This window comes from Neofelis nebulosa, chromosome 3, assembly GCF_028018385.1.
Source record: "Neofelis nebulosa isolate mNeoNeb1 chromosome 3, mNeoNeb1.pri, whole genome shotgun sequence".
In the NCBI taxonomy this organism is placed as follows: Eukaryota; Metazoa; Chordata; class Mammalia; order Carnivora; family Felidae; genus Neofelis; species Neofelis nebulosa.
In genome coordinates this window covers 164,083,854-164,155,942 of record NC_080784.1, presented here as the reverse complement: position 1 = coordinate 164,155,942, position 72,089 = coordinate 164,083,854, and positions in this window count along the sequence as shown.

Genomic DNA, 72,089 nt, shown 5'->3' with positions numbered 1-72,089 from the left:
GCCAGTGGATTCCACAGCCAACATTAAATTACCAAATGACACCAGAGAGGTCCAGTCTCTTCTTTCCCCTCAAGTAACCCCACCAACCTCCATGCAAACTCCCTAATCCCCTTCACCCACACCCATTTATGTTTCTACCCTCTGATGGCAGCCCCATCTCACTCATTGCCCTAATCTGACAATCGAAGAGATCAGAAGAGATCGAAGATGTCAAATACTTTCCATCTCTTTCACCCCAGGCTACTTTTGTAGCAGTCCACTTAAACACCTCTCCCACGAACAAGCCAGCCCTGGGCAAGAGAAAGTTATAAGACTTCATAGAGAAAGGGATCTGCCCTTCACTTTGTCCAACCACTAAATGGGGTCAAGAAAGTTTCTTAAGCATGAGATCCAAGGTCACATGGGAGATACCAACTATAAAAGCGGGGTTGAAAGGGAGCCTTGGAGGCACCCTTGGGGCCTGCCTTGTAAAACCATATAAGGGTTAGTCCTGAGAAAGTCCTTTCCTCCATGCCCCTGGATTGGTTTCCTTTGTAAAGAGTAAGTGAAAATAACAAGACATCACGTGATTGAGAAAATGAGAGCAAACTGTTTCTGGGCCTATACAGAGAGGATGCATATTCATAGGGACTGGAGGTGGGGGGGGATGTTAGAGAAATGACCACCCTTATTAAAATAAAACACAAACCCTCCAAGGTTTAGCACCAGAAGCAAAAGTACCAGAAGAGGAAGGTGAAATGACTTAGTGGCCCCCGCTAGTGTTATTAAGTATAGTGTGAAGGTTAGAACTCATGTTCCAGAATGTGACAGATTTAGATTCAAATCCCAACTCCTTTACCTCAGAGGTTTATAGGGTTATTTGGAAAATTATCAATGTCCCCAGAGCCTCAACTTCATCATTAGTAAAATTAATTGATAATCATGTCCCTTACAGAGCTGTAGTGCGGAGGTCATGACATGTTCTCACTGTGTCAGCATATAGCAACTGGCCACTCGATGTCAGCGGCATTATTAGGACAGGATCACCTTCTCCTTAGGGTTCGATCACTATTGATGACGCCATTGCCACACTAATTCCCAGGAGGGTGGCGATTCTTCCTCGTTTAGTGATTTATAGTGTTTCTTTTTTATCTGTGAACATATATGGATACACAGAGGTATATTTGCAAAGTTGCAATCTCATTAACAAGTGGGAGAGCCAGGATTTGAAACTGGGCTGACTCCTGAACCCTCATGAAGAAGCCTCTGAGGAGAGAGCGCCAAACCACAGGGATATTATGTTCAGAATACCCAAGTGCCAACCACACAACAGGAGAGGAGATATCCGTTCCCTTCTCCCTGCCTCTCTATTCACTTCCTCCCCCCCCCCCACCACCTCCAGACAAAGAAGGGCTTTTTGCTAACGTGACTGGAGACAGACCAAGACATTGAACACATGCTGATTAGTAGCCACTGTTGGCATACTATCTTTCTTCCACTCTCTTGCTCCAGCTCTCTCCCTTCTAACAGCCCAAGTAGACGAGGCAAACTACGGCCTCCTTCCTCCGTGAGTCTGGACAAAGGGCAGAAAGAATGTCCATGGCTGGAGATGTAAAATGAGACAGGGAGCTTTTCTAAACTGACTTTTTTGGATGGACTATGATCACGTTCAGAAGATCTGCCATCAATGGCAGATTTGGCCTGGCTACTCCTGATACAGGCCGATGGGCAATAAGTCCAATTAGTACATGATTTGGATAAGTCCTAAAATTGCAAATCAACGTTCTGGCCCTCCGGGTGGTGCCATAAAGCCTGGGGCTGCAGAAACTAGAACTACTGATACAAACAGAAATACTTATCCTGAATCGTCCTTCTACCGAAAGTACCTAAGTACCTAAGTACCATAATGGTCGATTTTGTGTGTTATCTTGACTGGGTCACAAGGGCCCAGCTATGTAGCTAAACATCACTTCTGGGTGTGTCTGTGAGCCTGTTTCCCTAATGAGATCAATATGTGAATCAGTGGACTGAGTAATGTGGATCAGCCTCCCCGGGGTGGGTGGGCATCAGCCAAGCCTTGGAGGGTCCAAATAGAATTAAAACACGAAGGAGAGGGGCGCCTGGGTGTCTCAGTCGGTTAAGCATCTGACTTCAGCTCAGGTCATGATCTCGCGGTCCGTGAGTTCGAGCCCCGCGTCGGGCTGTGTGCTGACCACTCAGAGCCTGGAACCTGTTTTGGATTCTGTGTCTCCCTCTCTCTCTGAACCTCCCCCGTTCATGCTCTGTCTCCTTCTGTCTCAAAAATAAATAAACATTAAAAAAAATTTTTTTAAACACGAAGGAGAGAGGATCTGCTCTCTACCTGACTCCTTGGGCTGGAGAATTGGTCTCCTACTGCTCTGGACTAGGACTCACACCTGGTTCTCAGATCTTCAGCTTCAGACTAGAGCTACACCACCAGCTTTCCTGGGCTTCCAGCTTGCAGAAGGTGGATGATAGGACTTGTCAGCCTTCATAATCACATGAGCCAATTCCTTACAATAAACATATATACATAGATGCACAGAGATATATCCTATTGGTTATTTTTTTCCTCTGGAGAACCCTAATACATCATCTGATCTTTAACTCCTCTGAAACCGCATCCTATCCTAATTCCACCTCTTTAATGCCTCGAAGAACACACTGGGTGTTGACTAATGTCTTTTGCACACGGACTGACTTTACTTGCTGCCCTTTATGGACTTCTGTGATAGGATCATATTTGCAAAGAGTATTACATAGATAAACATGTTCATAAACATGAAGGACGTTACCTTGTGAATCAAAATTAATTCCAAGTGACTTAGAAAGTCAATGTCAAAAATTCAAACCACCTACCAATGAAGAAAATATAATATCACAATTCTAACATAGGGATACTTGTCTAAGCAGAGAAGGATAATAGAATAAATAGTAAGGGAAGAGATTGACTGGTTTCATTGCATTTTAGAATTTAGAACTACAGCTTTCAAACAATTTTAAAGACCAGGATAAACAAGTGTTGAAAGTACGTTTGAGAAAGAGTTAAAAAAAATTTTTTCAAGCTGGAGCTGATAAAAATAGAAATCCAAATCCCTAGATACTAGTAAAGCAAATTAGATAGACAAAATTTCTCAAAAGAAGGTGAGGGGTGCCTGGGTAGCTCAGTCAGTTAAGCATCAGGCTTCAGCTCAGGTCATGATCTCACGGTTCGTGAGTTCGAGGCCCGCATTGGGCTCTCTGCTGTCAGTGCAGAGTCTGCTTTGGATCCCCTGTCTCCCTCTCTCTCTGTCCTTCCCCCCACCCCCGCTGCACCCGAGCACCCCCGCTGGTGCTCGCCCTTCCTTTCAAAAATAAAATAAACACTAGAAAAAAAAAGTGAGAGTTTACATAAAAACCTGTTTGCAAATATTTATAACCACTTTATTCATAATTGTCCAAAGAGGAAATAACCCAAATGTCCATCAACTGACAAATGCATAAACAAATTATGACACATTTGTGTAATAGAGTACCACTCTGCTAAAAAAAGGAACATACCACTGATACATGTAACAATACAGCTAAATCTAAAGATCATTATGCTAACTGATAGAAGCCAAACACAAGAGAATCATACTTATGATATGATTCCATTTATATGACATTCTGGAAAAAGAAAAACTATAAGAACAGAAAACATATTTGAGGACGCCAGGGGCTGGGGAAATAGGGAGGAGATTGACTACAAAGAGAACTTTTCAGGGTGAAGGAAATATTTTATATCTTGACTAAGGTGGTGGTTACATGATTATAAACCTTTATCAAAACCATATACCTAAAAATGACAAATTTTACTGTATATAAATTCTACTTCAACAAAATTCAATTAGACCATGTTTTACATTACAAGTAATCAAATAAATGAAAGTTAACATAAAAAAAGTGTCATTTTTAAGTTTAGCGATTTACAAATATAATTGACAATATCCAATTCTGGGTAAGTTTCAAAGAATTTGATATTCTCTCTTTTTTTTAACGTTTATTTATTTTTGAGACAGAGAGAGACAGAGCATGAACAGGGGAGGGGCAGAGAGAGAGGGAGACACAGAATCGGAAGCAGGCTCCAGGCTCTGAGCCATCAGCCCAGAGCCCAATGTGGGCCCGAACTCACAGACCGCGAGATCGTGACCTGAGCCAAAGTCGGACGCTTAACCGACTGAGCCACCCAGGCGCCCCTTGATATTCTCATATAGTCATGTTGGTGGTGTGAATTGGAAAGACCCTTTTGGAAATCGCTTTTTTTTAAGATTTTATTTTTAAATAATCTCTACACTCAACTTAGGGCTTGAATTCACAACCCTGAGATCAAGAGTCATATGCTCCAACTGACTGAACCAGCCAGGTGCCCCTGGAAATCATTCTTGAAATGCATATCAAGAGTCACAAAATTGTCACCCTTTGACCTAGAAATACCATTTATGGGAATCTATGCCAAAGAAATTCTGGAAAAAATGGCTAGAAAACAATGATGTTCATAGAAGAATTATAGATTATTAAAATTTTTTAAGCTTATTTATTTCAGAAAGAGAGAGCTTGCATACACAAGTGGGGGAGGGGCAGAGAGAGAGAGGGAAAGAGAGAATCCCACGTTCAGCTCAGCACAGAGCCCAATGTGGGGCTCAGTCTCACGTATGCAAGATCATGACTTGAGCTGATATGAAGAGTTGGACACTTAACCAACTGAGCCACCCCCGTGCCCCAAATTATTAATAATTTTAAATAATTAGAGGATTTCCATTCCTAATAGTGGAAGAATGCTTAGTTGAATTATTACAGGAAATATTATGCAATAATTCACAAATGGTTGTTGTAAAGTCTATGTAGCCACACATACACGAGGAAGTATGTTTATATAATGTTCCTAAAGAAAGCCAAATACAGACTTATGTGTGCACTCTGGAAAGGTACTAAGTGTAGTGGTTAAGAGCATAAATTCCAAAACCCAGCTTCCTGGGTTCATGTCCCAACACTGTCACCTTTGGCTGTGATCTTGCCAGCTTAACCTCTCAGATGCCTAATTTCCTCATTTGTAAAATAGGAAAAATAATAGTGGCTTCTCATAGGTGTTTCCAAGGGTTAAATGAGTTATACGTCACATAAAACTCTTACTAAACCACTTGGTACTAAGTAAGCACTTTTAAATTTTGCTGTACTGTTTTATCCCTACAAACGCAGAAGGGTTGGACGAAAATAGTACAAGAGTATTATTCTGGTGTATGTGGTTATGGAATTATTAGGATGGTCGCCATTGTGGTCATTTTTGTCTACTTTTTACACTTTCACATTTTAAGAAGTCATTTTGATTTTTAAAGGCTTGCATAGATCTCGCTACAGATTTGTATTCAGATTTCACTGAATGGACAGTTTTGTAGATTTTTGGTTTTGGGGGGGTTTTTTGTTTTTTTGTTTTTTTTTTTTTTTTTTTTTTTTTTTGCTTTCTTGGTAATGGATTTCCAAGTGACAGTGTGACTAAAGAGCTAGCAGGGTATGCATACCAATGATTCACGTAGATCCCAGTGAAAGAGACACTCTGGAACAATAGGAAAACACCATAAAATGGCTTGAAAGCAATCATATCCATGGATATGCTAATTACAGATTATTAACTGTGTTAAACAATTAGAAGGTGCTCAATTTCCAATAGCAGGGGAATGATGAATTAAAATAACAGCTACAAAAGAGACTGTTATCAACAATTTAAATTGTGGTTATAAAGGTTCTACAACCGTATATACACATGGAAATGTGGAGAAGAAAACACTCGTGAGAAAACTATTTCTGTGTCTTGAAAACAAAGCTTACAGTACAGGAGTGAGAGATGGGGTTCTCTCTCCTGGGTGTCCATTCTTCTCACTTTCTTGGTGTTTCCCACTCTGGCATAGGGAGTAGCTAGGGTCTTCCAAAGCAGCCAGCACCATGGCTTTGCTTTCTGTCTTTAGAGCTGGCTTTCACAGAAGATATATGCTGGGTGGCACTCACACAAAGCCCTTTCACACGAAAGGTTGGTGGCTACCCCAGCACCTTCTCCATGTGTGTTCCGGGCAGCCCCACCGGCCAAGCCCAGACTCGAAACAAATCTGGGAGAATTTATGCTGACACTTGGTTCCACATCTGGAAATGCTGAGGGTCAGTCCTGATTCCTAGCGTTGTGGTCGTTCTCTTCTTGAGCAGAACTTCGACAGGCAAGCACTCTTGTTTACAGACGCCCAGGGCGTTCCAGAAACTGACTTTCTTTGAATGGGTCTCAATGCTTAGGCCACACGATTACGTTTTCTGGTGTTTGTGGTTAGAAAATTCCAGACCTGTGTAGATCTAATACCTGTTAGGTTTGGGCCACGAGGAGACATATATTAAATAAAACTCTCCAGATTAAACATACTATTTGAAAATATTTTTTCTCCAAAGACTTCATGCATCTTTTAAGAATTGCTTACATTTGGGGGCACCTGGGTGGCTCAGTCGGTTGAGCAGCCGACTTCGGCTCAGGTCATGATCTCATGGTCTGTGAGTTCGAGCCCTGCGTCGGGCTCTGGTGCTGACCACTCAGAGCCTGGAGCCTGTTTCAGATTCTGTGTCTCCCTCTCTCTCTGCCCCTCCCGTGTTCATGCTCTGTCTCTCTCTGTCTCAAAAATAAATAAGTGTTAAAAAAAAAAATTAAAAAAAAAAAAAAAGAATTGCTCACATTTGGCGGTTTAGATCCCGTGCCTGAGACCTTTCTGAGGGGAAAATGTTAAAAAGAAACAACTGGACATTTTTGCAAAGTTAGTAGACCAATGGAAAATAGAAGTTAAAGGAAGTTTTTTTTTAATGTCTATTTTTATTTCTGAGAGACAGAGAAAGAGAGCGAGCAAGGGAGGGGCAGAGAGAGGGAGACTGAGGATCCAATGCGAGGTGAAACACTGACAGCATAGAGCCCAATGTGGGGCTCGAACTCATGAACCATGAGATCATGACCTGAGCTGAAGTCAGACGCTAAGCCCATGAACCACCCAGGCGCCCCTAAGGAAGTTTTTATCATTTTATTTTATATAAAAGAAAATGATCAGCCAAAGAAAACAGAAGTGTCTACTTCATGATTTAAAAAGAACTATATCTATATTTTTCCCTATCTTTTGATTCATAGTTTATATAACTTGTCTTATGGTAAATGAAAAAAAAAAAACCACATTTATTTATTCTTTGACCTAGACGGAGGAAAAGGAATTCAGTGGGAATATATTAAGACCATGAAGTACTTTGTCAATCAATAGACTCCTATTCGAAAGTGCTATGCTATAATCCACCTCCTTAGTTTTCAATGCCATAGTTATTTATAGGGCCATTTGCAGCCTCAACTCTGCTAAAACCATTTCTGGGAGGGCTCTCAGCCCATATCCCAAGCATAACCCTGCTCCATCGGGCCTCTGCACAGGTGTTTCTTCATGTGGATCCTGACTCAGTCGCGTGTGAGAGACAGAGTGAGTGAGTGAGTGAGTGTGTGTGTTAGTAGTGGTGAGGCTTACTCCTAACCTGGGTTTTTTGGGGGAACATCTTAGTATCTCAGTGCAAAATGTGGCTTAAATGATGGAATAGCGCAAAGTGATTCTCTTCATTACTCTGCCACTTAGATGGTCCTGACCCTGGAGGCAAGACAAACCCACCACTCACTGTCCACCAAAGTGGGAAGCTGGTGTCGATTTGATTCACCATGGCCAACGAAATTAGACCACCCCTGAGAAGAGCCCGTGCAGGTTGTGCAGGGTCAAGAGATCCACATCGGATATAGATATCCAGGCTTCATATTCCTTGACCTGGTAGTATTCAGGAAAGCTTTGAAAACCTGCTTTTGCCTAAAGCGCATCTGACAGTAGGCAAGTAAACACGCTGTAAACCTGCACATCTGACCCGCGCCTAGTACTGCAAAGAAGCAACCTAACAGATTCAAAACCTGGACTCTGGACTCTGACCGCCTGGATTGGACTCTGCTCTGCCACTTATTACCTGGGTAACCTTGAGCAAGTTACTTAATCTCTCTGCTTATTTGTCTGTAAAAGAGAGATGTTAATTGTACTTATCTCATAGGGTTCTTAGGAGGTCCACATTTGCAAAGTGCTTAAACCAATGCCTGGTAAGTGTTGTATAAGTGTGCGCCAAATAAAATGAATAGACTTGCAGAAATTATTTCGTTCCTGCTTTCACCTGTTTTCACCCAGGGATTCTGCGTGACTTAAAAATAGCAGAACTTTTCTTGCTTGTCCAAGATTGTTTATCCTTTATTTTCAAATTAAATTTATTTGGGTGGGAATAACTTTGCCATTAGAAGCAGAAACATTGGGGGTGCCTGGGTGGCTCAGTCGTTTAAGTGTCCGACTTCGGCTCAGGTCATGATCTCACAGCTCGTGAGTTCAAGCCCTGAGTCAGGCTCTGTGCTTTCAGCTCGGAGCCTGGAGCCTGCTTCAGTTTCTGTGCCTCCCTCTCTCTCTGCCCCAACCCACTCACATTCTGTCTCTCTCTGTCTCTCAAAAACAAATAAACATTAAAAAAAATTTTTTTTTAATAAAAAGAAGCAGAAACATTGGATAGAGATCATGCATTCACTGAATGATGAATCTGGGTTAAGATAGGAATTCAACACTACACTAACTATATAATAAGGACTTGAGAAAGTTTCTTAACTTCCCTGAACTCAATATAGTCGTTAGTAAATTGGCACTAATATGAAACTTCCAGAGCTGTTATGAATAAAAGTTATTATGGAAAGTACTTGGCATGTAGTCTAGTAGAAAAAAAAGTTCTCTTCCTGATAAAATCCAGGCTTTATCTTTTTGCTTTAACCTCCCCGCATTCGACTAGTTCTTTTACAATTTTTGACAGCCTGGCTCAATGATTCATAGTAAATTTGGAGGTGGTCTTCTGATGTAAACAGTTGAAACTTTCTATCCTTTGGGTGCTGTTACTAGTAATATTATTCGTAAGTCCTCTTTATCTGTGCACTTCATCTGAATCACCCTTCCGATGACACTGGTGAAATACGAAGAGCTGGTGAAAATTACACGGATCAGTAAGAATATTTTGAGAAAGTACATTTCGGGGGAAATACTACAGATCTGGTTTGTTTCTCTTTAAGACCTATCAACAAATGTGTCTCGGGATTCTCTCACACTTCTGTTGTTTTCAGAACTTCACGCCATTAGGCAGATGTCACCGGGAGCTGCTTGCCTTTTTCAAAAGGATTTGGGGTGGGGGGAGGGGAGCTTTTTAAGAGACATTGTCTAAATCATTTTTTCAATTAAAATTAAAATTTAAATGTGTCAAAATTACCCATGATTTTCAGCTGCTCAACATTTGTCTCACACGTGTTCTTTCTTAACACAGATTATTTTTTTTCTTCCCAATGTCAAGTTTAAGACCCCAAATCCTCCTTTAAAATCTATTAAAATATTGAGCAAGTTACTCTCCATGGGGTTTGCTGGAGCAGGGGTGCCTGTATTTGTTTTTACAAAGGAACGGCTGTTCCTCTGGTCCTGTTACTTCACTCTGTGAATATTTCCCTGGTGGAATCACCAAACAGTCAAACTGTGTCTCCTGGAGAGAAGAATCCAATGGCTGTTAGTGTGTTTGCCACATCGTGTTTCTGTCGCAGATACACATGCAAATCACAAGCTTCTGGGCTCCTGGGACCACTCTGTCCCAGAGTCACTCTCAGCCTTGGAGATAAGCATGTCTTCTCTTGAAGCCCCTTGCAATCAGTCCTGTGCTACACAAAGCTCTCACGAGAAAATGAAATGGTTTCTGTGGACAAGTAGGCTAGGAGAACCTCTGGAGAAGAGTTTAAAATGTGTTAGAAATTGTCATCCTCCTTGGGGCACCAGGGTGGCTCTGTCGGTTGAGCATCTGACTTTGGCTCAAGTCATGATCTCATGGTTCGTGAGTTCGAGCCCCGCGTCGGGCTCTGTGCTGCCAGCTCAGAGCCTGGAGCCTGCTTCAGATTCTGTGTCTCCCTCTCTCTCTGCCCCTCCCCCGCTCATGCTCGGTCTCCCTCTCTCTCCTCCAAAAATAGATAAAAACATTTTAAAAAATTAAAAAAAAAGAAAGAGGGGCACCTGGGTGGCTCGGTCGGTTAATCGTCCGACTTCGGCTCAGGTCATGATCTCACGGTCTGTGAGTTCGAGCCCCGTGTTGGGCTCTGTGCTGACAGCTCAGAGCCTGGAGCCTGTTTCAGATTCTGTGTCTCCCTCTCTCTCTGCTCCTCCCCTGTTCATGCTCTGTCTCTGTCTCAAAAATAAATAAACGTTAAAAAAAATTTTTTTAAATAAATAAATAAAAAGAAAGAAAGAAATTGTCCTCCCTCAGAGTCACAACACACCTTAGCATATTAAATTTGCCTTACATTTCTTAGAAAAGAAATTACTTACTACTTATTAGAAACAAATACCTTCACCTCATGCTACCTAGAATTGTTTAACATGGGATCCCATTTTTCAACATTGCATACTGAAAGCCTGAGAACTTGGGGTTCCATGCAAGATAGTCGGAGAAACACTGTTTTGCATTAAAGAATGCTATGACTCCCAAAGCTAGCAGGTGTCAAGCGAATGTGCCAGGAAGTAGCCAGCAGTGCCCATTTTCCCATCGTTATTACAACCCCTCTCCGCTTCCCGGGTGCTGGCGTAGAGAGTCCTACTCCTAAGCCCTGTGCCACGACGGCTTAAGAATGAATATGTAGCAACAGAATATCATGCAGCCTTTAAAAAGAAGGAAATCCTGCCTTCGTGACAACATAGATGAACCTTGCGGACACTGTGCTAAGTGAAACCAGCCTGACGCAGAAGGACCAATACTTCTGACATGCATCTGAAAGAACAGGACTCACTGAAGCAGAGAGCAGAGTGGCGGTTGCCGGGGGCCGGGAGGGAAAATGAAGAGTTGCTGTTCAATGAGGATAAAGTTTCCATCACGCTAGGCGACGAAGTTGTAGATGTCAGCAGTACAGCACTGTGCCTGTAGTGAACGATGTTGTATTGTGCACGTCAAAATTTGGTAAGAGGGTAGATCTCCTGTCGAGGGTTCTACAGGCAAACAAACCAAACCAAAGAAGCATGCAAAAGAAAAGTCCACGGCTGATAGATGTCTATGGCCTGATCGTGGTAACAATGTCACGTGCATACGCATACGCCCAAACTCGTCGAATGGTAGTTTGTGCAGCCACTTGGGTGTCAATTACCCCCAAGAAAGCTGTTTGTAAAGAAAGTGTGCGTGTAGATGAGTATGAGCGTGCGTGTGGGCACGCTCATGCGTGTGCCTGTTCGTGTTCTGAAACCAAGTGGATGATCCAGGATTACCTATCACTCAGCAGCGTTTACTTCTCATCTCCACCTCGTTAGCACAGATCGTCGAGAGAAGTTAGATAGCTGGAGACCGGAAATGGCACAAAATGGGCACATGGCTCAAGTTGGAAGAAAGACACTCCAACAAATGGGTCCTGCGGATCTGTGAGCCCCAAGGCTCTCCTGACGGAAGTGCTGCATTCTCCACTGTGCGGATTTGGTGAGGCTCCCCATTTGTCTTTACCTCCCTCTATCTCTTTTCCTCTGCAGAAACAGGACTCATTAAGAATGCAAGCTAATTTAAGCCTCGTTCAACAGCTCCCGTCTCTCTTGAAACAAAGTCGAGCCTACTTCAGAATGTTCCATGAGGCTCAGTGAGATCTGACTCTTGCCTTCCCTCAGATTTCAACTTTTCCTTCCTCCTATATTAGGATCCTGTCACTTGTCACTTTTTCCCCACTTCCCACACTATACTTTCTCTCATTCCTTCTGCCTCAAACTCTCTAGCCAGCTCTCTCCACCAAATTCTCTCCAACCCTGACCCTGAACACAGCCGGGTGCCTAGCTGATTCCCCCTCATTGCTTATGTCACAGTCTAGACATCATTTCTTCCAAAAAACCTTCCCTGACCCTTCCATAAAGCTGGGTTGGCTGACCCTTCTCTGGCCTGCCTGAGCAATTCTACTACCCATTTCAGAGTGTTCCCTATCTATTGATCTGTATCCCCAGTTGGACTGTAAACTCCACAGGGGCAGAAACTCTCCATATTTCTCACCACTGTATTCCCAGGCCGAGCTCAGAACCTCTAACATGGCAGCCGTTCAATAAATACATGCTGAATGAATGAATCAGTCGGCCAGCAGATCAGTCTCAGCCTCGTGGCAAAGTAGAACAGTAAGATTCTATCACTGGATTCCCAAATCTCACGCTCTCATTTCTGGATATTTCGAATGAACGGCATATTATGATCCAACTACACAGTTTTTCTGAAGTTATCTTCCTCCAGCATGTGGAAGGTGTGGGGCCCAGGGGGCAGGGGGCTCCCTGTAATTGACAAAAGTGGAGTACGACCTCATATTGCCTGCTCTTCTATATTTGAGAAGGTCAACCAATTAGGTGATGCTTCCTCCCCGTCACAGTTTAATTGCGCCTCTACTCAGCCTTGCTGGAAAACCTGCTTCCCGTTTGCATGACAAATCATGCATGTTAGGGCTCTGAGAATCTTGCTTATATTTTTTAGTCGCATTGCATAATAAAAGACAGATACACATGGTCACACACAGGCTCAACAACACCCTTTTATCCACTGTTCTTTTGCAAACTGCAGTCTCACCCAGCTGCCAAATTCATATTCTAATAGGATGACCAGAAACTATTTCCCTAACGCAATAATGAATCAGTCTGTGTCACACAGGACTGTTCACCGCAACGCCCTTCCTGGTTGGAAAGCAAAACTTGTAAGCTGGATGGTTTCAGAGAAACAAATTGCTTCTGGCTGCAGAATAAGATGACTGTATAGTTGACCAAAACACACACACACACACACACACACACACACACACACACACACACACACAAACACGAACACCCCTAGGAGATGAATTACTTGAAATTAGGAGGCCTACATTCCTGGGGCCAGATAGTAAAACTATTTCACCCCCCTTAAGACATGATGCTAGAGTTAGTCAGACATTTCCAGGATTTGTGCTTTGTGGAAAAATATGTTGACCCCATTGCAGAAAATTGCCTTTAAGAGGGACATGTTGCAAGTATATCCATTGCAGACTAAAGCTTTTGAATAATATTAAGGGGAAGTTGTCTCCACAACCCCTGCAACCATTTCCATGGTAGAATTATGAAAAGAGTTTTAAGGCAATCGGGGGGTGGGAGGGGTGGCTCAGGAATAGAATTGTAAAATGACTTTTTGCCCAACGGCTGCAGAGTAATCCATGACCATATGCTTTACCCTTTACAATTCTGTGAGTTGTCTAAATCCCAGCAAGGTAATAATGTACTTTGTTCTGCAGTATCAGTTGCCAAGCTGTCAAAGCTCATTCTTTGTTCTCTGTGCCGCTGGTGTGTATTAGAAGTTAAGAGATGTCAAAGAATATGGCGAACGAGTTGTACGCAATGCCGGTATATTAGTTAAGATAATACTAGCTGCTGAAACAAATAAACTCAAAAATCTCGGTGACTTTAATACAGTGGAAGTTTGTAAAGACCAATCAGCTGAGAGCGAGGCTGTGGGGAGGCTCCATGAAGTCACTCGGAGACCTAGGTTGATGGAGGTTCTATCTTTAACCTATGCTTTCCAAAGTCACGCTGGGCATTGACATCCAGTTGTCCTATGGATGAAGACAGAATATGAAAAATCCTGTGGGAGGTTTCCATGGACCAAGACTAGAAGTGGCGTAAAGCAGTTTTCCCATATAACACAGACATTTGGCCTCAAGCAACTACCAGGGAAACTGAGCAAAGGGTGTGGCTTTGGCCTCGGGAAGAAAACAGGTTTAGGTGAGCACATACCATTCTTGGCCACTGGCCAACACTTTAGTCACCAAATATCCATTTCACCTGTCCTCCCACATCAACAACAAACATTTGGGGTTCCCAAAAGAGAAAACCCAAAGTCCCATCCAAACACTTCAGAGTCCAGGAGCTCCAAGAGGTACAGATTCCTTCCTATCAATCACACCCACATGTGATCCAATCACCTACACACACACACACACACACACACACACACACACCCTATGCAGTGGAGAGAGGATATGGAATAACCACAATAAAAATTCCCATTCTTAAGTAAGAAGCATGGTAATTAATACTCAGTATAATTATCACCTAGCAATGATATTATTTTGCTAGGCAAATACTATGAAAATCTCTATTCTAAATAGGACAATTTTCTTGATTAAATCGTGTTTCTGCTATTTAAGATAAACATTCGAGATCTATTATTCAATCACTCAGGGTCTACCCTTTGGGACATTCTTCCTTGCCCATCATGACCTCCTTGGCTACATCTGAAACAGTCATGGGAAAGTATGCCCTTCTAAGGGTTTCCCATCTGTCAAAGCTTGTTTCTGAAGGTTCAAATTGAGGGTCCTAAATATTGTTTTAAGCTTCAAGTAGAAAAGACTTTTTCAGGCTAGCTTCATGATTCTTTCTTCATATTTATTTGGTAATAAAATTTCTTCAAACCTATAGCATGTTTCTCAATTATCTCCTTCCAGCCAGTTGCATGCATGTCAGTTCTTAGATGTAACTCTCAATCCTGATAGATTTCTTTGCTTTCTTGCCCTCATAACTTTCACTTAATTCAAAGGCAATCAACTGTAGGCCATCCAGATTGGATAGGAAAGCCATATACCTAATCTGATCCTTGCTATAAATCTGAATTTTAATGAGCCATTGTTTCTTAAAGGGTTTCTCCACCTTATTTCCTATTATTTGGCATGTAAAACCAGATGGCTTTTCGAATCTTTCAATACCCAAACCCTGGACTCCTTAGACTCCTTTTTATTTATGCTTTCAAATCAACAAATCCTTGTCTGAACTCATCTCTTTCTTCTGATAATTTGGTAAATGCAGCCAGTCACAACCAACACACGCTATTAGCATTCTGTGTCTTCCAAACTTTTTTTCTAAATTTACAGGGCTGGTAGCTACTTGGTCTCTTGCCACATAAGCTCAGACACAGTTTTAACAAATGTGTTTCCCATTGCAATATATGGATGACTATCTTCCAACCTGCAATGTCACTGTCTGCCATCTGACTATTAAAACAATGTCATTTGAGTATTTAGTCCATTTATATTTAGGGTAGTTAATGTTATATTGGGGATTTTATTTACCATCTTACCATTTATTTCATATGTAACCCATATTCCCCTTTTCCCTCTTTTTCTGCCCTCTTTTGATTAACCTTTTATTATTCTATTTTTCTTTTATACATTTTACTCCTAATTTAGTATTTACCTATAGGTTAAAATGTTTCCCTAACTTATTATAATCTAAATTACTGTTTTTACCATTTCTACTTTAGAAAACCTTTAACTCCATTTACACCCTCCCCAAGTTTTACATTCATGTTATCCTGCATTTTAATTCTATACATATATTACGTGATTAATATTCAGTCAATATTCATTCGTATTTATCCACATTTGGATAACAACATTTCTGTTGCTCTTTATTTCTTACAATTCTGGGTTTTCCTCTGTAATCACTTTCCATCTGTCTCAAAAATTCTCCTTAGGATTTGTCTTATTGAGGATTTTCTGGCAATGAATTTTTTCATGTTTCTGGTCTAAATTTTTTTTTTTTTTAAAGAATAGTTTCACTAAATATAGAATTCTGGGTTGACAGTTTTTTTTTTTCTCCTAGCACTAAAAATGTCTTCCCATTATCTTGAAGTCAGTTAGACTAATTTTTGCTCCTTGGAGGATAATGTGTAGGGGTTTTTTTCTAGCTCTTTTTGAGATTTTTCTGTCTTTAATTTTCGACAGTCTTACTGTGATCAATCTAGATGTAGTTTTCTTTGTGTTAATTCTGCTTGGAGTTTGCAAAAATTTCATGAAACTATAAGTATCTTTTATCAATGTTGGAAATATTCTTTTAGCCTATTATTTCTCTGTCCTCTTCTACTAGGACTCCAATTACACATATGCCCACATATGTCAATGATCTTTACTTCAGTCTCATTCTTTTTTTCCTCTCTGTGTCTCAGTTTGGTTATTTTCAATAAAGCTGTTTTCTAGTTCACTAATCCCACATTCTGCTGTGCCTAATCTGCTGTTGAGTCTATCTAACGAGTTCTTAATTTCAGGTATTATACTTTGCTCCTAGACTTTGATTTGATTCTTTCTTATAGATTCCTATTAGTTAGTGACATTCTCTTTCATCATATATTTTCTCTACCTTTGCCTCTGTTTTCTTAAATATAGTAGCTATAGTTATGCTATAGTTCTGGTTAGCTAAGTCCAGTGTTGACCCATTTCTATGATCTATTTTATTGCTTGGTTTTTATTCTTGTCATCCTGTCTTTGGCATGACTAGTGATTTTTTTTTTAATTTTTTTTTCAACGTTTTTTATTTATTTTTGGGACAGAGAGAGACAGAGCATGAACGGGGGAGGGGCAGAGAGAGAGGGAGACACAGAATCGGAAACAGGCTCCAGGCTCCGAGCCATCAGCCCAGAGCCTGACGCGGGGCTCGAACTCACGGACCGCGAGATCGTGACCTGGCTGAAGTCGGACGCTTAACCGACTGCGCCACCCAGGCACCCCGACTAGTGATTTTTTAATGAAGGACATTGCATATAAAAAATTGTAGAGGCTCCAGATGATGGTAACTTCATTCAAAGAGGATGTACCCTTGTCTTCTCTTGGGTCAATAGATGAGGTATTATATCACAGCTCTTTTTTGCCCTCATAATTTTAATATACTTCTTGTTTTCCTCTGGCCTTTACGAATTTCCATTGAGAGCCTGGTGTATTACACACAGCCCCTGTCCCTGGCAGGTCCTCACCACTAACTTTTGTCTTGCAAGGTTGGCAAATTCTGATTTTCGAAGGCTTGCTGCCTATGTCTGTGGTCTCCCATCTAGTTTAGCCCTCGAATTACGCAAAAGTCCTGAGGGAAGAGTTTGTCCTGAGCTTGAGGCCTTCAGCTCTCTTCTAAAAGACACAGCCCTCTTAAAGTACAAACCTGAGATTCTTCCCTGCCAGCCTGAGCTCCGGAATGGCACCTCCTCCTATAGGGTTAAATCTGATGAATAAGTCGGCTCGCTTCTCTGAATTGACCCCCTCGGGAGTCTTGGCTGTACAGTTCATATCACACCTTCGTCTCTTTAGGCCTTAAAATTCCCTAGAAGATCCTGATTAAGATGCATATTCTCAGGCCATGCTCCCCAAATATTCTTAAATGTAGGGCTGGTGACCAGGGTCCAGAAATCTGCCCACGTGATTTGGTACAGCCAGACCAGGGATTTCAGGGCAAGAAATACTGGCCTAGATCCTGGCCTACCACTTCCCCATAGTATCATCTCTCTCTGGGAATTTGCTTCGCACCTTCTGCAATTGCGGCTATCAAGGCGAGCGCTGTGCTAGCTGCCGAGGGGCTTCTGACACCACTCCAGGGGCCCTTCCCAGGAAGGGGTCTGACACCACGTGCCAGCTACTGCTCCAGCGAGCACAGCCTTGAGCCACCCAACAGAGAGCATGTCACTGCATTCTTTGCTTATCCAGTCGCCATCCCACTGCCCCTGCAGCCAGAAATCTCAGATGATGTCTGCCACGTTATGCAAGTTCATGGATACTCCCTTCCTTAGACTGATGGATGTCAACAAACTCTCAACATATTTGTTTCTTCTCCCACCTGAGGCAGAAAACAAAACAACATAAATAAAGCCCCAGTGGAGTTCATCCACAGGCTACCAGCTGATTCTCAACATAGGATTTTTTCTGTCACAGAACAGAATGCTAGAGTATTCTTTTTCTATTTCTGAAGTTTTATTCTAGGTTTCTCCTACGGGTGCCACTGGGAACTGTAGCTTGACCATATGCAAAAACTTGAGCCCCTGTTTGTAGGAAAGAACTGAACCCACACCAGACTTACTGTGGAGGGAGATAACAAAGTACCTTTGTTTGTTACTTGCAGCCCAAAGCATTTCTAATTCATGCAAATGTAAGCACACCACAGTTACCACGATGGAAAACAACATCTTGGACCCACACATCCAGAAGTACAGCACTCTTTCACTTCAGGAAATAATGTGGGAACAATAACTAAGAGTTGGTAATCTCTTTAGTGTAGACCTAATTCCAAAGGACCCAACCTGTCTCTTGCATCCAAGGGCAGTTTCATGGCCATAGACAGGATCACTTGTAATCAGATATCAAACTGTACCAAGCACCATTACCTCCAGATTCCCATGCTGTAGGTAATGGCCTGGGAAGGACCATGGGAAGAATTACAAAATAAGGAAGGCAAACAGAAAGTCTGCTAGAAGTCAAGTGTTTGAGGCCACATGTGTCTCGTTATGGGTCATGACTCATTAGACCAACTGCTGCTCTGCCTTGCCTCATTTTTTCCACAGGAGAATAGAGAATTAGCAGCCAGAGAGCTTCTGGAGAATATCTTCACATCCTTTTTTATGGGATATTTCTTTCTTCTCTTGTATCTTTTCTTTCTTAGCAAGATGCATTTCTGGTTAGCTCAATACTAACTTACCCTGAAATGATAGGGTACTTGGTGCTTCTGAAACTCTCACCTCAGAACGTGACTGTTGGCAAGCAGTGTTCTCAAATAGTGCTTGAAAGTTCCAAAATCCAGGCTGCTTTGGAATATTATGGACCTCAGAGGGGCCTTCACAGATAAAGTAAGGCAGAACATTTTTCTACAGCATCGACTTGAATAATTTAGCTTCAGAACCAACAAGGGACCGCCAGAGGGATTTTACTGAGTGGAAGGCTTAAATTCATGTCTACAGTAAGATAATCAGTACCATTTGCTGTTTTTTTTTTTTTTACTTTATTTGAGGGCCTATTTATTCAAATTATAAATGGCTGGGCTTATTCCCAGTCCCAGATTTAAACTGTTTTTTAATTGAGGTGTAGTTGACATACAATATTATACTAGCATTAAGTGTACAACATAATGATTTGGCAACTATATACATATGAAAAGCTCACCACTCGAAGTGTAGTTACCACCTGTCACGATACAAAAGTTATTATATATTGACTGTATTCCCCATGCTGTACTTTTCATCCCCACGACTTATTTATTTTATAACTGGAAGTTGTACCCCTCAATTCCTTTCACCTATTTTGCCCATCAATCCATCTCCCTACCCTCTGGCATCTACCAGTGTCTGTATTTATGAGTTATTTCTATTTGTTTGTTTGTTTGTTTAGATTCCACATATAAATGAAACGATTCAGTATTTGCCTTTCTCTGCCTGACTTACTTCACTTAGCATAACACCCTCTGGGTCCATCCATGTTATCATGAATGCCAAGATCTCATTCTTCTTTACGGCTGAACAACGCTGAACACGTTTTATGTGCCAGGTGCTACGCTAAGCTGTTTATTTGCAAAATCTTTGTAAAGATTGCAATGATCCTCTCAGGGTGGCTCTGCTATCCCCATTTACTGGTGAAAACACTGAGATCCGAAGAATTTGGATTAAATAACTCACCCAAAGTACCCATACAGTGGGCTACGGGTAAATGAAACAACAGCTCAAGCAGAATGATAAATGGTGATGGACACACAGTACATTTGGGAAGACGATGAAAAGAGACCTTGCCTCAGTTAAAGGGAGCCATGTCTCTTCAGTTTTAGCCCCTTTTGCTGTAAGGAAACAGAAACCCAGTGTTTCCAGGTCTCCAGTCTTCCAGGAGAATGCAGAAATCCAGATTTTTATGTGAAATTGAAATCTTAATTGTTAAATGTTGGCAGCTATTTAAAAAGTTTTTCAGCTCTCTGCAGCCAAACAAAATACAGCTGTGGGCTGGATTCAGTTTGTAGGCTGCCTGTTTGCAAACTCTGTCCTCTGTCCTGGGCGATTGGGAATCATCTTGGGTTCTTTTGTTCTCTTGGAGAAACATGGCTCCTTCAGCCAGAGGCCAGAGAGCTTTAAATGATCATTAATGGTTTCATACTGAGGCATAGCCATTGCCCACCCACCCACCCTTAGAAATACAAACATGCATGACCTTACTCCTGGGAACATTCATGTGTAATTTGTGAAATCATTATCCTGTGTGACTTGAGAGATCTGAGTTGACATGGGGATGCCCAAGGAAGAAGAAGATACAAGAAAGAAAAGGAAAAACGAGTGCCTGGAGAAAGACACTGGAGCACCCTGCTGAGTGCTGCCCACCCCCATTCCTGGCCCCTGTCTGTTTTCACCATTCAGACCCCTGTAGCCCAGCATTCGGAGCCTCAGCCCACCATTCTTCATTTCTGATTTCTCTCCTCTGAGGAGATAAGGACGACCCAAGGCCTCTCGGTATGTTTTACATCAAAGGCCACTGAAGGGTCCTGACAGGCTGGATGTCAGTGCTGTAAATAAACCATTAATCACTCTGCCATTTCATGGACATACTTTTTCCAGAGGGCATGAACTTTCTCCAGGTCACTAATATAAACCACATCTTCCCTGAGCCAACGGGGGAGGCAGAGTGGGGTGTCAGAGCTCAGAGAGTTGGCTCCCTCATCGACGTGCCATTATTTTCCTCTTAACCCCCAGGTCATTGCTATAGTCCCAGCAGATTGCAAATGGTCAGTTAGAAGGGAGATGGTCGGAATGAATTAAACAAATGAAGCCACAGTTTCAGAGAACATGTATACCACAGGATAGCTGCTCCTACTCCTCTAAAACTTTCCACCTTTAGATCGAGTACCAAGAAAAAGCCTACAGGAACACAACAGGACACTAATGACTTTGCCATTGGCCCAAAGCAACACGCCTTTGGCAGACCCCCATAGTCCGAGTTCCAAGAATCAGAGCCTAGGGAAAAGGCATAAAATAACTTTCCAGACCAGACTTTCTCCCCTGCACGATGAAGTTAGGCTCACCTGATCAATGGTTCTAACTTGGCCAACATCATCCACTGGAGACCAAGTCTTTGGTGCAGATTCATTCATTCATTCGCCGAGCTTTTCCTCTGGGCAGGCACTGCTCTTGGCCCAGTGAAAAGACAGGTGGGGCCCCCGCTCTCCTGGCATTTACATTTTTGTTGGGGCAGGCAGCCAATAAACAAAGCAGATACGTTAAGATGGCGATAAAGCTATAGAGAGCATAAAACAGGAAGGTGGTATTAACAGTGATGAAGGAAGGGCTACTTTAGAGTGGAAAGAGGAGAGCTTTTATTCGCTCAGCAACTGACCATGAAAGTAGGCAACGGAGGGTTACCAAAGAAATAAAAGGAGGGGTATTTCTGTTTGAAGGGCCTTATATTTAGCTGGAGAGAGGAAGTATGTAAGAGTCCAGAAGACATCATGAATATGCAAAACCTACGTGCAAACCTGGAAGCCCAAAGCTGAGGTGCAAGACACAAGGCGGTGATCAGGACAAGTTCAAGTGAGGTGAATGAGTCTCAATTGTTGGGAATGAATGGCACCTTGACTGTATCAGGGAAAGAACCTTAGGTCCTTCCCACTGAGACGCTGGGAACTGGAATCAGGATTTGGTCTAGGGCTGAGACCCCTCAAGCTGAGGTTGGATGTGGAAGGAGGGGTAGAGAGAGAAATAGTACTGCTTCAGATAAATTCTAAACACCTTACCCCGGTCTGCAAAGCACCGCCTGCCTCCCCACCTCGTCTTTTCCGTCTTCCCCTCACTGCAGCCACACCGGCCTCTCACCCACATTCACCCGGGCTCACGCTTGTTCACGGGGACTTTGCATTTGCTGACTCCTCTGCTCAGAAAGTGCCTCTTTCACATCTCGCATGTGTGGCTCCATCTTGTTAACTAGGTCTTGGCCCAACCATCTCCTCCTCTGCGAGGTCTTTGCTGAGCATCCTTCCCGGAGAGCCCTCCCCCCCACCCCCCACCATCATCCTAACCCCTTTCCCTCACTTCCGCCGATATGTTGTCTTCAGAGCACTTCAATATCCGACATATTCCGTTCCTTTGTTTACCTGTCTGTTGTCTAGACAGTGAGCACTACGCACTTACAAACACTTGCTGTAGAAAGTAAGTTTGATGGGAGCAGGGAGCTGTGTGTTTTGTTCCTTGCCTTATCCCCATTGCTAAAACTCTGCCTGGAGGGAGCAAGAGTGGGATGGATACTGGTTGGGCTCATTAAATGCCTACTCTGCACCCAAGCACTCTGCTAGTCTCTTTCGGTAATAATATGACATTCAGCTAGTTCTAGACTTCTGTACTCCTACGTTGTTGAATTATTTTATCATGCTGTTGCTGAGGAACGTGATAATGCTTGAGAGCTACTAATTTTAAGGCTTCAAAGTTCGTAATTGCTGTCTGCAGAAAGCATTATTTGACCTATGTATGTCTAAATCAATTTTTAATAAACTCGTTTGTAACAGGGAAAAAGTAACATCGTATTTAATCCTCATGAAAACGCTACGCGACAGGCACTCTCAGACCCATTTTACAGATGAGTGAAATGAAGTCCGGAAAAGCTAGCTAACTTCCTCATTATCGCAAAGCTAGTAAGCAGCACCTGAGCCCAAGTCTGTCTAAACCCTAAAGTCTACGTCTGCTCTGCTGTTTTACTTTCTCTCTGTGGGGAACAGAGGAAGAGAAATCAGGAACATGAAGCATCCCAACCCTCATGACACAGCTAGGAATCCAAAGAAGGCAGCGCAATTCTCAGGGGAGGACCAGGAACGCCAGGGTTCAAGATGAGCACAGGCAAGGCTAGCATCCCTGTTCACGTTCACCTGCCGGAACAGGGCAGGACCGGGTAAGGAGGTCACCAACAGAAAGAAAAGGTGGTGGCCCCTTCAATACCTAGCTGTGTCAAGAGCTGCACAGTGCAGCGAGCGTCTGACTGTCCCCGGGCTTGGTGCCACCCTCGTGCCACTTACTCCCCCCGAGCTCCAACGAATTAAGAAGAAGCAAAGAGTGGAGGACAGGCGTGTTCAATGCAGAGTCTGGATCCCCATGGGCATGCAGCCTTGCCTCAAAAGCAGAGAAAGAGAATTTCAGTTGCTCATGATAAATAACCTTGTAAACCAAGGCAGAGCTGGGCCGGCCTCACCTGACTTATCTGAAAGAGGAAGAGCAAACAAGCCTCACTGCTAGCAGAACTCCAATCCGTGGAAACGGTTCTTGAGAAAGACCCTGAAAGTCAGCGCATCCTGGTGGCAAACAGTGGCACGTCACTTCGCCCTGTCTGCGGAGGCGAAGGTGGTGGCAGGAATGCCCCATGCCCTCTGTGTGTGTGACCCCTGCTGCAGAATCAAACTCGGCTCCCAGGGGACTTTGCTGCCACAAAGTGACCCAGCCGGCACTGGCCCCTGGATTCCGAGCTTGCGGACAACCACCCGCGTTACAGGGAAATAAATGTACGAACTAGTCGGACTCCTTGAACAGAAAGAGTGACAATAGCTGCCGTGTTCATTATGTACCTGCTATTGCAAGGCAGTTTGTATTATCCTAATTCATCAATACATATTATTGTCGTTATTGTTATTTTCATTTTACAGATGAAAACACTGAGGCTCAAAAAGGTTAAGAAAATTGTCCAAAGTCCCAAAAAGTGAAACTGGGATGAAAACTCAGACCCCTCTGATCCCTTAGCCAGCGCTCTTGGTGCCATTACCAGAAATTTCTAACACCGGACCACACCCCTAACACAGCTTCTCCAGTTCATGCAAAATGAGGAACATAAGGGCGATATTGCAAGTTTCATAATAACGCTATGCCATCTTTAATAAAACAAATGACTGTTTAATAATATATAAGGGAAGGAAAAAAGCATTATAGTAAATGTATATGTTGATTAAAGAAATGAAAATATATGGTTATTTCAAAATTGTTCGTGTATGATAAAGATATGTGCGATAATTAAAGAAATAAAGGGATACGTTGGTGTGAGATTCCATCATAACTGGAACACTGCATTTATTCTGAGTTCATGTCAACTAGTTCTGGGTGTTGACTCTTTTAGAGAATTAAAGATGACAGTGGCTTTTAAAAAAGCCCTTAGTTGGCGAAAATAAAAACTGATCATCCTCTCGGAACTCTTTGCAGTTTTTCATTTACTATTTGAAAACTCCAAATGTTTGAGAACCAATGCACCCTGCACCATGGTGTCCCCACTCCTGCTGACAAAGGTCACAGACTGGAGGCTGGTGAGTCAAATTCAGCCCACAGAGGATTGTGAAGGATTGAAGGGGATTGTGGTTTGGCCACGAAGGATTGTAAAATGTTAGCTGAAAATTAACTGGCAATATTTTAAATGCAAGAATTTATACACAACCTTGGATTTCTGGCTTCTCTTTAAAATTCAGAAGATCTAGGAAGAAAACCCTGCCCTTTGAGACAACACGGATGGATCTTGAGGGCATGACGCTAAGGGAAATAAGTCAGAGAAGGACAAATACTGTATGATCTCACTCATACGTGGACTCTAAGGGGGGAGGAAAAGCTGGATTCAAAGAAACAGGTTGCAGAATGGTGGTTGCCAGGGGGGCAGGTGTGTGTGTGTGTGTGTGTGTGTGTGTGAGGGTCAGGGATAAAGGGAAGATGTTCGTCAGAAGGACATAAACGTCCGGTTATAAGAGGAATACATTCTGGGGCTCTAATATTCAGCATGATGACTATAATTAACAATATTGTAATATATATTTGAAAGGTGCTGAGAGAATAGATCTTAAATATTCTCACCACAAAATAATAGTAATTAAATGTAATTACACGAAGAAATGGATGTGTTAGCAAACGTCAGGGAATCATTTTGCAGTACCTGCATACATTAAACAATCATGTGGGACCGCTTAAACTTCCGTAATGTCAGTTGTCTCCCCAAAAAGCTAGAAAAAGTAAAATCAAATTCCAGAGATCTGGCTGCCCCAGGGCCTACCTTCCCTCGGAGAAAGTGGAGCTTTCTCCAAGCCCAGAAAGTAGCCACTCCCTGTTGGAGAGGCATGCGTCAAGGTGTTCATATTGCCGGCCCCTTCCCGTTGTGTGGTACCTCCATAGATCTCTCGGGTAACGGCCCCCCGGGGGGTTCATGCCTCTCCGCATCCTTGCCCTGTCATCGTGATCTTCCACAACCCCAGGACTCTGGGCTTGCCTGTCGACCTAGCAAATGTAAACACAAGCAGAAGCCTGCAAAGTGATTGCACTAGGAAGCTTATCTTCTCTGGCTGCTGGGGACCTTGAGGCCACCCCATGCACAAACCAGGCTAGCCTGCAGGGAAGGTCATGAGGAGGAGAACCGAAGCACTCTGCCCAGCAACCCAGGATTACCCCGGACAGGGAGGCCATCCTAGGCTACCTAGCCCGACCTGAGCTGGCAACTGAGTGCGGCCACATAAATGAGCCCAGGTGACACCAGAGGAGAAACTGGCCAGCTGAGCCCACCCCGGATCCTACTATTAAGTGAGCGTTGTTTTAAGCCACTAAATGTTGAGGGGTTTTGTTATGCTGATCGCACACCCTTGGTCTTACTCACGCATCTCAGCTCCCGGATCATGGAAGCGTGTAAGCCTGTGACTCCTGCCTTAAGACACTGCAGACCCTTTGCACATCCATATGCACACATACGCTCACTCCCACCCGTATGCATACCTATGTAGGCACCTGATTATTAAGTGAGAGCAGGAAATGTAAATTGTTCGCTCTAGCCCCTAGAACAGCACCTGGCACACGGGTGACCCTTAAGAAATATCTTTTGAATGAGTGAAAGAATTCACAGATGTCTCCCCAAGTAACTTGAGAGGGAGCCTAGAGGTGGTCACTACCCCTAGGACTTCGGCACTACAGGAATGTCCAGGATAATCTCTGGGTAGCGTTAAGGATCGCTAAACACCCATTCCAGCCAGGCCACTGGCCTCCCAGACACCCTGCGGTATCTGCTAAACGAGTTTCGGAAAATCAGCACATGTGAGCCTACTCAACGGGGATTGAGGTTTGACAAGACCGATAATAGCGACCTATTTGTCATTTGCGCTTAGTTTTCCACGGGTGTTGACAGAGGTCTAAATGGCAAGGGGACTTTCCTACGAAGGCTGAAGGAAATATGATGTAGCTGTGGGTGTCAGCCTAAGAACAGCCAAAACAAGAGCTGGATCTTATTTATCTACCGAGTGAATTGTGACTGTTATTTTTCAAGGGATTAAAAAAAAAATGAATGCCATGTGGACGAAAACACTGGCTACCCTGAACGCCCTGGGATGAACACACATCATTCTTGTTTCACGAGCAGAGATGTTCACCAGAGTAAACGGTCTCCTGCCCTTTGCCATTCCATCTCCCTGCTCATTCTCTTTCCTCTCTCAAAAATAAGAGGATGTTCATTAAATTAATCACAGATTCCCTTCTGGGGAGATGCACAGCAAGCTGGAAACTGTAACAGTTGGAGAAGTGGGAAGCAATTCAGAATCACAAAGTTGGGAGCCCTAGGTGTAAGTATAGTAGCCTGCTTCTTAATTACTCTGTGACTGAGCCAGCCAGTCTGTCTAGACCCCAGTTTGCTCGCCTGCAGGACGGTGGAAATAATTTCTGCTCTGCCAGCTCCATAGGGGTTTTGAGATTAGAGGAGATGACGGGAGTGAAAATGTCAGTCCAATGTTAATGATTATAGAATAAAAATGCCAGTGATCTGTAGGCACAAACACAAGAAAAGAAATAACGTGTGCGCAAGGCCCCCGTCCCACGGCACTAGGGCTGAGCTGACTGTAAGCAGCGTGCAGTGGGGGACGGGGCACCAGCCCCAAACCATCAAGGTAGGAGACAGAGAGGACTCAGGATCAGATAAACAAGGTGAAATCAGAAACAGACGGATGTGGGAGGTAGTAGGATAGGGAGGAGAGGTGTTCAACCGTAGAGGCGCTGGGGCTCGGCCATGTAGGGCACAGGGTTTGGAGGGGACAGCAGCTGGTTTTGCCTTCCCAGACTTTGTTCCTCCTTCCTGCCTTCCCTGTAAGGAGCTCCCCAATCCTTTGCTCCATGTGCCATGCCCACAGCCTGACCAACAGCCCTCCCTGTGAAAGGAGCTTCTCTTTGCTAGGAATGAAATCTTTGCTGGAGTGACACAAGGACAGGAAAGTTCTAGAGAGAATACAGTCCTTCAAAGGACCTTTAAAAACCCATTCATGAGTCCAACTACTGAAATCTTCCAGGCGTTCTAGTCCTTTCTGAAGCCTAATTGGCCATATTAGTCGACCCTTCTTGATTCTTTGAGCCACCCAGAATCCTTCCAATATCTTCCCTTTTTCTTTTCCTTTTTTCTTTTCTTCTCTTTTTCTTAACCAGAATCCATTTCCATGCTTATAAATACACAAACAAAAAATGCAAACCATCAAGGTATCTACCTAAGTTCTAGGCCCACAGACAGGGGAGGAATGTCTTACACACCGATGTTCTTGGTGGTGTCAACCTTCTCCTCACCCTGTCCCACCCTGCTTGCTCCTCTGGGTTTTCTGGCACAACCTGAGGAACCTGTGAGCCTCCGAACGGGGAAGTATGGGAAAGGAAGGAGCGTAGGACACATTCAAGACTTAAAAGCAAAGCTGCTACCAGAATACGAGAACAAAACTGGGGTGAGCGGTGACTCCTTCCCACATCGTCATTAGAGTGCCATGACTAATTTTACCTTTCACAATCTCAAGAGAGTCTGAGGAGAGCCACAGTGAAAGAAATGAGGCAGGATAGTGCTTGGCTAAGGGACTGCCAGGGCTCAGGGCAAGCCTCGTTCTGCCTTTTGTAGGCAGGGTGACCTTGGAAAAGTTACTTAACCTCTGTTCCACTTTTACCCCCTCTATAAGATGAAGACAATAACTACAGGTGCCTGTCTCATAGAGTGGTTCACAAGGATAAAACAGTTTTGTACTTGAACCTAAAATCATGCTTGGTATCTTTCAAGCATATGTATAAGCTATATACAACCTCATATATAAGGGTTTGTTAAAATAAATCATAAATGGTTCCCTTAAGAAAATGTTGGAAGACTGAGGTCTAGGCTAGAGAGGAAAAGTCTCAAAAAAAAAAAAACCCCACAAACTCTCAATAACAAATATGAACTTTGCTGAGCTAATTACATGCCATTTGACACTGAGGAAAGGATCAAAGGAAATCAGCAAGCAGGGCCCTTGTGTCGTGGTTGTTTGGGGTCAGTTATAGCAATTGGCCCTTATTTATTTTGTCTAAAGAGAGGAGGACAAGCCACCCCCATTGAGTCCTCTGCTCAGTGAAGACGGGTGGCAGCACGAGAGCCAGAGAAAGGGAACGCAGAAGGTGACCGTCAACGGTGATCCGAGAGGACGAGTGACCACGAGGGCTAGACGAGCTCTTGGCATCAGCTCCGACTTAATTGTCCCCACCTGGCTGGACCTACTTGGGTTTCAAGCTGTCAGCAGTTATTTGTTGCGTCTCCCTCTGGTCATTTTCCCTGGCCCACTTGCTAAAAGCTGGTCAGGCAGAGAATCTTTGTCTCCGTTGACCTCAGTGCTCAAGTGGCAGGGCTGGGGGTGCTCTGCAGGTGGTAGGAACCTCCAGAGGGCTTCCATTACTCCCCCTTTGTCTACACTGCGTCTCCAGAACCATCCATTTCCCAGCCCCGCTGGCCGTGGCCCCACACCCGGTCAGTCCCCAGTCCTTCCCGTATTCCTCTCTCAAAGCCTCTTCCATTGCTCTGCATGCACATTCCAATGCACATTCCCTGGTCTTTGGTAGGATTAGTTTAAGACCTTCATAGACTCTAAGCATTCTTACTGTTGAAGGCCCCACCCCCACATCAAAGAAGACATCCTAAACTGTGGCTGCATCCATCATCAAAGAGAATTTCCATGTAATAAAAGGTGGATTGAGTTGCAGGTGACAAGTTGACATATGATTACTTTTAACAGACCTTTTTAAAAATTTTCTTCAGTGCTTATGTATTTTTGAGAGACAGAGAGCACGAGTGGGGGAGAGGCAGAGAAAGAGGGAGACACAGAATCCGAAGCAGGCTCCAGGCTCTGAGCTGTCAGCACAGAGCCTGACACGGGGCTCACACTCACAAACGGTGACATCATGACCTGCGCCGAAGTTGGACATTTAACCGACTGAGCCCCTTAATAGATATTTAGTTAAACATTTTAATTACAATTTTGTAGCTTTCTTTGTATATTTTAGAAGGGACTCCTCAAAATAAAATTTTTGCTGGCCTTTGAAAATCTCGTAGGTCCTGGATATTGTGCCTGCAGCGGATAGCAGCTAGAAAGTGATCCAATCTCCCACACTTTGAGAAATTAAGCAGTGCATTTGGAAATAGAAAGTTGGGCTTCCTATGAGATTGTGCTGATCATAGACTGAAGAAAATGTGTAAGGCACAGAACACAACTGATAAGCTAAAGATCACACATCTGACGCTATAAGTATCATCATAGATTAAATATTATTAATCCTAATAGCCACCCCTTGTTAAGTATTTACTGTTTACTGGAGGCTTTGCATACATCATCTCAGCTAAACTTAGAGTCTTAATAGATATGATCCATATTTTATTAGTGAGACAATGAAGACTGATGGGGTAATGAGAAGTACATTTAAATTTGACCCTACGTCCAACTGACTTCAAAGGACATATTTTCTGTGTCACCATGCTGTCTGGCACTTTCTTATATTAACTACAATTATTGGACTAGGTAGGGCCATATGTACCTGTGATGGTTAATTTTAGTCCCAACTTGCCTGGGTCATGAAGTACCCAGATATTTGGTTAAACATTATTCTGGGTGTTTCTGTGAGGATGTTTTTCTTATATTATTTTTTTTTAATTCAATTTATTTGAACAAAAACATTCCCCCCATTTCTCCCCTCCCCCTCCTCCCCACCCCCGCCTGATAGCCACCAATCTATTCTTTGTATCTATGAGCTTGTGTGTGTGTGTGTGTGTGTGTGTATGTGTGTGTGTGTGAAATCATATGGTATTTGTCTTTCTCTGCTTTCTCTGACCTCTTTCACTTAGCATAATGCCCTTAAGACCCATCCATGGTGTCACAAATGGCAAGATTGCAATTTTTTAAGACTGAATAATATTACATTGTATGTGTGTGGGGGGGTGATCTTTTTTATCCATTCATTCATCCATGGACACTTAGGTTGTTACCATACGTTGGCTTTGTAAATAATGCTGCTATGATCATAAGAGTGCATATATCTTTTCTCATTAATGTTTTTTTCTTCAGATAAACAGCCAAAAGTGGAATTGCCAGATCGGATGCTAGTTCTATGTTTAATTTTTTTTTTTTTCAACATTTTTTATTTATTTTTGGGACAGAGAGAGACAGAGCATGAACGGGGGAGGGGCAGAGAGAGAGGGAGACACAGAATCGGAAACAGGCTCCAGGCTCCGAGCCATCAGCCCAGAGCCTGACGCGGGGCTCGAACTCACGGACCGCGAGATCGTGACCTGGCTGAAGTCGGACGCTTAACCGACTGCGCCACCCAGGCGCCCCTCTATGTTTAATTTTTTGATGAATCTCCATCCTGTCTTCTACGGTGGCTTCACCGATTCACCTTCCCACCAACAATAAACAAAGGTTCACTTTTCTCCACCTCTGTGCCAACACTTGTTTTTTCCAGTCTTCAAGCCATTTTTGTGGGTGTGGAGTGATATCTCATTGTGGTATTGACTAGCACTCTCTAATTGTTAATGATATTGAGCATTTTTCATGTGTCGGTTGGCCATCTGTATAGCTTAGTCTGATCTTCTACCTATTTTTTAATCAGACTATTTGTTGTTGTTGTTGTTGTTGTCTGTTGTTTTGTTTTTGCTATGGAGTTGTATGAATTCTTTCTGTTTAGGATATTGGTCCCTTATCAGATATATGACTTGCAATTATTGTGTCCCATTCAGTGGTCACCTTCTCATTCGTTGATGGTTTCCTTTGCTATGCAGAAGCTTCCTAGTTGAATGTAGTCCCATTATTTATTTTTGCTTTTGTTGCCCTTGCCTTTGGAGTCAGGTTGAAAAACATCATTGCCAACACCACTGTCAAAGAGCTTACAGCCTGTTTCCCTCTGGGAGTTCTAGGTCTTACATTCAAGTCTTTAATGCGTTTTGAGTTAATTTAGGGGCATGGTGTAAGACCATGGTCTAGTTTCACTATTTTGCATGTAGTGGTCCAATTTTTCCAACACCATTTGTTGAAGAGACTATACTTTCTTCATTGCATATCCTTGGCTCTATTGTCATAAATTAACCATATACATGTGGGTTTATTTCTGGGTTCTCTGTTCTGTTCCACTGATATATGTGTCTGCTTTTATGCTGGTACCATAATGTTTTAATTACTGAAGATTCATAATCTAGTCTGAAATCAGGGAGCATGATTCCTCCAGCTTTGCTCTTTCTCAATACTGTTTTCTCTATTTGGGGTCTTTTAGGGTGCCATACAAATTTTAGGATTTTTTTCTTTTTTTGCTTCTATTTCCATGAAAAGTGCCATTGAAATTTTGATGGGGATTGCATGGAATCTGTAGATTGCTTCGGGTAGTTTGGGCATTTTAACAATATTAATTATTTTAATTCATGAACATTGTAGATCTATTTAATTTCTTCAATTTCTTTCATTAATATCTTATAGCTTTCAATATACAGGTCTTTCGCCACTTTGGTTAAATTTATTCCTAGGTATTTCATTCTTTTTGATGCAGTTGTAAATGGGACTGTTTTCTTAATTTATCCTTCTGATATTAGTGTGCAGAAATGCAACGGATTTTTGTGTACTGATTTCTGTATCCTGCAACTTAACTGAATTCACTTATTAGTTCAAACATTTTTTTTTGAGGAAGTCTGTAGGGTTTTCTATATATAATATCATGTCATCTGCAAATAGTGTGAGTTTTACTTCTTCTTTTCCAATTTGGATGTTTGGGTTTATTTTGTTTTTTGTTTTGTTTTGTTTTTTTGCTTAATTGCTGTGGCTAGGACTTCTAATATTATGCTGAATAAAAGTGTGAGATTAGGCATTGTTGTCTTGTTCTCGTCTTGGAGAAAAAGCTTTTACATTTTCATGGTTGAGTATGATGCTAGCTGTGAGTTTGTCATATGTGGCCTTTATATGTTGAGATATGTTTCCTCTGTATCTGCTTTGTTGAGTTTTTATCATAAATGGATGTTGAATTTTGTCAGATGCTCTTTCTGCGTCTAGTGAGATGGCCATATGATGTTTGCCCTTCATTGTGTTAATGTGATGTATCACGCTGACTGATTTGTGAATATTGAATCATTCTCACATCCCTGGATCCGCTTGATCATGGTTTATGATCACATCCCCTCACATCCGCTTGATCATGGTTTATGATCCTTTTAATGTACTTCTGAATTCAATTTGCTATATTTTGTTGAGGATTTTTGCATCTCTGTTCATCAAGGATATTGGCCTATAATTTCTTTTTCCTGTGGTGTCCTTGTCTGGCTTTGGTATCAGGGTAATGCTGGCCTCATAAAACGAATTTGGAAGAGTTTCTTCCTCTTCTATTTTTTGGAAGTGTTTGAGAAGGATTGGTTTGAATTCTTCTTTGACTGGTAGAATTCGCCAGTGAAGCCATCTGGTCTGGGACTTTTATTTGTTGGGAGATTTTTGTTACAGATTCAGTCTCCTTACTAGTCATCAGTCCTCAGGTTTTCTATTTCCTCATGATTCAGCTTTGGTGGATTGTTTGTTTCTAGGAATCTATCCATTTCTTCTGGGTTGTCCAATTTTTTTTAGCCTATAATTGTTCATAATAGTCTTTTATATCTCTATGGTATCAGTTGTTACATTTCCTTTTTCATTTTATTTGCATCCTTTTTTTTTCTTGGTGAGTCTAGCTAAAAACTTGTCAATTATGTTTAGCTTTTCAAATAACCAACTCTTTGTTTCATTTCTTTTTTGTCTTTTTGATCTCTATTTTATTTATTTCTGGTGTAATCTTTGTTGCTTCTTTCCTTCTAGTAACTTTGCTCTTTTTCTAGATCCCTGAGATACAAAGGCAGGTTGTTTAAGACTTTTTTTTGGTTCTTAACATAGGCATTTATCACTATAACCTTTCCTCTCAGAACTGCTTTCGTTGCACCCCATAAACTTTGCTATGTTACATTTCCATTTTTATTTGTCTCAAAGTGCTTTTTTTCTATTTCTTTTGATCTCTTCTTTGGCCTTTTGGTTGTTCAGTAGCATGTTGCTTAGTCTCCACATATTTGTGACTTTTCCAATTTTCTTTGTGTAATTAATTTCTAGTTTCACACCACTGTGGTCAGAAAAGATGCTTGACGTGATTTCAATTCTCTTAAGTTTATTAAGACTGCAGTCTTAACATATGATCTGTCCTGGAGAATGTTCCATGTGCACTTGAGAAGAAAGTATATTCTGTTGTTTTGGGATGAAATGTACTGTAAATATCCATTAAGCTCATCTGTTCCAATGTGTCATTTAAGGCCAATGATTCAGGCACCGTATGTGTTTAAATTACATTTAAAGTGATTATTGAACAGTATGTGCTATTGCCCTTTTGTTAATTATTTTCTGGCTGTTTTTTGTAGTTCCTTTCGGTTGTTTTCATCTCTCGCTCTCTTCCTTTGTGGTTTAATGACTTTCTTTAGCGATATGTTTACATTCCTTTCTCTTTATCTTTTGTGTATTTACTATAATTTTTTGTTTTGTGGTTACCGTGAGGCTTACATATAACAACTTAGATCTATAATAATCTATTTTAAGTTGATAACTTAAGTTTGATCCTAGTGTACAACTCAACATTATTCTTACCTTTCCACCCCGTGTTTTATGTTTTTGATGTCATATTTTACATCTTTTTTACCTTGGATATCCCTTAACTAATTATCGTAATCAATTATTTTTACTACTTTTGTCTTTTAACCTTCATACTAGCTCTATGTGATTAATCCACTGCCTTTACCATGTATTTACTTTTCCAGTGAGATTTATTCTTTCATATGTGTTCTTATTACTAATTAGTACCTTTTCCTTTTAGCTTAAAAATATTCCTTTCACATTTCTTATAAGGCTGATTTAGTGGTGATGAACTCCTTTAGCTTTTGCTTGTCTAGAAAACTTTTTCTCTCTTCCTCACTTTTGAACAACTTTGCCACGTAGACTATTCTTGGTTGGAAGCGCCTTTTTTTTTCTTTCAGCACTTTGAATATATCATGCTACTCCCTTCTGGTCTGCCAAGCTTCTGCTGAAAAATCTGCTGGTAGTCTTATGGGGGGTTCCCTTGTATGTAACAAGTTGCTTTGTTCTTGATGATTTTATTTTATTTTTTTAATTTTTAATGTTTATTTTTGAGAGAGAGAGAGACAGAGTGTGAGCAGGGAAAGGACAGAGAGAGAGACACAGAATCCAAAGGAGGCTCCAGGCTCTGAGCTGTCAGCACAGAGCCCAACGTGGGATTCGAACCCACAAACCACGAGATCATGACCTAAGCCAAAATCGACACTTAACCAACCGAGCCACCCAGGCACCCCTGTTCTCACTGATTTTAATAGTCTTTCCTTGTCTTTAACATTTGACATTTTAATTATAATGTGTCTTCATGTGGGTCTCTTCGCATTCTTCTTATTTGGAGCTCCCTGGGATTCCTGGATCTGGATGTCTGTTTCCTTTCTCAGGCTAGGGAATTTTTTCAGCCATTATTTCTTCAAGTAAGGTTTTTGTCCCTTTCTTTCTCTCTTCTCCTCCTGGGAGCCCTATGATGCAAACATTAGTTCATTTCATGTTGCCCTATAAGCTATCTTCACCTTTCTTCATTCTTTTTGCCTCTTGCCTATCTGATTGAGTTCCACTGCCTTTGTCTTCAAGCTGACAGATGCTTTCTTCTGCTCATCTAGTCTGATGCTGAGATTCTATAGTGTATATTTTTAGTTCAGCTACTGTATTCTTCAGCTCTGTGACTTCTACTTGGTACTCTCTTATATTTTCTATTTTGTCGTTGTGGTTGTGGTTGTGGCTGTGGTTGTTGTTGTTGTTGTTGTTGAAATCCTCCCTATGGTCATCCATTCTTATTCCGAGATCAGTAAGCATCTTTATGACCATTACTTTGAACTCTTTATCAGGTAAATTACTTATCTCTGTTTCATCAAGTTTTTTTCCTGAGGTTTTATCATGTTCTTTCACTTGGAACATATTCTCTGTTTCTTCATTTTGCTTGACTCTGTGTTGGCTTCTATATAGGAAATGTAACAACCACCTCTCCCAGTCTTGAAGGCGTGGCCTCATGTAGGAGATGACCCTTCTTCAACTCTGCCTCAGCTCTTGGCTGTCTCTCAAGCCTCTGTGCTTATCCAGCAACATATTATATTTTAAATAGCTCCCAGTAGTTGAGGACTGCCAAGACCTGTCAGGGTCCCAAAAGGGAGGATCTCAGCATTTAGATTCAGGCTGACTGAAAGCCAGACCCTCAGGCATCAGCTTTTAAAAGTATGCAAATAAAAACAGTCCTCTGGGCATGAATATGCCCACTGGTCCCCAGAGCCAGGCCATCTGGACGTGTCTTCTGAGTGGCAGTTGCAGAAATTAGATCTCCAGATAAATATGGAAGTTCTTTTCTAGGTGATACTGTGAAGTTGGAGCAAAGCAGAGGGAGAGTGCCAAGATAGCATCCACAACCTATGTTCCTTGAGAGCAGCTCCATAGGCCACTAAAGTGTGCCAAACCCAAAGCTTGTACCCTCTGGCTGATGTTCCAGAGGGAGCCAAGAAGGCTTCTTCACAGAAAGACTGCACAGTGTCCTGTAGGTGGTAGCCTGCCAAGAACCATCTCTTTGATTGCCATAGGCCTGTAGGGCCCAGGTGTGCAAGCCTTCAATAGCCACCAGAGACAAGTGATCAAGGGGCTTCCCCCTGGGGCAAACGATTAGCTAATAGGCCTACTTCACGGAAAGATGGGAGTTCTTGAGCCCCTCGCTGCTTGCTGTGCCCTGAGGGTTGTAGCTATTTAAGAACTCTTTGTCCATGGGTTACAATCCTTGGGACCCACAAGCATAAACGCTACTGGCCAACAGAGTCTAGTGATGTAGAGGTGTCCCCTGACACCAGCTGCAAAAAATGAGGATGCGAGACTAGTGTATGAGCTCCTTTCTGGGTAACACTGAGTATTATAATCCCATGTGACCAGGAGCACAAGCTCCTCTGGTCTCCAGAACCACCCGATCAAGAGGTGTCTCCTTGGAGGCAGCCACAAGAATTGGAGCACCAGATGCATACAAAGTCTCCCCACCAAGAAACACTGATGCTCTGGAGCATGGCTAAGAAAGTGTGAAGATAGCACTCAAGACTCCATCCCTGGGAGAGCGTGTTCCAGCAGGTTCCTAGATATGAGTGTTAAATGAGATGCCTGCCCTTCAGGCCAATATTTTAATATAAGGTAAGTCTCCTTCACTTTGTCCGGGCATGATTGGCTGCCTCTAAGCTGGGCCTGGGGCAGGCGAGTCTGACGTTGTGAGCTCTCTAAGAGAGACTTCTTAGATTGCTAGAGTCCGGTGGGTCTCAGGATATGAGCCCTGTGGGTTCTCAAAGCCTGGTGTTCAGGAGGTTTATCTAAGTGTACATCTCAAAAGTTGGGATGCTTAATGTGGGGTATGAACCCCTCACTTCTCAGAGAGAGGCTCCAGGTTCCAAGTTCCTTCCCAGTCATGGGACACCATCCCAGGGGTAGGGTTTATGATGACAGTGTGTCCAGGATCTCCTACCCACTTCAATATGGTTTTCTTCTTGTTCACCTAATGTGTAGTCATCACTCAGCCAGTCTTTGAGGGCTTTTTTAAGAGAAAATTGTTCCATGTGTAGTTGTAATCTCAGTGTGTCTGTGCGAAGAGGTGTGTTCAGGATCTTCCTATGGTGCCATCTTGAACCAGACGACTATGAGGGTGTTTTTGCATGAATATAACATTTAAATCAGTGATCTGAATAAAGCAGACTGCCCTCCCTGGTACATACTGGATAGCTAGTTTGTGCAAGCACATCCTGAATGTCCTGCTCATCCCTCTCTTGAGAATATAGAGATCCTCTCCTCCCTCCCTATTCCCACCATGCAGAATGTACAGAAAAATGTGTTGTTCAGCATGTAAGGTTGGGTGCTCTGGGAGGGGCCAACCCAGAGCATCTCCCTTGTAACAAGAATGTCCAGAAAGTAGGCCTTCATCTCCTTGGAATGCTGGCTGTGCAAGGAAGGGAAGGGCTACAGAGAGTTGCCAGGCTAAGCTGATATACTATAAGAGCTTGCTGCCTGTCGATCCAAGAATCAGGTGCTTTGTCCAGTCAGCTGCTCCTGGATTCCCTGGACATAAATCCCTCCAATAAACCTCAATCACTCTCTCTGTTTTTTGTTCAATCTTGCTGGGCCATCACCCACCCTTGGCTTAGAGTCTGGTGTGCAGCTGTATGCTAACGTGGGTGGGCCTCATCTAATCAGTCAAAGGCCTAAAGAGAACAAAAAGACTGATCCTCTCCTGAATGAAAGGGAATTCATCTTGCCTGACTGCCTTTGAGCTGGGGTATGGGGTGTTTTCTGCCTTCAGACTTGTACCAAAACACTGGCTCTTCTTGAGTCTTAATCCTACTGGCTTTTGGACTGGATTCACACCATTGTCTTTTCCGATTCTCTGGCCTTCAAACTACTCTCAGGTCTCCAACCTGCCAATGGGCAATCTTGGAATCTATTAGCCCCCATGATCACATGAGCCAACTCCTTATAATAAATCTTTTTTTTTAATGGATTCTCTTTCTCTAAAGAATCCTAATACATTACCCTCAAGCTTTTATTCTCTCTACATGGTATGTTCTACTGTGGGACTTCTGCAAAGACCCTGTCAGGAAGCAGTATGCAGAAGGCAAGATTTCCAATGTCAACTCCTTTATCCCTTTTAGGGGAAAAACTGAGGCATTAACCCTGGTTTTATTATTTTATTTTTACGTTAAAAAAAAGAGAGGGGCGCCTGGGTGGCTCAGTCGGTTGAGCGTCCGACTTCAGCTCAGGTCACGATCTCACGGTTTGTGAGTTCGAGCCCCGCGTCAGGCTCTGGGCTGATGGCTCAGAGCCTGGAGCCTGCTTCTGATTCTGTGTCCCCCTCTCTCTCTGCCCCTCCCCCATTCATGCTCTGTCTCTCTCTGTCTCAAAAATAAATAAACATTAAAAAAAAAATTAAAAAAAAAAAAAAAAAAAAAGGAGAGATACCCAGGCCAAATTTTAGCTGACAAGATTAGAAGAGTTTCTACCTAACCCAGCAGAAGTTTGAAAAAACACAGTAGTAAAGGTGGAGAAGGGGGTGATTATGTCTCTTATTTTGGAGTTTGGGTCTGCTTTGAGACTTGTTGTTTTTATGTTTGTTGTTCAGAGAGTTGGATCCTATGGGGTCCTATGGGATTATAAACAGGGCAACTACCACTGCTGGGCAGGATTCCTCTATAAACATCCTTAACTGCCTAAAGCCCATTGCCAAAATCAAACAGAATGTATGTATAATAATGATGAAATCAATTAACTGAATTGCAATGGAACAGTTGACATATTATTGCTTTTCATAGATATTTAATTAAATATATTTAATCGTGGCCACTTTCAGTTCTTCTAGTCAAAGTTTGGGGCTAGTTTAGTACATAGTTTACATAGTTTAGGTACACAGTTTAGGGTTAGAGGAACTAGCTCAGTATGTATACAATGCAGAGACCTGGCCTTTGCAATTTCACATTTAATCTCAAAAAAAACAAACAAACAAAAAAAAAACCCCAAGGGTTAAATCCACATTTACCACCTGGGTGGAGGGGGAGGCAGTATTATATACTCCACAGGGGACAAAGGATTCTAGTGTTCATTCCCAGGTGGTAGCTCTGGTTTAGCACCTAAGGTGGCACAGCTTGGTCTAGTGACCAGAGTTACGTTCCTAGTTTTTCTACTCTGAGACAAAACTAAACGAAACTAAACTAAAGGCAAAGGGGGACCTGGGTGGCTCAGTTGGTTGAGTGTCCAACTCTTGGTTCCAGCTCAGGTCATGATCCCAGGGTTGTGGGATTGAGCCTTGTGTCAGGCTCTACACTGAGCATCCAGCCTGCTTAAGATTCTGTCCCTCTCTTTCTCTGCCCCTCTCCCCTGCTTGCATTCTCATTCTCTCTCTCTCTCTCTCTCTCTCTCTCTCTCTCTCTCTCTCTCTCTTTCAAAACAAAAACAAAAACAAAAAACCCCACCTAAACGAAAGGCAAAGGAAGGAGAAGTCAGCTTGCCCAAAGTCACCCATGTGATAATGAGCAGGAGCAGGAAGAGAACCATTTTACAACTCCTGCTACAGGTGAAGGACCTTACGTACATGCATATAGTAGTCCTAATCCTTACAACAATCCTATGAGGCACATAGAATCCTCCTTCTCTTATGGCTGAGGAAATTGAGGTTCAGAAAAATTGATTAATTTGACCTAGTCACATAGTTGCTAGCAGTTGAGAAGAGATTTGAACTCAAACCTGTTTAACTCCAAAGTCTTTATGGCATACTGATGGTAGAGATTTTTTTTTCTTTTGAACCCTGCTTTATACTAATAAATGAGATGGATAAACTAATCTGGCTGACTGTCCAGCAGCCAACCTCTCTTCCTTGGAGCTCTGGATTACATTACCCCGGAGTTACTGTTCAGTGAGAAGCATTTTTTTATAACCTTCTGTTTTTGACTCTGTCATGGTAGTTACCCTAGGCTGACACAATGCAGTTCTCATTGGTCTAATTGTCGGGGAGCCTTGAAATTACCCTCCTCTCCAAACCCATGTTCCATGGCCCCCAAATTGAAGACGGCTGCTCTAACTCCCACTCATGTCTTTCCAGTGCTGACTCCACCATTTCTGGCTGGGAAAAGCTATGTTTTTAAACAAACTTTTGCATTCTAACTGCCTCTGCCTTGCCCTGTCTGATCAGCCCAAGCTATGGCCACAGTTGTGTATAATTAGTTAACTTCACTCATTGCTTCTTGTGTTTATGGTTCTCTGACCAATTCTACATGACAAATGGCTATCCAAAGCCATGGGCTTGACCTCAGATGACCCTGCATTTGATTGTCTTTATCCCAGTGCACGGGTCAGCACTCAGAGTCTCCCATAGCTCTTGCTCAGCTAGTAATTGATTTCCATGCGAATTCATGGGCCAGCTGGCAGAACTGGGCCATTGGGTATGTTGACAGCACAGGCAGGAGGCAGCCTATGGCAGCCACTATTTTAGAGAAGCCTCACCAGTATATTCATGTCAAAAAAAGTCATGTACTTAAGGGGTCTTGCCCACCCAGTGCCAGAAAGGTATGATGACTACTAAAAAAGGATTCCTATCCCAAGGTCCTCAGACTTCTCCTAAAAGCAGGAATTCAATGAACAATTCTCAAACCACAAGACAGGAGTTTCCCCTTTTGTTTGGTTTCTGTGCTGGCTGATGCCAATTAACTGTCAACAAATGAGGAATAGTGTCTAGGTCACACTTCTGTTTTCTATCTAGTGGTCTGTTTATTTATGCATCATTAATACCTTCACTTTAAGAGTTGTTAATGTTTCAAAGACAATGTTTGTTCAAGCTCAGTAAAGTGCAGTGAAGAAGGAAAGGCCCTAAATAAGAATTAGGAAGAGCTGGGGTGCCTGGATGGCTCAGTCAGTTAAGCATCCAACTCTTGACATCCACTCAGGTCATGAACTCACAGTTCATGAGTTCAAGCCCCACATCAGGCTCCATGCTGACAGTGCAGAGCCTTCTTGGGATTCTCTCTCTCTCTCTCTCTCTCTCTCTCTCTCTCTCTCTCTCTATCTCCTTCTCTGCCCTTCCCCCACTTTCTCTCTCTCTCTCTCAAAATAAATAAACTTAAAAAAAAAGTGTGAAGATGTTTCTCACTGGATGTGTACCTCTGCAGTTATTTTACCTCAGGACATGGTTTCTTCATTTGTAAAATGAGGAGAAGGAGGAGGAGGAGGAGAAGATGAGAAATTAAAAAAAAGGGGGGGGGGGGCGGGAGGGAAGGGAGAATGAGAGAGAGAGAGAAAGCAGTTTGACTAGATAAATTATTTCAAAATTCCCCTCCAGCTTCCTGTGTCATGTATTTCAAAGCTGTAATAAACATTTAGAACTGTTATGTCCTCTTGATGAATTGAGTCCTTTATCATTTTATCAGCCAACTTCCTTTATCATTGGGAATATTCTTTGTTCTGAAATCTATTGGCTATTAATACAACTATTCCAGTTTTCTTCTGCTCGGTGTTAATATGGTATATCTTTACTTTTAATCTATTTTTTCTTCATATTTACAGTATATTTTTTGTAGTCGGCATATAATTATATGGCTCATTTCTCCCTTCCCCACCTTTAAACAATTGTTACCATTCATTATGCTTTTACTTATGTCACAATCCTCACCCAACATTGGTGTTTTTTAAACAGTCAGTTGTCTTTTTAAGATATTTAAATAAGAAAAAAGTTCCTACATATTTACCAATGTGGCTACCATTTCCAGTGCTCTTCATTCTTTTGTATAGATCCCTTTTCTTTCTGGTATCATTTTCCTTCTACCTGAAGGAGTTCCTTTGACATTTCTTATAGTGCTAAGGACACAGGTGATGAATTCTTTCAGCTTTTATAATTCTTTAAGAGTCCGTGTTTCATCTTTGTTTTTGAAAGATTTTTTTGCTAGGTATAGAATTCTGGGTTGGCAGCGTCTTCCTTTTTCCTTTCAGTAATTTAAACATATTGCTTCATTATCTTCTCCTTTGCAATGTTTCTGATAAGATATCTGCTGTCACTCCCACCTTTGCTCCTTAGTACATATTTCTTTTTCCCTTGGCTATGTTTAATATTTTTTCTTTAAGGCTGGTTTTAGTTAATTTGATTCTGATATCTTTTGGTACAGTTTTCATCATGTTTCTTATGCTTGGGGTTTATTGAGAGTCTTATATCTGTGGGTTGTCATCAAATTTGGAAATTCTTGAGCCAATATTTCTTCAAATATCTTCCCCCACCCCTTCTCCTTTGGGAACTCCAATTACATATATATTAGGCCATTTAAATCTTTCCCACAGCTCACTGATGATTTTTTTATTTTTAAAATTCTTTTATCTTTCAGTGTTTCACTGCCAACAGTTTCTGTTGCTATGTCTTCAAGTTCACAAATATTTTCTTCTGCAATATCAAATCTGCTGTTACTCCCAGTGATTTTTTTTTATCATGCATTATAGTTTTCATTTCTAAATATTCTGTATGGATTTTTCTTATTCATGTTCCTACTTAACTTTTCCACATACATTTATGGTTATAATTACTACTTCAGTACCATTATCTGTTCATTCTAACATCTGTGTTAGTTCTGGGTCAATTGCAATTAATTTTTTTCTCTCCATTAGAGGCCATATTCTTCTGCTTCTTTGCAAGGTGGTAACTGTGGAATGATCCCAGACACCGCAAATTTTACTTTGGTTGCTGAATATTCTTATATTCCTATACATACCTTGAGCTTTGTTCTGGAGCACAGTCAAATCAGTCAGAAAGAGTTTGATCTTTTGGGCTCTTGCTTTTGAGATTAGTTAATTGTGGCAGAGAAGTACTCATTTTAGGACTAAGTATTTCCTACTGTTAAGGCAAGACTCTTCTGTGTACTAAGGAACACACAAAAATGAAAAACAAGGAAACAATACAGTTTTAAAAAGAGAAAAACATGTGGACAGATGTGTGTGTGTGTACACACGAATGGTAAATAAGTAGATAAAAATGTGCATAATGTCATTAGTTATTAGCGAAGTGCAAATTAATACCATGATAAGATGACACTACAAATGTATTAGAATGACTAAAATTTTAAAACCTGGCTATGTCAAGTGTTGGTAAGGATATGGAGGAACAAGAATTCTCATATGCTGCTAGGGGATGTAAAAGGGTACAGCCACTTGGCCAAACAGTTTGGCAGTTTCTTAAAATGTTAACCAGACACCTAGAATAGCATAAGATATAGCCATTCCACTCCTAGCTAATTACCAAGAGAAAGGAATGAGTGTATATGTCCCACAAAAACCTATACATGAACGTTCACAGCCATTTTATTTGTGAGAGCCCAAAATTGGAAACAAAGGTCCATCCACAGGTGAATAAATAAATCGTGCTTAGCCATTTAAATACTATTCATTGAAATACTATTGTTGAAATACTATCCAACAATAAAAAGAAATAAACCAAATACACTCTACAACTTGAACAGACTTCAAAATAATTGTGCTGAGTTAAAAAAAAACAGACAAAATAAGAGTACAACCTGTATGATTCCATTTAGATCATATTCAAAAATACATAAACTACTGTATTGTAAAAGAAAAGAGATCTATATTTCCCTGAGGGCCTGGGGTGGGGGGAAGGGGGAAGTCTGCAGGAAGAGGGAAGAATTGCAAAGGAGCATAAGGAAACTTTGGGAAGTGATGACATGCTTATTCTCTTGATTGCAATGATAATTTTATAGGTGTATGCAAATGTCAAAATACACCAAGCTGTATAATTTAAATATGTGCAGTTTACTGTATTTCAGTTATACCTCAAAAAAACTTTATTTTTTAAAGAATACAAGAGTTGATTTAAAGTAGGCTGTCACTGCTCACCAAACTCCACACCCGAAAAACAAATAATCCAGTGAAGAAATGGGAAGAAAACATGAATAGACACTTCTCTAAAGAAGACATCCAGATGGCCAACAGGCACATGAAAAGATGCTCAACGTCACTCCTCATCAGGGAAATACAAATCAAAACCACACTCAGATATCACCTCACGCCAGTCAGAGTGGCCAAAATGAACAAATCAGGAGACTATAGATGCTGGAGAGGATGTGGAGAAACGGGAAGCCTCTTGCACTGTTGGTGGGAATGCAAATTGGTGCAGCCGCTCTGGAAAACAGTGTGGAGGTTCCTCAAAAAATTAAAAATAGACCTACCCTGTGACCCAGCAGTAGCACTGCTAGGAATTTACCCAAAGGATACAGGAGTGCTGATGCATAGGGGCACCTGTACCCCAATGTTTATAGCAGCACTTTCAACAATAGCCAAATTATGGAAAGAGCCTACGTGTCCATCAACTGATGAATGGATAAAGAAATTGTGGTTTATACACACAATGGAGTACTACGTGGCAATGAGAAAGAATGAAATATGGCCCTTTGTAGCAACGTGGATGGAACTGGAGAGTGTGATGCTAAGTGAAATAAGCCATACAGAGGAAGACAGATACCATATGTTTTCACTCTTAAGTGGATCCTGAGAAACTTAACAGGAACCCATGGGGGAGGGGAAGGAAAAAAAAAAAAAGAGAGAGGTTAGAGTGGGAGAGAGCCAAACATAAGAGACTCTTGGAAAATGAGAACAAACTGAGGGCTGATGGGGGTGGGAGGGAGGGGTGGGTGGGTGATGGGTATTGAAGAGGGCATCTTTTGGGATGAGCACTGGGTGTTGTATGGAAACTAATTCGACAATAAATTTCATATATTTAAAAAATAAATAAATAAAGTAGGCTCTCACTGACCAAATTCAGGACAATTTGTGCATGAAAAGAAATAATGATGGCAATGGACAGAATAAGGAAAATAATCCATGAGTCCATAGACCCTAAGAAAGAGAGGAAAAGAAAGAGAAAAAGGAGTGGAGAGCAAACATGAAGGGGCTCTCTTTACAAAAGAATGCCAGCCAATAAATATAGAAGGAATGATAAAATTAGAAAATCACTATCAACTCCAAATTAATAATCGACTCCAGTAAAGACAGATAATTGATGCTAAAATACTATAAAAGCAGATCCATAAATACTAGCCGACTCTTTGAGATACGATTAAATTACACTCAACACACACTGTTCTTGAGGCATCTGGATGGCTCTGTTTGTTAAGCGTCGGACTCTTGGCTTCAGCTCAGGTCATGATCTCCCGGTTTGTGAGATCTGTGCTGACGGTGCAGAGCCTGCTTGGGGTTCTCTCTCTCCCTCTCACCCCACCTCTCCTCCACTTGCCCATGCTCTTTTTCTGTCTCTCAAAATAAATAAACTTAAAAAAAAAACATACACCGTTCTTAAAAGCAGAAAAGTACATCTATTCCTTCGGGAAGTTTCTACCACAAGATGGTTAACAAAAGAGGGAAAGCTGATGTCAAGGGAGAAGGTAGAGATGCTAACGGTTGAGTGGGTACACTCAACCAGTTAAGTTCAGGGATGTGTCTTGGTCAAGGACGGCTCTGCTTTAGGTGTTCCTCAAATAGTTTATCTCAGTTTGTAATTATAGATTGGTTAGTATAATTATTTGATTCATGGCCAAACTCCCCCCACTAGACTGTAAGTACCCAGAGAGAAAGGACCTGGTCTTTCTGGACTCACCAGAATTTCCCAGGGTGACCGTTGTATGGTAGGAGTTTGCTAACTACTTCTGAAAGGAGTAAGTGAATGAGGGAGCGAGTCAATGAATGAATGAGGACAGCAGAGTTGACCCTTTTTTAACTGAACGGCCCTGTGTTAAAGCTACCTGTTGGCGGCACTTGTAAGCACCATGAGGGCAGAAGCCTGGCCTGTCCTTGTCACTACTTTAGCCACAGCACACAGAATAGTGTTTGACACATAGTATGCACTCAATAAATATCTGCTGAACTAATGAATTAGAACAGCTGTCTCCATCAGACTATAAACGTTGTGAGGGCAAAGACAATTTTTGTAATCTTCCCAGTGACAAGCACAGAGACCTACACATAGTAGGGGCTCAATGAGTATGTGAGAAGCAGCTAACAAATGGCTGATGAATACATGAATCCCACCCACATTTCCTTGCTAAACAGTGAACATTCCAAGGAGAAGCAGCTCAGAGAAGGCTGCATGGGAAGGATTGTTGAGAAATGGTTCTGGAACAGTGGACAGAAGGCCAAGTTGGTGGGAGCTAGATTGCAAGGAGGGGAACAGACCCCATGGTCCCTTTCCTTCGAGTGCCTTAGGGTTGGACTCATTCTGACTTTGCCTGGAAAATGTCACCCACTAACTCCCACGACTGCCCCAAAATGTCCACAGCCAGTGTTTCCTGTTTGGTGGCCAGGCTGGCTGAGCCTTTGGCCAAAGACCTTCCCGAGGAGGACTTTCTGGAGTCGGGGCAGGCAGTGGGGGTCACCTTCACTTAGTACATGAAAGAAAAGGGTCCAGAGAACAAAGGCCAGAGAACAGGACATCAATAACCCGGGATTATGTTTGAAGCTCTGGGTCTGAAAGCGGTTTTGTTTAAGCAGCAACCAAATTTAAAGAACAAAAAGAAAACAAAGCAGAGGACACCAGGCTAAACTTTTTGCTAATAAACTTCTCATTAAAGGGAGCATTACATTCTGAAACTGAGCCTTGCCTGGGAGAATGACAAAAACTGTCCTGTTCAGATGCTCTGCAGTTTTGTTTGGGACGCACAGTGCTGCCTGCCATTTAGGTGTCAAAGGCCATTACAGCAAATGCTGCTAGGACAGAAGTTTCTCTGAAGTCAGGGCCACAGACAAAGGCCCGCTCCTTCAAGTGACACTTCTGACAAACCAAATTCCAGCCTGGTGACAGCATTGTTTACCTAGAGTTTGCGGTACTAGATTTGAACTGATCCAAATTCTGAAGTTCAGAGCTTCCAACAAGGGAGGACAGTCCACTGCTATGTTCCAGCCCCAGCCGGGAGCCCGTGGGAGAGCCCTGACACACTAAGGAAAACTCCAGTTTGATTCAGAGCTGATTACTAAGCCATCCAAAGAGAGCCCTGGCTCCTACTCCATCAGGTCATTGAAAAGAAAAAGAAATGCTTTAGTTTCTCGCTGCCCAAATTGTGAATTTTGAATCAGCACCATTGGCATTACTTGAGAATTTTTAGAAATGCAAAATCTTTGGCGCCCTAGACCAGGCAATGATTTTTTTTTTTTTTTAGATATAACACCACCAGCGCAAGCTACAAAAGGAAAAATAGATAAAGGGAGGCATCACCAAGTTTGGGCTTCAGAAGGCACTACCAAGAAAGTAAAAACAGCCTCTAAACTGAGAGAAAATATGTGCAAATCCTCTCTTTGAAAAAAAAAAAAATCTAGCATCCAGAATGTATAAGGAACACTTACAGCTCAACCATAAAAAGAGCACCCATTTTACAATGTGCCCAGGAGGGGCACCTGGCTGGCTCAGTTAGTAGAGTGAGCAACTCTTAATCTCGGGGTCATGAGTATGAGCCCCACAGTGGGTGCAGAGATTAGGCTTTTTTAAAGCTAATGTTATTATTTTTTTTTTTATTTAATTTTGAGACAGAGAGAGACAGAGCATGAACGGGGGAGGGACAGAGAGAGAGGGAGACACAGAATCGGAAGCAGGCTCCAGGCTCTGAGCCATCGGCCCAGAGCCCGACGCGGGGCTCGAACTCACGGACCGTGAGATCGTGACCCGAGCTGAAGTCGGACGTTTAACCAACTGAGCCACCCAGGCACCCCAAAGCTAATGTTATTTTAATAATGACTTGTAGCTGTACTTTTTGCTAAAAATGCATTTAAAATGTGCCAAGGCTTTAAATAGACATTTCTCTAAAGAACATGTATAAATGGCCAAATTAGTACGTGAAAAAGATGCTCACCATTATGAGCCATTAGAGAAATGCAAGTCAAAACCACAATGAAATACCGTTTAACACCACTAGAATGGCTACAGTACAGGGGTGCCTGGGCGATTCAGTCGGTTAAGTGTCCGCCTCTTGATTTCTCCCCGGGTCATGATCTCACGTTTTGTGAGATCAAGCCCTGCACTGGGCTCTGCATTGATGGCGTGGAGCATGCTTGGGATTCTCCCTCCCTCTCTCTCTGCCTCTCCCCTGCTTGTGCTCCCTCACTCTCAAAATAAATAAATAAACTTTTTTAAAAAAACAGACAATAACAAGAGTTGGTGACAATGAAAAACTGGACCTCTCATATACCTGGTGGGAATGTAACATAGGGTAGCAATTGTGAAAACCAGTTTAGGAGTTCCTCAAAAACGGCTAACACAGAACTGATTCAGCAATTCTACTCCTAGGTATCTAGCCACTAGAATTGAAAACATGTCCACACAAAACTTGTACAGAATGGTTCGTATCAACATTGTTTATAATAGACAAAAAATGGAAGTAACCCATTTGTTCATCAATTGATGGATGGTTACACAAAATGTGGTATATCCCTACAGTGGAATCAGCCATCAAAAGGAAAAAGAAATCAAAACTACAGTGAGAAATTACCTCATACTGGTCAGAATGGCTACAGTCAACAATACAAGAAACAGCAGGCGTGGGCGAGGATGTGGAAAAAAAGGAACCCTTGTACACTGTTGGTAGGAATGCAAAGTGGTACAGCCACCAAGGAAAACGGTATGGAGGCTCCTCAAAAAATTAAAAGTAGAACTACCGATAATCCAGTAATTGCACTACTGGGCATTTACTCAAAAAATACCAAAACGTGAACTCAAAGGGATAGATGCACCCCTCTGTTTACGGCAGCATTATTTACAATAGCCAAATTATGAAAGCAGCCCAAGTGTCCATCGACAGACCAATGGATAAAGAAGATATGGCGGATATGTACAATGGAATATTATTCAGCCATAAAAAAGAATGAAATCTTGCCATTTGCAACAACATGGTTGGAAGCTGGTATCTAAGCAAAATAGAGTAGAGTAGTATCTAAGCAAAATAAGTCAATCAGAGAAAGACAAATACCATATGGTTTCATACCATATGGAATTTAAGAAACAAAACAAACGAACAAAGAAAAAAGAGACAAACCAAGAAACAGAGTCTTAACTATAGAGAACTGATAGTCACTAGAGGAGAGGTGAGTGGGGGGATGGGTAAAATAGGTGATGGGGATTAAGGAGCACATTTATCATGACGAGCACTGGGTGATGTATGAAATTGTTGAATCGCTACACTGTATGCCGTGAAACTAATATTACACTATGCTAACTATACTGGAAGCAAAATTAAAAACTTAATTTTTAAGAAGGGGAAAAAAAAGGAATGATGTACTGATACGTGCCACAATATGCGTGAACCTTGAAAACATCATGCTTAGTGAAAGAAATTTGACACAAAGGCCACAAGTTGGACCATCCGATGTATACGAAAAGTCCCAAACTGACAAATCCATGGAGATAAGAAGTGATTTTAGAGTTTGTCAGGCTAGGGGGAGGGGAATCAAGGAATGACTGCCATTGGTCACAAGGTTTCTTTTGGGGGTGATAAAGGTGTTCTGAAGTTAGATGGTGGTGATGGTTGCATAACCTTGCGAATACATTAAAAATCACTGAGTTGTGCGCTTTAAAATGGTGAGTTTTACGGTCGGTTAATTGTATCACACACACCAGAAAAACCTAGGCCTCCATCCAGACTCCTTGTCTCAACATCTGCATTTGAACGAGATCCTCAGTTAATATGAATGCACATTAAGTTTTGAAAAGCATCAATCTAACACACCGGTCTTTTTTTCCTTTTTTTTTTTTAAGTTCATTTATTTATTTTTGAAAGAGACAGAGAGAGAAAGAGCACAAGCAGGGGAGGGGCTGAGCAGAGGGGGACGGAGGATCCGAAGCGGGCTCCGTACTGACGGCAGAGAGCCCGATGCGGGGCTTGAACCCACGAACTGTGAGATTCAAGTCATGCGCTTCACCGACTGAGCCACCCAGGTGCCCCTGACATACCAGTTGTCATACAATTGCATCCGTGGCCGAAATTTGGAATCAGTTGGGGAGCTTCTAAAGCTGCTCCCTTGGGTATCATTCTGTGTCTTGTCCGCCCAACTCACCAACAAGTTCGTGGAATGTCTTGCATGGACCTCATACCCCTTGAGTCAGACCTCCATGCAAGATGCCTCTTGGCTCTCAAAAACACATACTGCTTGATAGAAGAGCAGAGACTCTGGGCCATTCGAATCACAGCGGTGCCACTAACAAGTCGTGAGACCTCAGACAAATGACTTAACCTCTCATGACTCAGTTTTCCTACTTGTAAAATGGGGATAACAATAGCACCTACTGCATCAAGTCGCTGAAAGGAATAAGTTCCTTAATAAAAGCATTTGGAATAAAACCTGTTATACGTAAGACTATATATATATATATACGTGTATTAGATATTATCATTACATAAGCAAATATTCTTTTATAACGTGCCTCAGTTACGATACATTGCATATCATTACGTGACGGTAGCAACTATTAAACCCAGACGACATGCCCAGCACTATGCTGTTTTAACTTCTCTAATGTAGTTCTCATAGTGATTCTAAGAGACAGCAAATTCATCCAGCAAATATTGATGAAGCATGCTTCATCAATGAAGCATGAGCATGTGTCAACTCTGTGCATGACTCCGGTGAGAAATTAAAGCCCAGGTACCGCTATAACAAAACATCACAGGCCGAGCGGCTCATAATTAACAGACATCTGCTTCTCACAGTTCTGGAGGCTGGAAAGTCTACGATCAAGGTGCTGGGGTCTAGTGAGGGCCGCTTCCTGCTTCATAGACAGCCATCTGCTCACTGTATCCTCATATGGTTGAAGAGGTTGAGGGGGCCCACTGGGGTCTCTTTTATAAGGACACTGATTTCATCATGAGGACCCCACCCGCATGACCTCCTGAACTCCCAAAGGTCCCACCTCCCCAAACCATCACGTTGGGGATTGGGTTTCATTTAAGAATTTTAGGGGGCCATAAACATTCAGTCCATGGCACCAAGGAAGTTAGGTGACCTGCCCATAGTCCCAGAGCTAGTGACGAGGGAACTCCAGTCTGACTCCAGAATCTGGCTCTGGCCAACCACCTTCTGTGGCCTACCTTCAAAAGGGTACAAACTGGTAGGAGAAATACAAATCAAGCGGCCAGCTAGGTGCAGGTACATGGGGGAAGGGGGTCTGGGGATTCCCTGTATGAGTATTTGGGGTGGCCCTTTGGACCAAGATATCTGGTCACCTGAGAGTGGGACATGTGTGCAGCCCAGCCTAGCAGGGGTTGGCGTTCTGGGGGAGGGAGAACTGGTCTGCTCGGATCATTCTGGGGCCTTCAGAACCTTTAGCCCTGGCACAAGGTGGGAGCACTGCCAGAGCGTGAAGCGAGCCTGAAGGCTTCTCCATGGGCCCAGCAGCGTCCCATGCTCTGGAAGGCCTTACCTCATCCACGGCACAGCGGCAGCCCATGGTCAGTGCGGGCCCAGCTCACAGGCTCACGGCAGAAAGCTCATCGCCAGCTTTCTCGGCCCCTCAGCCACCAAAGCCACAAATCCTTACATAACCACCAACTTCCCCATTGGTTGGTCTGCGTCTTTTTCAGGGACTGTGTGTTTTAAAGTGACTGAGTGAAGAAAAGAGAAACTTAGCCAAAATCCAAAAGGACTGTAAATGAGTGTCCCATGTCCCCGCAGAGTCCCCACACTCAACTCCAAATTCCTTCACCCCGTCAGACATTCTCTGTGCCCAATTCCAAAAGCCTGAAAAATAAAGTCCCTCGCAAGCTCTAACTCTTGCCATTATTCAAACACAAACAATGCTTAAATAAGCACTGTTAGAGTATATTCGGATTTCAAAGGGGACTTGACCCCATCCAGATGTTATTGCTTATATGACTGTCTTCGCCCAGAGTAACAGTGCGGACTGCCCAGTGTCTGAGGCATTTTTCTGTAACTCCCCACGTGGCTGTTCTCTTTCCAAAAAAATAATTAAAGAAAAGAAAGGAAAAAGAAAGCAAAAGACCGTTTCTGATGTCAAACACTAGCTCATTTCAGAACTGTGACTTTTCTCCTTGCTAAACTTTTTCCTCACTTACTCTACCCAACTAGAGTCTCTCTCCTTAATGGAATTACCCTCCATTAAGATGCTAACCTGTTTCAGAGAGGAGAGAAAAGGCGGATATCTGAGTAAATGGACTCAGAAAGAACCAGACATTGTGAAGAATTCACGTGTGTGTGTGTGTGTGTGTGTGCGCGCGCCCGCGCGCGCACGTGATTGTCCGTGTATGCGTTAGGGCTGGTCAGCAGAGAAGAGGTAGGAATATCACTCCCAGAATGACATTCATGACAGTGTTTTCACAAAGCAAAGAGCCACCAGTCCAGCTGCGTAATTAGATCATAATCCCGTGTGGTTTTAATTTACTCTTGACTTGAAGAGTTTGGGATGGGCACCAGGATCGTGGAAGTCACTGTGACATGGGCCTCTGTGTGTATCTCTTTTTTAAAGTTGGTTACGACCTTCATAAAAATAAATAAATAAAAATCTTCAAATAAGCACTAACCAATCCACCACCTCAAGGTAGCGACTCTTTTCGTGTTGTCAAACACATTACCTGAACAGGCTCTATCTGGTCCGATTCCAGAGCACAGCCAGGCCTGGTCCGCCCTGGGAAAGGGGGGCACGGGCAGCAGTCTAGTGGCAAACTCGTGGAGTAAAAAAATACCTGGTTTCATAGCCCGGATCCATCACTTACCAGCTCTTTTCACCGGGACAAGTCATGTTACTTCTGTGAACCTAAGTTTTCTCTTCTCTAAAGGGAGCATAACACACCTAACCGGCAGGGATGATTGGCGGTAACTCGCAAAAAGTGTAGTCATTTGTACAATGTATCACTTCCCCTAGTTAGCGGTTCAGATAGGTAGTCGATTTGCTCTCTTTTCTGGTTTCATCCAGCCACGTTGTTTCAGCACACGTGCGGTTTTTCCACCAACGTCTGGGCTTTCGGGTAGCATTCTCGCAATACAGATCGAACGGCTAAGACAAATTTTCTTTCTGACAGTAATGGAAAGCACATTCATGGTTCCGACAGCGGAGCAGCTGCACAGATGAATAAGAGCAACAACAATGACAACAATGACATTCCTTACGCGTCAAGCTGAGCGCTTTCATGCCTTATTCCAGAATTTCTCAACCTCAGCACTATTGAGCTGCTGGGCCAGATCCTTCTTTGTCGTGGGGCTGTCCCATGCACGACAGGCTGCGTGGCAGCCTCCCCGGCCCCTGCCCACCAGATGCCTGTTGCAAACCTCTCCACCCCACCCACCTCGCCTCACTTGTGCCGTCTCCCAAAAAATGTCTCTAGGTGTTGCCATATGTACACTGGAGCACGAAATCATCCCCCACGGAGAACCGCTGCCTTAGCGTGTTTACTGTTGACAACAAACAGGGATGCCCGGGTGGCTCAGTCATTCAAGCGTTAGACGTTGGCTCAGTTCATGATCTCACAGTTCATGGGTTCGAGCCCCATATCAGGCTCTGCACTGCCAGCTCAGAGCCCGTGGCAGATCATCCGTCTTGCTCTCTCTGCCCCTCCCCTGCTTTCACACGTGTGCGCTCTCGCGCTCTCTCTCTCTCTCTCTCTCTCAAAAATAAACATTTAGAGGAGCCAGGATGGCTCAGTCAGTTAAGTGTTCAACTCTTGATCTCGGGTCGGGTCAGGATCTCACGGTTTTGTGAGCTCGAGCCCCATATCAGGCTCTGTGCTGACCTAGCACAGAACCTGCTTGGGATTCTCTCTCTCACTTTCTCTCTGCCCCTCCCCTGCTCTCACTCTCTCTGTCTCTCTCAAAACAAACAAACAAACAAACAAACAAACAAACACTTAAATACAGAGAACAAACTGCAGGTGATGGGCATTGAGGAGGGCACTTGTTGGGACGAGCACTGGCTATTGTATGTAAGCGATGAATTATGGGAACATGCTTCCAAAGCCAAGAGCACACTGTATACATTGAACGTTAGCTAACGTGACAGTAAATTATATTTTAAAAATAATAATTAAAAATAAAATATAGTGATCCAAAAAAAAATAAACCCTTAAAAATATATTCACAGCGAAGGGGGGAGGTAAGAACAACGGTCTTTGCCATCTTACAAGTGAGGAGGCTGAGGAAGCAGGTAAGTGACTTAACGGAGGTGGGAACTGGCCCCACCTGAGACCATTCTGCCTCCCGTGGGCCCTCGGGGCTGGAGAAGTGCTGCTTGGACCCTCTCTTGTCTCATTTACAGAATCCTGAGGAGGGAAGAGAAGGGAAGGACGACAGAGGGCGGGGAGAGCAGACATGGTTGTTTTCAGGGAAGGAGACAACTGCTTCCTGGGTCACGGCCTTCCCACAGCGCACTGGGAAAGCGGACTCGTCCTACTCAGCTTGGGCAGCCAGTGAGGCAGGGAGAGACCAGGTAGAGTGGCGTCCTGGGAGCCGTGGAGAGAAAGTACTTCAGGAGAGAGTCCTCACCTGTGTCAACTGCTACTCAATCCGTGATTTAAGGAAACTGAGCTCAGAGGACAGGCCAGTGAGGGGGCCCTGGTAGGACTTCCAAAAGAGCTGGTCAAGAGGGTCAAACTATTCGTAGTAACATATCATGAATTCATGCATATGCTTTATTTTTATTTTTCTTGATGTTTAATTTTGAGAGAGAGAGAGAGAGAGAGAGCGAGAGCGCACGCGCAAGTGGGGGAGGGGCAGAGAGCTAGGGGGACAGAGGATCCGAAGCAGACTCTGCCCTGACCGAGCCGATACAGGGCTTGAACTCCCGAACTGTGAGATGGTGACCTGAGCTGAAGTCGGAAGGTTAACCGACTGAGCCACAGCGCTTTATTTTTCAATAAGATATTGCACATGAAATATGCACATTTACCACCATTAAAAGCACTTCTGGTTCAAATTGTGCCGTAAAATAGAGAGCAGCAGCTTATGATGAATTTCTGCAAAGAGAACCGTGGGTTCCGGGCTCTCCTCCTCTGTGACAAGTTTGAGAACCTTGCAACGGTGACGTAGATGATGAGGGAGACAGTCACCTGAGGGAAGAGGCTCAGGTAACTGCGCTCTGCTTCCTCATGTGAAGAGCGACACAGCCACCACCAGAACCAGAAATCAGAACCGGACGCCCCTGTAAGAGAGCTGCTGGTAGACAATTCAAACTCAGGACCGCCCTGGAAAATTCTGAATGGGAGGCAGCCGGGCCCCACTTTCCCAGAAATGAGAGGGAAGAACTCTTAACTCAAGCCAATTATAAGACACAATATACCGCTAAAGTGCTTGGCTTTGCCTTATTAAATTGTGAGGTAACTTCCTTTCGGACTGCACAATTAAACTTGGAATCGCAAGGACTTTATGGGCTTTGTGATACAGACTATTCCTTGTAACAAACGATGGCCTAAAAATGGGTTTTAGGCAGAAAGTCACACGGAAAACCATGGACCTTGGGCCCACTGCAGTTTGCCCCCTAGAACACAGTGACCTGGTTACCATTACCATCAGTACCTTCACGGGGTCCCAGATACTCCCTGGGAGTGGCAGGTAATTGCCTTTGGGTTTTCTGGACCAAAATTTTGACGCTGGAAATCTCCGTTACTCCCCCAAACGGAAAAGTAACTGTTTCTCTGAGGAAAGAAAGGCAACCTTTCAAATGAGATTTTCTTTGTTGCTCTCACTTCACCGACCTGCTTCTGGTTGGAGAAGCCTGAGGTAGAGGACACCGGGGGAGCCAATTCCCCGGAATTTCCTGTCCGTTCTCCAGCTTTCTCCCCAAAGAGAAAGCACCACCAAAGCACAGCCCAACTCTTCCCTCTTCCAATTTTGTTTCCAGCACCTTCAGAGGGGTGTATGGTTTACGAGGTGCTGTGGCATGCTGGGAGGGTTTCCCACAAGTCAGGAGGCCTCGGCCACTTCCTTTGACTGAGGCTGCCAACATACTCAAAGTGAAGACAAGAGCAAAAGAAAGTTACAAAAATCGTGGGATGTATGCTTCGCTAACTCCTGCTTTTAACACACATGCGCCAATGCAACCAATGCAAGGCAATATTTCACTGATATTATATGTCCACGTGGGCGTATAATCTTTAAAAATCTAAATTTGAGACTATGTGTGAAGATGAGGCCAAAAGGCTTCCTTGCCTCCTGCCCCCACACCAGTCCTGCTACCCACCCCGTCCTGCTCACATCTATAGGATGCTTGTTCTTCACAATAACCTTGTATACGGAGGAAGAATGTGTATTATTCATATTTTCCCACTTGATAATGAAGGACGCTAAAGCCTGGAAGGTTGAGTGAATTTCCCATGATTGCAAAGTTGAGTGGCCGAGCAAGGAACCAAACCTCGCTCCGTGTATTTCAAATTCAGAGTTTTCTCTACTAGGATGCCATATGTCACCCCTTCTAAAGTGCTTTCTTTCCCCCCAAATAATGAGAACGGGCTATGGTTCTCATTTTTAGATACATGCAGATAACACCTAGAGATGCGTACTTCAAGAATAAACAGGTGCCAGAGGCGTCTGGGTGGCTCAGTCAGTTCGGCGTCCGATTTTGGCTCAGGTCACAATCTCACAGCTTGTGGGTTCGAGCCCCATGTCGGACTCTGTGCTGACGGCTCGGAGCCTGGAGCCGGCTTCAGATTCTGTGTCTCCCTCTCTTTCTGCCCCTCCCCCGCTTATGCTCTATCTCTGTCTCTCAAAAATAAACAAACATTAAAAAGAAAAAAAAGAATAAACATGTGCTAACCGGCATGGTCCTGGAGGACACTCAACCAGAGGTAGAAGAGGTGAACAGACTGAAACTCAAGCCTGGGACTATAGCTCCTCCAAGGCCAGCAAATTTTCTGTTCTGTACCTCAAACACTCTATACTTTGGGTGTAGTGTCTCTCAGGTCATCTGAGTTCAGGACGAATTCACCCATCTAGCCAACGTTTAGCGTTGACCATGTGCCAAGTACGGGACAACAGGCTGGAGACTAAGGTGGCTCACAGATTCTCTCTGACCTGTAGGCACTCCAGGCTCATGGAAGAGAAAGGAAGAGACAGCAGCTACCAGCACGAAGCATTAGCCCATGGGACAACCATTTCACACTGAGTCCAACAGTCAGATTAAATGTCCAACAATAAGAAAATGTCAAAATAAAAAAATTATCCATAAGTTGGGATTCTATGCAAACATTTGTAGAATTGTATACCATTCATTCATGCATTCATTCATTCATTTGGAGAGAGAAACATGAGTAGGGGAGGGGCAGAAAGCAAGGGAGAGAGAGAGAATCCCAAGCAGGCTCCCCACTGCCAGCACAGAGCCCGACGCGGGGCTTGAACTCATGAAACTGCCAGATCACGACCTGAGCCAAAACCAAGAGTTGGATGCTTAACCAACTGAGCCACTCAGGCACACCCAGGCATTCCAACTGAGATCGAATTGACGTATTAGTTTCAGGTGTCGAACATAATGACTGGATATTTGTATATATTGCCAAATGATCACTGCAATAAGGCTAGTTAACATCCATGACCATAGGTAGCTACAAATTTTTTTCTTGTGATGAGAACTTAAGATGTGCTCCCTTAGCTACATCCAAATAGACAATAGAGTATTATCAACTATAGTCACCAGCCTGTATGTGGCATGCCCAGAACCTACGTATGTTGTAATTTGAGGTTTGTGCCTTTTGACTACCTTCACCCATTCTCCCAACCCCACAATTGTAAGTATTTAACAAGATAAGCCAAAAGTCTTTTTAAGTGAATAACACAGGTTAAAAATGGTACCTAGAACATGTTCTCTCTGCAGATCTATAACACAGACATACAGATTCCTAAATACAGAAGGAAATGCATCAAAATATTAGCAGAGATTGTCTCTGAGTGGGGGGATTATGCATGGTCTCAGTGGGCTTTTATTTAAGCTTAGCTGTGCTTTCAGATTTAATAAGTAACATGTTTTACTTTTGTAATACACAAAAACCCAGTGAAGGTCATTTTGGCTATGTCTACAAAGAATGCCACAAGTCACGGAGGAAGGTTTATTGTAATGTCCAGCACAAAAAAATCAGTAAGGAAACTGTGTAAACAGTATGCTTCTCTCTTCATATTAAAAAATAATAATAAAGGCGGGGGGGGGGAACCTTGAGGGACTCACAGGCAACACGCTGAAATGTGACCAATGTTGTCCTTGGAGAGTGATTTCTTTATCTCTATTGTTCTTGCCTTGTTTCAAGTTTTCTTCAGTCAGCATGAAAAGCTTAATGTGCGAGGAGATTAAACAGTGAGTAATGAGGCAGATACAACCTGCAGTACAAGAGTGAGGACAAGGGAAGGTTGGATGCTTGTGCTTTGGGGAAGTACAATCGGCCACCCAAGAGGGAGAGGGTTTTGGCCTCTGACTCCCACAAAAAGTGGATTTTTCCACTCAGAGGAGATTTAAATGCCCTCCCCATTACCAGAGCACACCAAAAATGCTATTCTAAAATTATCTTGGCAGAGGTGAGTGGCCTAAGAATGCAAAGATACAAAACGAGTCAGCGAGGGCAGGGGGACAGCTGTAGCAACAAGAGCCATTTCTAGTTAGCCACTAAGGCGGGAAAACAGCGCTGAGCAAAGCAAAGTGAGAGAGACCAAGGCTTCCAGAAAAACATGCTGACTAGAACATAGTTCTTGAAGGGACACCCGGTTGGTTCAATCGATGGAGGGCCCGACTCTTGGTTTCGGCTCAGGTCACGATCTCAGAGTTTTGTGAGTTCGAGCCCTGTGTCGGGCTGCGTGCTGACCGTGTGGAGCCTGCTTGGGATTCTCTCTCTGCTCCCTCCCGTCTCGTGCACGCACGTGCACACTCTCTCTCGCTCTCAGAATAAATAAACAAACTTAACAACAACAACAACGAACTTAGTTCTTGAAGACTGTATTCTCTTTTTTTTTTAATTTTTTTTCAACGTTTTTTATTTATTTTTGGGACAGAGAGAGACAGAGCATGAATGGGGGAGGGGCAGAGAGAGAGGGAGACACAGAATCGGAAACAGGCTCCAGGCTCCGAGCCATCAGCCCAGAGCCTGACGCGGGGCTCGAACTCACAGACCGCGAGATCGTGACCTGGCTGAAGTCGGACGCTTAACCGACTGCGCCACCCAGGCACCCCTTGAAGACTGTATTCTCAACAAAAGTTCTTAAACGCTCTAGCGTGAGTATTTAAAGCCCTGTTGTTAGATGAACCCATCCAAAGGCTACTCTCTGGGATCTACCAGTGCGTCCACAAAGCCAACAGATTAACCCGGGCTGGCCCAGAACCAGCATTTTGGAGGGTCATTTTGTTCCCTTGAGAGGGGCCAATTTTAAATTTCAATGATTTTCAACAAAAGTTTGCCAGCTTTATAAAGGTCTTGAATGAAAGTGCCCCTTCAGGAGTAGTTGGTTAGAGTTGCTGCTGTACTTAGGGGCAGGTTACTTGACAATTATGGGCAAAATTCTAATGACAAAGTGGACAAAAACCAAATAATAATAAGGGCTACCGTCTATTAAGTTTTTGTTTTGTGCCAAGCCCTTTCTATACATTATCTCATTTTATTCCCAAAACAACCCAATGAGGTAAATAATAATACAAACTCTATTTTACAGACAAACCGAGGCTTTAAAAGATTAAATCATTTGGGCACTTATTCAAATCAATTTTTGCTCAAATCAATTCTTTTTTATTTTTTTAAAAGGTTTTTTTTTAAATTTTTCTAATGTCTATTTATTCTTGAGACAGAGACAGAGCGTGAACAGGGGAGGGGCAGAGAGAGAGGGAAACACAGAATCGGAAACAGGCTCCAGGCTCTGAGCTGTCAGCACAGAGCCCGACGCGGGGCTCGAACCCACGGACCGCGAGATCATGACCTGAGCCAAAGTCGGACGCTCAACCGACTGAGCCACCCAGGCGCCCTGTTCAAATCAATTCTTAACATTAAAAACAATTAGGTAACTTGCCCAAGTTACTCAACTAATAAGTGAGAAAACTGGAACTTGGGTTCAAATCTCTGTGACCCCATAGTTTAACCACTAAACTATGCTATAAGGAATTTTAAAATCTGTAACCCCTTATAATGTTTAGTTTTAAGATTATTTCTGTCTGGGGGTGCCTGAGTCAGTTGAGCGTCAGACTCTTGATGTCCACTCAGGTAGTGGTCCCAGGGTCATGGGATCAGCCCTACATCAGGCTCTATGCTGAGCATGAAGCCTACTTGGGATTCTTTCCCTTTGCCTGTGTTCCCCCGACCCCCACTCATGCTCTCTATCTCTAAAATTAAAAAAAAATTTTTTTAACTTATTTAAAAAAAATGTTTTAGGTTTATTTATTTTAAGAGAGACAAAGACAGCGTGAGTGGGGGAGGGGCAGAGAGAGGGGGAGAAGAAAGAGAATCCCAAGCAGGCTCTGCGCTATCAGCATGGAGCCCGATGTGGGGCTCGAACTCCTGCACCGTGAGATCATGACCTGAGTCGAAACCAAGAGTCAGACGCTTAACCGACTGAGCCACCCAGGCACCCCCCAAAAAATTTTTTTAAGATTATTTCTATCTGGATATACCACGTTATACGTGATTTCCTTTTTGTCATTGGAAAAAAAGATTCTAAATCAATACCAAAAAAATGTCACCTATTGTACCATTAAAGAGTATGAGGTTTTAAGGCACATACTAAGCGCGTTACAAAAATCAACTCATTTAAATCGTTGAAACCACCATCCAACATTCTACGGTTATCCCCATTTACAGCTGAGAAAACGGAGGCACACAGGATTAGATAACATCAAAATCATGCAGGAAAAGGCAGAGCTGGGATTTGAACCTAGGTCTGTCTGACTCTCGAGTCCAGGATCTTAATACATACCTTGCAGCCAGTTTTATATAGCTAAGATGCCCATGAGCAGGGATGTAAGCGAAGACAAGACGCACCGAGTGCGTGGTGAAAATGTTTTCCCATCCCATCCTTAAAGTGAGTGCTTTACAGGCAATGAGTCACTGGTTCGCTAATATCCATCTATCTTTCCAAAACCTAGAATAGGGGGAAGGCCCGTACACAAGACGTTGGCGTGTGCACGCGCGCACGCGTGTCTGTGTGTATTTTAACAACTTGTCAGGTTGAAGGCATGCACAAAGCACTATGGTGTTGTCGCCAAATCCTGTTTCTCCCTCACTGAAGCGTCTTCCAAAAAAACTCCACTTGTCCATCGGTTCCATTAAAAAAAAAAACAAAAAAAAACACCTTTTTTGCCTTGTACTGTTGGTGTCGTTGGGAAGATAAAAAAGTAAAGAGAAATGAAAGTCAAAGATCCCAAGTTTCACCTCATTGAGGTGAAGAAGCAAAGCTTCCCTGAACTTAGCTCTCAGAGAGCAAGCGATTCCTCAGGAGGAGAAAAGGCCAGAGCCCAGCCGGAGGAGAGAACGGTCACTGGCCAACGGAACTCTATCTACTCGGGAAGTCCTCTGTCGTGTGCCTGAGCAGTTTGGAGACCTAGGCCGAATCCCAAGGGATCACATCGGCCATTCAGTTTACGGGACCAAGAACTGTCAGAAAATCTTCCCACACTTGCTCTTTAGTTTCTGTTACCTCGGTGATTCAATCATACCGTAACAAGCCTTACACTGAGTTCTCTGAGAAAACCAACAAAAAAAAAATTATAAAACCATAGTATTTAAAAAAAATTTTTTTTAACGTTTATTTATTTTTGAGACAGAGAGAGACAGAGCATGAACGGGGGAGGGTCAGAGAGAGAGGGAGACACAGAATCCGAAACAGGCTCCAGGCTCTGAACGGCCAGCACAGAGCCCGACGCGGGGCTCGAACTCACGGACCGCGAGATCATGACCTGAGCCGAAGTCGGCTGCTCAACTGACTGAGCCACCCAGGCGCCCCAAAACCATAGTATTTTAAAGCAGGCAAGACCTGCTTTGTCATCTCAAGACCATCTAACCCATTTGAATATCAAAAAGTTGAACTGAACAGAGAATACTCACTACTGACAAAGATATAAGGAGACACACACACACACACACACACACACACACACACACACACTGTTGGAGGGAACTTGAACGTGAATTGTGGCACCGTTTTGAAAATGAACCTGGCTGTATCTTTTAAAATTTAAAACTTACATTTTCTCTCATCTAGCATTTCTACTTCTGGAAATCCATCCTCTAAAAAATGAAGTTACACCGTATGTAAGTATGAATGTGTGACACCTATGTTATGGAATATAAAGCAACATTTCAAAAAGAATGAGAGATGAGAGAAGTCCACATTTATTGATCTAGAAAAATGTCCACAATGCATTTATTAAATGAGAAAAACAAGCTGTCTGGGGCGCCTGGGTGGCTTAGTCCGTTAAGCGTCTGACTTCGGCTCAGGTAATGATCTCAAGGCTCATGAGTTTGAGCCCCATGTCGGGCTCTGTGCTGACAGCTCAGAGCCTCCAGCCCGCTTTATCTCCCTCTCTCTCTACCCCTCCCCAACTCATACTCCATCTCTCTCTCTCTCCCTCAAAAATAAATAAACATTAAAAAATTTTTTAAAAAACACAAGCTGTAAAAAATGGACATAGGATGAGGAGAAAGGAATAAGAGGAGAAAGGGAAAAAAGATTAGGTAAAGTGAAAAATTAAAAAACAATTATAATCTAAAGCCAAAATATAAACTAGATAATGGAAAATATTCCAATTTCCTCATGTGCAAAGTTGATATAGGAATAATACCATCTCACAGGGCTATGGTAAGGCTAAAATGAGTTAGGGGTGTCTGGGTGGCTCAGTTGGTTGACCATCCCATTCGATCTCAGCTCAGATGTTGAGCTCAAGCCCCACGTTGGGCTCCACACTGGGCATGAAGCCTACTTAAAAATAATTAATTACTTAATTAGCGGGGTTTTTTATTTATTTATTTTGAAAGACAGTACATGGGAGGGGCAGAGAGAGAGGGAGAGAGAATCCGAAGCAGGGTCCACAGTGTCCGCACAGAGCCCGATTGGGGGGGGTGGGGGGTCCCTCTCATGAACCGCGAGATCATGACCTGGGCCAAAATCAAGAGTCAGACGCTTAACTGACTGGGCCACCCAGGTGCCCCTGAATTAGTGTTTTTAGAGGACTTGGGACACAGCCTGGCACATAGAGGTGCTAAATGAATGTTTTTATCATTTAAAACTTCTGTCTATAATATTTCTGCAGAGATGCACATATTAAGTGGGCATCAAGACATACGTGATAGAGAATAAAACAGGCCCCCGAAACACTGTTTTGATTATACGATATTGTCAGCAATCTTTGGGATTTTTTTTTTTCAGTGTTGCTTTTGCCATAAATTAACGTTAAAGTGGTAGGGTGTGTGATTTCATCTCAAACTCCATCTCCTCACATCAAGGCAGCGCTATATCGCCCCCATTAAGGTGAAGGAAGGTGTTTTTCTACCTATTTTTAAATAACCATTTCTCTTTATCAGTATCAAATAACTGCCTTAAGTGTTGTATTCCAAAGTTGAACCCACCTTAGAGTGCTCTCAGCCACAGCGACCATCTATTTAGAATCTCATATGGAGACACCCTCTACATCAAAGGATTTTCGAAAGCTCTTGCAAAAAGGCATACGAGTCAAATCGCACTTCTTTATGCATGTAATAAATAAATGACTTTTATTGAAAAGAATTAACTTACGTGAAATCCGAACTGCGCTGGACAGCCAAAATAAAGAATGGCCAGCTGTCTAGGCAAATCCTCCCTGGAGCGCAAACCCTCTTGACTCAGCGAAGGCGCTCAGTATCATACTTTTCATAAATCTCAATATATTTGAGGACACCCTTCAATTTTATCTTTATACAGAGAGGGCCGCGTTCTGCTGGACGTGGCCCAATCTGTCCAGAGACCAGCCGTGACCGTAACATTTGGAGAATATCCTGGCAGATGCCAAGTCTGGAGAAGGATCATTTCCTGAGGCCCTCATGTCATGTTCCTATTAATGTAAATCACCATCTCCATTTTGGTCAAGAGCCCAAACCTGCCTGATCCTCTCTTAAAGGAATCTTTAAGTTCTAAAGAGCGCAAGGAACTAAAGAGTTAAAGGTGTTTCTTTGCTAGTGGAAGAATCTGGCTCTGGAACTAGAAGGGTTAAATTAGAAATCTCTGGCCAGTTTTCTCTGCGTCATTTTCCTCTGGGACTAGATGAGAAACAGCTGGATGCTTGGATAGAGAAAGCACTGGAAAAGCTCACGTTGGCTAACGACGCTTCTCCCAGACCTTCACACACTGACCCCTTGTCATTCTCGTCTCTGTGCTATTATCATTTCCCCAGAGTCGCTTTCTCGGACACTCAACCCCATACCCTCCTGTTAAGCCTATCACCCTCTTTCTTTATGGCATTTATCACCACCAGGAATTATCTGATTTGTTTACTGTCTCCCTTCCCACCAAAATGTAAGTGTCAAAAGAGCAGAGGTCTTGTCTGGTTTTCCACTGTGGTGTCCCCAGCATCTGGAACGGTGCTGGCTCACAGTAGGTGCTCAACAAATATTGGTTAAGTGAATTAAACATGAATACATAACCACTGTGCTTTTCTACTTCTACATTCCCTCCAATGCTTTTAACATTTATTTTTTATCTTGAAAGAGAGAGAGAGCAGGGCGGGGGGTGAGGGGTGCAGAGAGAGAGAACCCCAATCTGCTGTCAGTGTGGAGCCCTATGCAGGACTAGAACTCACAACCCTTGAGATCCTGACCTGAACCAAAATCAAGAGCCGGATGCTAAACCAACTGAGCCACCCTGGCACCCACCTTCCAGGTTTTTTTAATGAGCATGTATTTCATTTATGATAGTCCTAACAGCATTTACTTTTTAAAAAGAAAACATCAGTCTACCTGAAGTCATACTCCATTTTAAATACTTAGGAAATAGGGGCGCCTGGGTGGCTCAGTCAGCTAAGCCTTCGATGTGGGCTCAGGTCACGATCTCACGGTTCGTGAGCTCGAGCTCCGCGGTGGGCTCTGTGCTGACAGCTCAGAGCCTGGAGCCTGCTTTGGATTCTGAGTCTCCCTTTCTCTCTGCCCTTCCCCTGCTCACACACCTCCTCTCTCAAAAATAAATGAACATTAAAAAAAATAAAATGAAATACCTAGGAAATGTAACTAGTGTAGGTTCTCACGGGTTCTGGAAGATGGGGAGTTTATCTTACTTCTGTATCTGCAGCATGCAGTGAGGAAGCTGACACAGAGTAGGTGTTCGGCTAATGAACAGATATGTATGGATTATGTACCTGACCCCGTGCTAGTCACTTCCCTATTCATGATCTTTATCATGTAATCATCACAGTCCTGTGAAGTTGGACTGTAGTCCCCATTTTCAGCTGAGAAAGCGGCTTAGTAAATTCAGGTTTGTAAACTTGCTAGAAAGAGGCGGATCTGTGTTTGGACCCAGGACCGCTTGACTAAAGTCACATAACTGCTGTGCCTTCCACGCTGCCCCGTCTCCAGAATACAAAGTCACTTGGCAAGTCACTCTGCCTTTTGAGGAAGGGGCAGTCAAATCAGTGACGTTCTTTTCCGACAATCTACATGCTGGAATTTTAGCCAGATTATCATTATATCCAAGGCAGGGCCAGACACAGAGCAGGTGTTCCATAAACAGGTGTTGGGGGTGGGAGGAGGGGGGAAGAGGGAGGGAAGGAAGGCTTCTCTGAAGACCATCAAAGAAAGAAAGGCCAACAGTCCTTTATGCTATGGAGGACTTTGGCACCACGGAATCAGGAAATCAGCTTCCTCCCTCTGTGACAAATGCTACTGACACCCCAGGGAGCCCCACATGCCTTTCCCTGACAAGGGAGTGTTCTACCACACCTCTAGACACTGTCAGCATCGCTACCCACCATTAGTGGTCTCTAAAGGAGGTCCAGCCGCTGGTTGACACTGTGACCTGCTGGGGAGGCCGCTAGGAGCAGGCAGAGAGGGATGGAGGGGGACGGAGAGGGACGGAGAGGGACAGAGAGGGACAGAGAGGGACAGAGAGGGACAGAGAGGGACGGAGCAACAACGGAATGTGGGGTGAGAACTCCCTCTCCTACCTCTCTGGCTCCTTTATCACGCTAAGGGTTACCCGTTACGATCAGACTCCAAAAGCCTGATTTTGCACGGATCTGAGATGGGATCGATTCGTAGGAGGGAGGGAAGGGCTAATCAACTTTGATGACTTCTGTGATGGCTGTAAAACGACAGGTTTGCTCTCCGTGGGAAAGCATCTCATCTGAAGGGGCGTGTTAATCCGTTGTCTAACCGCCTGCTCTCTTGGCAAGACTGGGAGGAAAGAGATCCTACCTGTTTTATTTAATTGCTCTAGAGCCCACCCCACCACAGCGCCTGGGCACACAGGAGGCATGCGATCCTATTTGTTAATTTGTGCATCCAATATATACTCATTGAATGCACATCGGCAATCCTTTGTTTCTAACTCAGAACTCCAAAGAGCCCTGAAAACCAAAAGATTTTCTATAAGTTGACAGCAAGCTCATTGGACAAGGACTCCTGACCTAAACAGATGTGAGGCTATTTGAAGTCTTTAGTGATCTCCCTTACTGTGGATATTCACAAATGCTGCATGATTCATGGCAGATAGGCAAATGTGTCTGATTGTAGGATGCTGCCCCAGACTCTTTGGGGTGTTACATAACTTAGTGAGATGCACCCCTTGACCTTTCTAAAATCTGAAAATTCTGAATACCCAAAAACACTTGGACCCCACAGCCTTCAGGTAAGGAGTCTAGAACATATATCTGCTTAGATGTGTATCCAGCCCGGTTTCAGGTGCTAAGAACACAGTGGTGGATGGAATACAGTCAAGGTCGTCACTTTCATGGAGTTGAATTTCCAGCCAGTGATGCAATCACGAGGAAGCAAATAATCTCTGAGGGAAATAAGTGTTCTGAAGAAACTAAGTCTGGAGATAGGACAGAGCATCGGAGAAATCTAAATAAAGAGAAGCAGCAGCCCTCCCACTGATTTATTCTTAGAATAGGGTCCAACAGACCTTGTCTGTTCCTACCTCAGGATCTTTGCATTTGCTGTCCCTTCTCCCTGGAAGAAGCAAGTCACTTCATCTTCTCGGGCCTTGGTATTCTCCGTTGTGTTTGGCTCAGGGTTGCACATGCCTATAAAGTGTCAGGGTTGGGACCAGATGCGAGGCTTTATGATTTGAAGTCACGTTTGTGGCCGGTAAGGGAAACACCCACCTTAAGAGGAGGTCTCGCGGATCATGTGGGAGTGCGCTATAAATTATAACGTGCCACGATGTCACAGCACAGTTTCTCCTCTCCGACCAGGGCAACGCCTCTCTGAGCCAGATATATGTGGGCCGCTCTCCAGAAAGGCTGGGGCCTGGCTATGGGTCTCCCAAGCTGCTGCTTCTGAGCCCTATGCTCCTTCAACACGGGGCTTGAATGTTCAGCAACGGATGGAACACGGGGCCCCAAGGGAATGCTCCATGCTCTCTCTCCAACAACTGCAAAGCCAACGCAAAACACTCCTTCCCAGGAACGCGCGCACAACTCGTCCCCCACCAGCTCTCCCCAGAGGAAGGTGTTGCTGTGAGTGTCCAGTCCTAAGTTGTCTTGCTGTTATTGTTGCTGTTATGGTTTTTTCCTCCCTTGGGCTTCTTGCTTAAGGGAGGGTAGAGGCTGCTACAGGGGCAATGCTTATGTCTGGAACTAATGAGCCTTTGTTGTAGACAAGCCCTGTGAGTGGAGACCTGCCATGAGCCTGGGTGATAAAAATGGGCTAAGGCCAGGCAGGATAGCCAGGAGCATGACCAATCGGCAAGTAGGGGTTTATTGGCTTGTACGTTTTATGGTGCCATAACATCCCTCCTTTCAGCTTTAGATGTCAGCAGCTGGTGACAAGCTTAATGACTGATGAGGGAGAGGCAGCCTTGGACACCATAACTACCCTCTCCCCCAAGCTATAATGGGCCACCCTTCCTTGGCCAGCTTCTTAAACCCGAGCAAACAAATCTAAGGATATCAGGTGAGCCTGGACAGTGACACCGGGGAGGGGGGGGGGGACCTGCCAGGCTCCCCTGGGCTGAGCAGGACTATTTTTTCCCATTCCAAAGAGTGGTTGGTCTGCCCAAGAAAAGAGAGGATGTATAAAGAGGAAGGTATGGGAGACTGTCTAAAACACTAAGGTCCCCTCATGTATCTTCCATAATTTTGCGTGGGCCTCTGCAGGGTAGGCCGTATTCAAAATTATTGCAGCTTCTTTACTCTCTTTAATAAGATCCCTGAGAATGAACAAGGTGTCCTATGCACCTAGAAAGCCCTGGATGTCTCTTTTGGGCTTCTGTCCACTCTCACCTTGACGCTCCCAGGACCTGCACTCTGATGAGTTTAGAAACGTATCAACATAGTAATTACCTTCAGAGTTGCTCTCTGAAGGACTCGATGGTTTATAAAAGTACTTTCATGCCCACTGTCTTCTGGAAGGGCTCTGACAAATAAACGACTAATACCCTTATATAAAGAGCCTTCCTGGGGCGCCTGGGTGGCTCAGTTGGTTAGGCGTCCGACTTCAGCTCAGGTCACGATCTCGCGGTCCGTGAGTTCGAGCCCCGCGTCGGGCTCTGGGCTGACGGCTCGGAGCCTGGAGCCTGTTTCCAATTCTGTGTCTCCCTCTCTCTCTGCCCCTCCCTCGTTCATGCGCTGTTTCTCTCTGTCTCAAAAATAACTAAATGTTAAAAAAAAATTAAAAAAAAAAAGACTTTGAAAGAGCCTTCCTTAGCTAGCAAAATAGTCACTGGGCCCTCCCTTTAAATGACTGCATTCCCCACACTTTTTCTGTCTTTGTTGACTTAAGTTCAAAGTCAAACTAGCAGATCTGTTTTGTCAGATGGGAAGCTCACTGCCGATGGTTCAGAGAGGCTCCGCGCCCAGCTCACTGCATTTCTCCCACTGCACAGAAGAACCTGCTGTCTTCCAGAGACATCAGCAGCTTCAGGCTTTCATTTATTTATTTAATGCTGCAAACGCTTAAGCCATTCTGTAAAAAATGTCCTTGAACACTGGGACCTCAAGGCGAGGAGGGCTTCCCAGAATAGTTCTAAATGAGCTGCTTCCATATTCCCAGGCTAAGGCCGACTAAACAGCCGTGACACTTACTAGGCACCTGCCTGCCTTATATTATTTCGGACCGTCAAGCAAGGCCTGGAACTGTGGTACCGTCAGTGCCTGCACTTAGTAGCAGCACGCAGCCCAGCCCTGCTGCTCCAGTGTTTAGGGTGGCGTTAGTAGGGGGAATACGGTAACTCGCGGTGGGCAGTAAGACTTCCAGCACAGAGCCCCTGAGATGCAGCCGTGGGGACACCATTAGCAAGCATGTGACAGGCTGGCCCTGCCGGAGCTGCTGGTGACTGAAAGGTGTTCAAACTGTGGTCACGTCTCTGTTTTCATCCCCTTCACTTCACACTCTTCACTTGAACGCCTCCCCGGATGGTCCGCCAAACACCAAGCCCGTTACTCAAACGCGGGGAAAAGAACATTCTTTCGTTTGTTTCCAGTTTGCCTCATCAACCAACATTGTAAAGTGGCTTGTCTCCCAATCCTCATCTCCTCTCTACCGCCCAGTGAGTGGCCCCACGAGAAAGATCCTTGCCGAGTACTCTCTAAGTGCAAAAAATGAGTATGCCCTAGTCCGTTCACATTGCCAATAAACTCACAAGGTTATTGTAAAAAGGAAATCACCTTAGCTTTTGAAGCAAATGTGCATTTTCTTGTTAATAAACAGACATTTCCTTCCCCCTGGCCTGCCTGTGTTGGACGTAAGGACGGAGACTTCGTATTTCTTTTCTAAGGAAAGCCTATCAACCCAGCGCTGCTTTCCTCTTAACTAAGTCATCTAAACGATGTGCTCTACAATCAATCCCCAGGGACTACAGAATTTTCTGTAATGCGTTTCCTTTTGTTTTCTGCAGGGGATAACAATTTTTTCAGAATAAAGCCTTACTGGTGTTAGTACTTGAAGAACAGGTCAAGACACTAACTGTTCCTAACCAGGCTGGCTACTGCGCAGCTCTGTACAAGAAAGGCACGAAAGATGGGACAGGGCCCTGAGCGTCAGATTTCACCTCCGCGTGTCTGAATGGAGGCCGTCAGCGAGATGACGCATTCTGACCACCACCTGGCTGAAGATTCCCCACTTTCATCTGGGGGATTCTAGCTTCTAGACACAGGAGCGTAAGCCAAGGCCAATGTTCCAGCAAGGGCACTTAGCAGAAAGAAAACAATGAAACAGATCTCTTTCCTGACTTTGTTCTCTGATGGATATTTTCTTACTCTGAAATACACTTTACCCCTGGTAATTTGGAGATCGACCGTTGGTTCGAGGGTATCATGGATTAGGAGCATCTTGACATCCATTTGGGAAAGGTGGTATTCCTGGCTTGATGAGGCAGAAATTTGCAATAGCATCTTTGCAGTCCTTTTCAGAGACTAATGGGAATGGAAAACGTTCTCTGGGCCCCATTCCCTGACTGCTCCATTTGTGCTGATTACGACTTTATCTTACCATGTTTTCCAAACTGCCAATCAAAGCACACGGCCTGAAAAGTACAACTTCCTTTAGGAGCAGGATGGAGTTAAACACCCGTCCCCCTGGACTGTCCTGGGGAATAAAGGACACAACACGGCTATAACTCGGGCTAAAATTCAAGAATAAAATGATGTGATGCAGACTACAAACTCTATTTCCTTGAATTAAAATCAGCAATGAGGCTTCCCCCTTTCCAACCGGAACACATCTTTACCGTTGTCACGGGCACCTTGATGCCTGGCTGGGTCCACAGCAGATGCACACGCCCGTGATGATTTACTGACGCACTGAATCCTCATCACGATGACTTGGGAAGCTTTCAACCCAAATTAAATAATTTGCATTTGGGCACAGAGCCAAGAGGACACTGTATTCCTAAGCCACATACCCCGGCACTACCTCTTTACCCACCCCCCCCCCCAGACACACACACACACACACACACACACACACACACACACACACACCCGCCCAGTGCTCCCTGCAGCCACTCCAAACACATATGTGCTTTCACAAGAAGAAACCACTGGAAAGGGCCATTCAGGTCAACCACGAAAGGAAGTCGTATGAATGTTTAATTTCTAGCTATGCCTATAAAAAATGTATAAGTTGTCCCCCAAACAGAAATGCCCTTCTCCTGCCAGAATTGCTTGAATCAACTCAAGCACAAGGACAAGACGCTCAATCCCCGAAGTCCCTTCCTTTGTTATCTCACGCAACACACAAGAACGTCATAACCAATTAATTTGAGAAGGTCTCCAGTCGCTAGGACAAAAGCCTTCTCTTCCAGATGAGGGGTTACTCAACGTGAACCGGTAATCTTGCTCCATTCCTGCTGACAGTCGCTTTCTGCCTGGGGTGTATCTTCAGCTCCAAACGGAGCAGGGGAGCCTCAAACAATAGGGCCTCTTTTCTGCTTTACACCTACTTTTTTGGGGTCGGCCGGGAACAGCCAACATTGCCGGTGCGAAGGGGCAGCCTTGAGTAAGCTGAAATGTTTGCGACGCAAAACAAAGATGCTCCACGGGGCTAAAACGCCACAGACGCACGGCCGAGGACAAGTTAACTAGGAATTCCAAGCCCAGGTTCACGCAGCGCGATTTTAACTCTCGCCCGGCCGAGCCGCACGTCTCGAGGAGAACCCGCAGCAATGCAGCGTGGACAAGAGAGGGCAGTGTTCACTGCGTCTTTCATCCAGCTCCCGGCTCTTTATCAAAACGCCGCTGAGCCAAGGGAAAACTATGCCCAGCATTTCATAACACAGGAAGTGGGGAAAGCGAGGAGATACCGAGCTCTGCGCTCACCACAAAATAAGCAGTGTGTGTGTAAAAGTCACTTTTTCCCCTCTACGAAAGCCCGGCCAGTGGGGCGTCTGGGGGTTGTCAGGTTCTTTTTTTTTTTTTTTTTTTTTTTTGGCAGATTGACCAAACCTCTCAAAGACTATAAAGGAAGATGTACGTTTTTTCCAACTATATGTCACATATCAAATTGCTCGCTGAGTTCAAACCCTTCATTTTGCGGACGCGGAGCCGGCTTCCACGTCTATCATCCGCTTCTCCTTGGGCTCCGATTTTATTATCAGCATGTGGGAAAGGGGAGTCAGATTTTCCTCTTGGAGATAGAGACTTTTCAGTCATTTCAAAATAAAATGCATGTATGCCCTCTGCATTAAAAAAAAAAAAAAAAATTAGGTCCTAATAAAGGACTCTTGTCTCCTGCCCGG